The 60,948-nt window shown below is 37.9% G+C and overlaps 4 protein-coding genes and 1 pseudogene across 8 annotated transcripts; 2 read left to right on the forward strand and 3 right to left on the reverse strand.

Annotated features, from left to right (window-relative positions):
- Positions 1-6,738: 6,738 nt before the first annotated feature.
- Positions 6,739-12,701, reverse strand: batf3 (basic leucine zipper ATF-like transcription factor 3). Its single transcript, XM_088907373.1, has 3 exons — positions 12,369-12,701; positions 10,888-10,998; positions 6,739-7,617 (listed from the first exon to the last, which is right to left on the reverse strand). The coding sequence occupies exons 1-3, from the start codon at positions 12,456-12,458 to the stop codon at positions 7,432-7,434; spliced, it is 387 nt and encodes a 128-aa protein (XP_088763499.1). The 5' UTR covers positions 12,459-12,701; the 3' UTR covers positions 6,739-7,431.
- Positions 12,702-16,251: 3,550 nt separating this feature from the next.
- On the reverse strand, positions 16,252-34,470 carry nsl1 (NSL1 component of MIS12 kinetochore complex). The gene is made up of 6 exons (XM_088909496.1): positions 34,294-34,470; positions 31,177-31,255; positions 29,295-29,425; positions 28,425-28,479; positions 20,139-20,206; positions 16,252-18,107 (listed from the first exon to the last, which is right to left on the reverse strand). The coding sequence occupies exons 1-6, from the start codon at positions 34,450-34,452 to the stop codon at positions 17,784-17,786; spliced, it is 816 nt and encodes a 271-aa protein (XP_088765622.1). The 5' UTR covers positions 34,453-34,470; the 3' UTR covers positions 16,252-17,783.
- Positions 34,471-34,568: 98 nt separating this feature from the next.
- On the forward strand, positions 34,569-43,712 carry LOC148839970 (deoxyribonuclease TATDN3-like). Of its 4 annotated transcripts, none has more exons than XM_088940748.1 (10): positions 34,663-34,842; positions 35,056-35,088; positions 37,200-37,273; positions 38,076-38,151; positions 38,487-38,549; positions 39,134-39,243; positions 39,683-39,738; positions 40,594-40,706; positions 41,210-41,290; positions 42,778-43,712. In XM_088940748.1, exons 1-10 carry the CDS (start codon positions 34,789-34,791, stop codon positions 42,919-42,921), a joined length of 804 nt encoding a protein of 267 aa, XP_088796874.1. In that variant the 5' UTR covers positions 34,663-34,788; the 3' UTR covers positions 42,922-43,712. The 4 variants fall into 4 exon arrangements, with proteins under 4 accessions (XP_088796901.1, XP_088796891.1, XP_088796874.1 ...); XM_088940757.1 differs by having other exon boundaries at positions 41,213-41,290; XM_088940775.1 differs by lacking the exon at positions 38,487-38,549 and having other exon boundaries at positions 34,569-34,842; positions 41,213-41,290.
- A 1,831-nt stretch (positions 43,713-45,543) lies between these two features.
- On the forward strand, positions 45,544-59,933 carry LOC148839971 (putative deoxyribonuclease tatdn3). 2 transcript variants are annotated; one of them, XM_088940788.1, is made up of 10 exons: positions 45,544-45,631; positions 48,083-48,115; positions 48,556-48,629; positions 49,648-49,732; positions 52,991-53,053; positions 53,573-53,682; positions 54,717-54,772; positions 56,320-56,432; positions 58,112-58,192; positions 59,574-59,933. In XM_088940788.1, the coding sequence occupies exons 1-10, from the start codon at positions 45,575-45,577 to the stop codon at positions 59,730-59,732; spliced, it is 831 nt and encodes a 276-aa protein (XP_088796914.1). In that variant the 5' UTR covers positions 45,544-45,574; the 3' UTR covers positions 59,733-59,933. The 2 variants fall into 2 exon arrangements, with proteins under 2 accessions (XP_088796914.1, XP_088796920.1); XM_088940794.1 differs by lacking the exon at positions 58,112-58,192 and having other exon boundaries at positions 45,548-45,631.
- On the reverse strand, positions 47,069-47,886 carry LOC148839972 (myosin regulatory light chain 11 pseudogene; annotated as a pseudogene).
- Positions 59,934-60,948: the final 1,015 nt, after the last annotated feature.

The raw sequence follows: 60,948 nt of genomic DNA on the forward strand, positions 1-60,948 counted from the left end.
AATAATATCCAATCATATTATTTCAGACACATTTTAACTGCAGCGTGGGGTTTAAAGCAGGAAAAAGGCTCCTGGAATTAGCAGAGTCATCACTTACAAGGTTAAACTAAAGACATGATCAAGCTGAATTCCTGGCATGGCTGTTTTTAGATTTGTGCTCCTTTACAAACCAAGCGTAAAGTTATACTACTGTCCCTCCACCTGCATTCGTGCACGCACTTGGCTTCTGAGTGAAACTGATCATCAAACAGCATCATGTGCAACACGTACCCCTTCTGGGTTTTCAGAAGGCTTAAATAATGAAGGACATAATAATAAATGAGTGAGGGTTGAGTAGTAGATAGGGTTAGGTTAATTCACTCTGATTGCTTCAAGTAGAATGGAAATCTGTACAAATGGGTGCAGTAAGTTGCTTGAGAAACAAGTGCCTGATAGTTAATAGATTATGTATTTTGCAAGTCTGCTTTTCAGTTGAAGATCTCCAATCTTATTATATAGTTCTGCTTTCTGGCTCTTGCTATTACTATGATTTATGTTAAACTGAGGACAGCTGTAAACTGAAACTCAAGAGTGTTAATATAGCAAAAGAAGCCATCTACAAGAACAGCATGGTGTTCTGAGGAATTTACTTCTCTCTGACCTTCAGATCCCTTTGGGCTGCATGTAATGAGGCTGGTTCTCTCCTGTTTTCAAAATGAAAAAGAAAACTGGAAGAGAAAATAAGAAGTGCTGGTTCTAGGCCTCTTAAAATGTCCGTATCACTTCCTGTTCACAGCAGCACAACACATGAATGCGCATGAGCTTCATGAAGATAAACAGACTTCTCTTCTAGCTGCTAAGAACAGATTGGTGGTAAATAGCACTCATGATTTCATCTCTTATTAAATTTAAAACTGGTGCACCTTGGGCTGTCACTGGTGTCTGCAGAAAGAAAAGTGAACAAAGAAAAAAACCTAAATAACCTACACTTGATGGTCCATGTAAAAAAAACATAAAAAATCACTTCTAGTTTTTGTGTATATACTCTTGTAAGGCACTGAGGTGGTAAAACCCACATCCTGCAAATGGTTTAACAAAACTAAATTCTCTGTATGCGCTCTCAAATTGAATCATGTTAATTACAGTGCATGACCTCCATGTAGATAGAAAGCTTACGAATGTGCAAACAGCCTGGGTGGCCAATGTGGACAGGTGTTCTAAAACAAACGTACTGTATACTTCATCATTACCTGGATAGGAACTTCAACTATATTTGTGCCAACTAAATTTGTGTAGGATATCCTACACAGATTTATCTAACACCAAAGTCAGACCACACTCTTTTCACAGCCAATACAAGTATTCAGTGTTCTGATGCACAAAGAGCACACGATAGGCCACAGGTGAAAAGGTGCCATCTGGTCCATCTTGATCATGTGGTTATCAGCTGATTCTGACTGAAGACCCTCATGAACATTATTGACTCTTCTCACTTGGGACACTTTTTAAATGAGCTTTCCACACATGACTGAAAGGGAAGAGCTTGTATGATACAGGGATTCTTTGCATAAATTGCATAAATAATCACCTGCTTAAACTCTCTTCTTCCCTTTAAAGCACATGCGTTCTGAAAGGCAGAAGCTGAGGTGCCTGTCTGAACACTGTCAGAGGGAGCCGCATCCAGCCACTGTATTTTCATCTGGTCCTTTCAAAGGCAGCAAGCCCAGAGGTGGTGATGTGGTGATCAGGTGGGCATCTCTGGACATGAAAACCAGAAAAGGTAACTAGTGTCTACTTTTTGCCTTTTTTTATCACACAAAGAAAAGCAACTCTAGGACATGTAATGATGTAGAGAATCCAATATATAGTTATTTCCTCCCATTCTGCCATGAATTTCAGTTGGAATTGAATAAAAAGCTCCAAAAACCGGGGCTTTAAAAAAAACCATAGTCCACACTTGATTAAAACCGATTTATTGTGTTACGTTTCTCTACCTGAGAGATTCTATATTTAATTGCTTAGGGATTTACTGAGTTTATAATACTTTCATTTGCTTCAGATTTTCACTGCGACATGTACAATCAACCGCACATGACCGCAAAAACCACTGCATCTATTCTTGATCGGGACAGCCACTAAAGCAGAAGTAGGTTTCTCCTAGCAGACACATAGTTTTAATGTGAAAAGCAGCATCTTCAGGATTCTAAAACAGAGGGATTGCCCATCTTCATCTACAACTATCGCTCCTCATACTGTACCTTCCGGGGCTTCCCATTGGGAAAAAAAAAGATAAAATATTTTTTTGATAAGCTCAATTACACTTTACAAAAATGAAATGTTAACAATTATGTTGACATAGTACAATGCCATTGTGGTCCAGAGAATCCATAAGAGAGATACAGTGGTGTGAAAAAGTGTTTGCCCCCTTCCTGATTTCTTATTTTTTTGCATGTTTGTCACACTGAAATGTTTCAGATCATCAAACAAATTGAAATATTAGACAAAGATAACACAAGTAAACACAAAATGCAGTTTTTAAATGAAGGTTTTTATTATTAAGGGAAAAAAAATCCAAACCTACATGGCCCTGTGTGAAAAAGTGATTGCCCCCCCTGTTAAAACATAAATCAACTGTGGTTTATCACATCTTTGGAAAGCTGAGTTCAATTTCTCTAGCCACACCCAGGCCTGATTACTGCCACACCTGTTCTCAATCAAGAAATCACTTAAATAGGACCTGCCTGACAAAGTGAAGTAGACCAAAAGATCCTCAAAAGCTAGACATCATGCTGCGATCCAAAGAAATTCAGGAACAAATGAGAAACAGAGTAATTGAGATTTATCAGTCTGGAAAAGGTTATAAAGCCATTTCTAAAGCTTTGGGACTCCAACGAACCACAGTGAGAGCCATTATCCACAAATGGCGAAAACATGGAACAGTGGTGAACCTTCCCAGGAGTGGCCGGCCGACCAAAATTACCCCAAGAGCGCAGCGACGACTCATCCAAGAGGTCACAAAATACCCCACAACAACATCCAAAGAACTGCAGGCTTCACTTGCCTCAGTTAAGGTCAGTGTTCATGACTCCACCATAAGAAAGAGACTGGGCAAAAATGGCCTGCATGGCAGAGTTCCAAGACGAAAACCACTGCTGAGCAAAAAGAACATAAAGGCTCGTCTCAGTTTTGCCAGAAAACATCTTGATGATCCCCAAGACTTTTGGGAAAATACTCTGTGGACTGACGACACAAAAGTTGAACTTTTTGGAAGGTGTGTGTCCCATTACATCTGGCGTAAAAGTAACACAGCAATTCAGAAAAGGAACATCATACCAACAGTAAAATATGGTGGTGGTAGTGTGATGGTCTGGGGCTGTTTTGCTGCTTCAGGACCTGGAAGACTTGCCGTGGTAAATGGAACCATGAATTCTGCTGTCTACCAAAAAATCCTGAAGGAGAATGTCCGGCCATCTGTTCGTGACCTCAAGCTGAAGCGCACTTGGGTTCTGCAGCAGGACAATGATCCAAAACACACCAGCAAGTCCACCTCTGAATGGCTTAAGAAAAACAAAATGAAGACTTTGGAGTGGCCTAGTCAAAGTCCTGACCTGAATCAGATTGAGATGTTGTGGCATAACCTTAAAAAAGCGGTTAAGGCTCGAAAACCCTCCAATGTGGCTGAATTACAATAATTCTGCAAAGATGAGTGGGCCAAAATTCCTCCACAGTTCTGTAAAAGACTCATTGCCAGTTATCGCAAACGCTTGATTGTAGTTGTTGCTGCTAAGGGTGGCCCAACCAGTTATTAGGTTTAGGGGGCAATCACTTTTTCACACAGGGCCATGTAGGTTTGGATTTTTTTTTCCCTTAATAATAAAAACCTTCATTTAAAAACTGCATTTTGTGTTTCCTTGTGTTATCTTTGTCTAATATTTTAATTTGTTTGATGATCTGAAACATTTCAGTGTGACAAACATGCAAAAAAATAAGAAATCAGGAAGGGGGCAAACACTTTTTCACACCACTGTATGTGGCAATCACTATGGAAACAAAATTTCACATAAGATCTTGGAAATCAAAGTTTCATCATGAAAGCTACGCTCTTTTTGGTTTCCTCTCCTTAGCAAAAGTTTCCAACTAGCTATAAGCCCCTAGAGCCCATTTGGTTCTCAGGTATATCTTAAGTTTTCTTTTAAGAAACTTTAAATGTCCGTTCTTGCAACAAGGTCATCTGTTGGTCTCAATCACCACCTATTGCGCAGAATATGAAAGCATTTTCAGAGAGCTTGGATGTTTGTCCTTGATCATTTTTATTAGTAACAGTGACCTTACTCTTACATACAGCACTGGATGTAACAAGACATTGAGCTGCAATCTGTCCATAGTAGTAGCCATCATTGACCAAAAGCTGTGTCAATGTGATATTTTCTTCTCAGGAGCTACAATAGTGTAATATTACTCTAGACTTGTCAAATGGGGCCGAATGGAAAAATTGTACCGATACCCTGTTGTTTCAATTAGAGCGGTACACATGACATCAGTAGACTTTCTTTTCAACTTCCATTACAAGCGAAAGGGAAAGGCTGCAACTGGTTGCAAATCAGCCATGCACTGAGCAATCCTGCTGTTTCCACTGAAAAGTAAAAAAAGCAGGTTTCTTCGACAGAGTTTGTGTGCGTATAAGAGAATTACTCATGGAAATGCACGTCAGGTGACACCTTGTCTGTTCAGCATTTGGCAGATGTAATATGTCATCATTTCTAAGCCTTTGGTGGCTTGTTGTTTAAAAATCGGATTTATTACACCTGCCCAAATTATATTCTAAATGTCATTGCTGGGGTGGCATATAGCGTTAGACGTGAATAACAGCTTTACTAATTGATTCCATGACCTTTGGAAGGAAGGGACAAAACCATTCTTAACCTGGAGGTACAAAAATTCAACCGTCAAAACTCAGCTATTTTCAGATCTCCATGGAAACACGGGACTACCGAGATCTGAGTCAGACGCTTCCCACGCGTGCCCCGCAGGCTGTCGCCACTCGGGCTGCTTCACATCTTCCTTCACGCTCAGTGAGAGTTTCCCTATGAAAACGGACGGGAGATGTCTGTGTTTTACGGCCCTCCGGCGTGTCTTTTGCATGTTCCCTGTCCTCCTCTGGGGCCCTTTTTCTTGCCCGCAGAACCAGTTCTCTTGACTTCCCCCAGGCAAGGATGTGGTTCGTCCCTTCATGTACCATGAACTCTAAGCAGACCTGCCCAATTGACTGGGAGAGATGTGCATTGCTGGTTTTGTGTCAGAAACTTGGCAGTTACACCAAAAAGTTCCAATTTTGTCTCGTCTGAGTACAGCACCTTTTGCCACATGTTTGCATGATCAATTACGTGAATGCTTTGCTGCAAACCACCTGTTGGATTTGAGATGGATTTTCCTCTCCTCCAAAAAAATCAGCTGTGTGGAGTGGCTGGGATATTGTTAGCTGATGAATGTTTTCTCTCCTATCACCCACTGAACTCCACAGCTCTTTCCAAGTTGTAATTGGCCTCACAGCAGCCTCCCTTACCACTTTCCTCCTTGCCCAGTTGCTCATTTTGAAGAGACAGTCTGATCTAGGTAGAACCTTGGCAGTACATTGCACTTTCCATTTATTGGTAAATAAGCATCCTATGCATGCTGTGGCATTGAGAGACTTTCAATATTCTTGTACCTTTCTGATCTGTGCTTTTCAATGACTTTATACCTGACTTGCTTAGAAGACTAGCTCCTTAAGTCTTCATGGTTGAGACTTTGTTTGAATTTCAGTTCTTGACCAAGGAACCTCACAGAGACAAGTTCAATCTGAAGCCACATGAACCACTGTAGTCAGCACACAGGGGCCACTCAATTCATTGTGTGGCTCATTAAGGTAGTTTTGTGAACTTCATTTATTGCCACTTCATCATGTAATGACAGCAAGCTTTAAAGCAAAAAAAAACTGACTAAGAGTCTCAATACCTTTGTAAGACACTGGATACTGATATCGGGAGGTCAAGATTCGGGATTATTTTAGTTTGTTTCACTATTCAGTTTGTTGGAACTGTTCCCCGTATTGATTTTTTGTTTCACCTCATAAAACATCAATATGAACTACAAGACAAGCTCAACTTACCTTTTTTAAATTTACTTACGTTAAAAAGGTGATTTTATCCACAAATATGGACAGCCTATAGGAATGTCAATGTTGCCATGAAAAATGAAATCTTTTTCAAATCTGTTTCTTTATGAAACTGTGTCAGACCTATAGCAAAACCTTAACTACACAGATGGTGTTTGAGGTTTAAAGCACATCAACTACTTTACATAGCTAATTATTCACAGCCTATGACATAGTGGTCAAATGTGCTTATCATTTTTCAAGTTACCTGATTTACTAGAGAAGATTCTTTTTCATATCATTGAAAGTTGTATATATGCAAAACAAATCTAGTAAGTAGAAACATGTTAATGTCAGCATGGCTTTGCAGACAATATACATTTATATTATGGATATTATTTATCATATGTACAACTGAAAACACTGATAAACTGAAAAGTACATCTTCTTACAGCAAAAAAGGCAAGAAAATTTAATATACAATGGTAAAGGACAAACCTTCAGGTTCATTAATTTTATTTTTATCTGTGCTTTAGGCATGTTTTGACAATAACTGAAATATTAAAACATACTGCAGATTCAAAGGCTGTATACTGATATATAACAATAATTACCACAAAAGACACAATCATAAAACCAGTGTAAACCATGTTTTATAAATAATAAATACATTCAACTCTCAAGACAAAAAAACATTCTGATCAACTGGAAAAATATTACTTTGAGGACGTCACTTTTACAGAGGCAAATCATTATACAATTAGCGCTTAAAGCAAGTCAAATCGCCTTTTCACCTTTAATATGCTTTAGTGTACAGTACATTATGCACTCTTTAAAAAATAGCACACCAAATACTGAAGTACTTTCACAAGACAAAATTGTTTAATTGCATTCCAGGTCTGTAACTTTGTGAATACTTTTTATCATGATGCTGATTTCGCACTGCACATTGCACATTGTCGTTAACCAGCAATTGCTCCTGATTGATTTAAACAAGACAATTCCAGAAGACACTGAAGAGAACACACAGACACAGCTCCATCTAGCCTGACGGTGATTAAAACAAAACCAGTCTTTCCTAGTTGCAGAAAACAGGCCCTTCCTGTTGAGCAGGAGTGTATTTTTTTCACCTGGAAAAAGATGCTTGCTTTCTGTCAGACAACTGAGGAATCCCTCCATTTTTTTTTCCGTCAGTTTATTTTGTTTTTAATTTACAGCTTTATCCTCACACCCACTCACAAACGCCACACACTCCAGTCTCTGAAGTTTATGACTGTCTCCTGTGCGACAGACTTCATTCCCTGATGTCCCTCCTGTCCTTATCTTGGCAAGCAGCCGCTGATAATGTCTGACCTTGATATTGGCATCAGGTTCATGGGGCAGTGCACCAGCGGGCAGTGGGGCTCGTGAGCCTTCAGGGCTTCGGTCAGGTACCTGCGTTCCTCTGTCAGCCTCTGCACCTCCTTCTTCAGGGAGCTGTTCTCCTGCTCCAGGCCCTCGTACTCCTGGAGGTGAAATATCAGACAGCTTTCATGAGTCACCCGTTGGGCCTCTTGATCGGAGCTGCCACTTGATGCCACACTCCCAGGAGACATGAAGGCAGCACAGTGCTTTCCAGCTCACATTTTTGCTATGCAATAATTGAAAACAAACAGCTTCATGAGATGCACAATTCCCCACGATGCCTTACTGTTGAATGGCTGACCAGTGTGATTATTTTTTTGACTGGGACCAAAGAGTAGAGTGTGTCTGTGCATATGCGTGGGAGTACGGGAAAGCAATTATTTGTTTTAAAACCTTATTGTTTTCCTGATTACTGCTATGTCACACAGTAAACCCTCGGTTAAATAGACTTCAGATTTAACAGACATCAAAGAAACAGAAAATCAAAGGTGCCCTATTGGACTTACGAGTGCGATTTGTTTTGTATGCTTCAGTGAATTTTATACTGTATGTTTACGACATGAAATAAAGAGCTTGTGTATTTACAATATGAAAGGCACAGGAACAATTTTCACTGACTGTGTTGATTGCAATTATCAAAAAAAATAAGTAAAAATATCCAGAAAGCATATGTAATATATATTTCTCATATAATAGCGTGTTTTAGGGCCGAAAAACCTGACACTACACTGATGTTGGGTCCTGCTCCTTGCTTTTTCAATTCCAAGTAGATCTGAGAGCTCTCAGCTCTCAATCTGTCCTCAGTCTTTTTGACTATATAATCACTGTAATTTTTCTTTTTATGCATTTCCAGTTTAGAACTGCTAAAAAAAATGTCATAAGACAGCAGAATTTACAGGAAAAGTAACAAGGCAAGTAACAAATTGCTGTTTACTTGCCAGTATGCAATTTTGGCAATCTGGCCCTATAAGGTCAAGGCAGACAGAACACCCTCTGATTTGTGAGGAATGAGCTGCTGCAGGGGTGAATATTTTAAAAAGTATTTTGAGAAGAGCAAGAATTTATTTCCTAACTCCATTTACTGACAGGCTTGGCTTGCTGCTCGTAATCCTGTACAGTGATCAGGTACTAGGACTCAGAACACACTCCTTTGACACATCCCACTGTTGAGTCTCACACCATTTGGCTTGCTTTCAGCTGTGCTTCACAGAAAAGGAGTCACAATCACTTGGGTGACCAATAAAATCACAGGACATCTGCTCAACCCTGGTGGGACTCAGCTAGCTCTGCTTCGTCAGTTGAGGAATCGAATTCACAGACAGTATTGGACTACAGAGTTGAGCCTGCACTCTGAGTGAATGCTTTACTTGCTGTCATTCTTTCATCAGCTCATCTTGCTTGAGAAACCTTAGCACTATGCAAATTCACTTAGATCCATTCTTAGATGGCTCTTACTTTCCTGTCTGCAGCTATTCCTTTTGTGCACCTACTGTGTTTAATCAACAGGACCAACATGCGTCCTGCTGTACTGTGAAAACAAGATCATGGAAACTGTTAATATAACAGAAGAAAGAGCTGTTCCTGGAGGCACTGTACAAAAACAGTATTAAAAAGACTAAGAACTGCCTGCTAGAACGAGAGCAGGGGAACAAGTAACAAGTTCACATTACACAGCACTTTAAAGCCCCAATAAAGAAAAACTGCGCTCCTAAGTGTTTTCAGTATTGCTATACCCTTTTCTTCCCATTTCTACTCCAACAAGTTTCAAAAATACTTTGCGAAGAGTAGGAACCAGTGATGAACAACTCAAAAGATATAAAGCGAGCTGTCCAATTTAAATAACCATAGCTTTAAATTGTGCCCTATGATAATTTGGCAACCATACCAATGGGACCATAACATATGGCATAAGGCACATGTTCACACAGATGATGAAAACGTGTACCAAGCAGCCTAAGAAACTGGCAGTGTAGGCAATCCCTGTCACTTTTCATCAAAATGTCCTTTACGCTCCCTATTGCATGTGCATCAATGATCGTCGCTCCACAGAGATCAGTTTTCACACTGCAGATCGGTGAACAGGCCAAAGAACTTAAAGAGTCAATAGTTACAGCCTGGTGTTCCTCACTTCAAGGCCTGATTTTTTTTTTCATCCAGCCAGCACCTAAATCATTTTGAAGTATCTTAAAGGTTTTCACCGCTTTACCTTACACTCAAATGTGCGGTGACCTCAACTTCAGGCAAATGGTTTCCAGTATATATTGTTCTTGTCACAGTATCCGGAGAACTTTAAAAATAAATGTCAGGACATGTCAGTGAGGCAGGGCTGGAAGTGGAAATAACTGGAATTTTCCTAGACTACTGTAGTTCTGGAAATCAGAAGTCAGGCAGAGAAGGAAAGAATAATACATGACTTCATAAGTAAAACAAGGCCAGTCAGTCCTTCCGGCTCTGCAAGCACCACCATCACATAATAAGTGTGAGAAAAAATACTTGTTGGTTAACTGTTTATGAACACAGACATATTTTGATGCTGTCTTTTAAATAGGGAGTAGTTTCCCTTTACAAAGGGTGAGGAATGGAAAATAAATAAAGGTACAAATATGTCTTCAAAACCATTCAGTAAACACCAAGTCAAAGGACTGTATGCAAATGCATGATCTGATTGCAGATTTAGATACCATGGAGAAAGCAACAGGCAACAGGGTTGCTATATTTACAGTATGCACACCTGTTTTTTCACAAAAAAGTGGAACATTCGGCTAGACTAGTGCGAAATTGATGTTCTGGGAGTTGAGCAGGCATGCGTTTGAAAAAAAATGCAAATCTTTTCAAACCAGATCTATGCTGTGAAAGCTTATGTTATTCATCTGAGATTTTCTTCTGTTTTCACACATTACTACAAAACAAACACCAAGAAAACACCTAATCTCACCTGGGGGTTACTCATGGACAATGAGATGAACAATGCATCCCTTACATTTTAAAACCAAAAAACAGACAAATGCATTTTTTGCATTTGCACAGTGAGGTCTGAAACGTACTTTGGCAGTGGTAGGCAGGACCTGACACCGTGCTTTCCCTGGGGTCTTGTTGCAACCTGAAGGGTTCAGTTGTCAGGCCGGTCTATTACAATACCTTCTGGCATGCACACGTTGTAATACGTGACAGAGTTACAGCTTTTCACCTCAAGGTTCGTTTTTAATTTCAGAAACCTCTTCAGAAAGGCACCACTAAAATGAATAGAATTAATCAGATCCACCCTGGTGCCTCCTCTACATATACTGTACATAGTAGTGGATACAACAAACCAGAGTAACAAAACAGGTTTAGAATCTGACTGTCATGGAAAGGATTTACAGGCAACATACCTCATGCAGTTTGTCAGCTTTCTGCGTCTGCTTCTTGCGACTTCTCTGAGCGGCAACTCTGTTTTTTTCTCGCCTCTTTAATTTTTTGTCATCGTCCTCAGAGCTCTGAGACTAAACAGTGACAAGAAAAAAATGTAAATGCTTCACAAGGCATTAAGGCACCTTTAGACCGAATGGCCTTGGATGCAGAAGTGCAAAAAACTGTGAAGCAAGCGCAACACAAATTCTGCACAACCCTGCAACCTTGTTTTTTAAAGCCCTCTTTTGAAAACATTACTATTCCTACTCTATGGCTGCCAGTGACCTCTCAACAACAGCTCATCTTTCATAACTCATGAAAAAACAGGTGGAATGTTTGAATGAAATGGTTGAAAATGTTTGCACAAGTCATTTAGCGTGAATAAAAGGTCAGTTTTATAGTTTTATTTTAGTTGCAATAAAATGCATAAGTCTTTTCAACTGGACTTTCATGGTTGACAAATGAACATCCCTTATTAGTAGCTTCATTCACATCCCAATAAACATCAGTTGTAATTACTGTCACAATAAGCATCATTTGGCATAAAATATTCCAATATTTTGGAATATTTTACTGATCTTTATGCATTCTACATTATGACAAAACAATATATTTATGACTTGAACACAACATAGAGCTCAATGGCAGATTGATCTTTACTGAACAGATTTCTTCCCTTCTAAAAGAAGGATTTTGGCACAAAACTGTTCCCCTTATCAGATAATGACAGTTTAATCTTAAATAACAACAAAGAAATCTTAAGTACTCTGAAGCTGTCCCACACAGGTAAATTAAAGAGCTAATGCTGTCCTAAACTACAACACGAATAAGGTGATATTAGCAACTAAATTTTATACCCCTGTAGCAACATAACAGAATAAAATATTAACATCGGTGAGTGATTTTATAAAGTATGAAACAGTTATTTTTTAAAATAATCAGTTGTTAGTTACACACACTTTTTAAAATCAATAAGTTGGTGGAAATGTATTTTATGAGGTAACTTTACATAGCGAAACACTATGAACATTAGTTACTAGTTTTTAAATATTACACCAAATGTTGCAAATTTGAAAAAAGGAACCCCGCATAAACTAGCTTTCCCGACGTCGTGTATATATATAGATGCACATATGTATTTATCACGTTTTTGTCCAGTTTAGTGAATTGCAAAACTGGACGTTTTCTCTCACTCTTTAGATGACAGTCAACGTTCCGTACATACCGATAAATTATGTATATAGAAAAGACACTCAACTACAGAGCATCAGCGAAACCTTGCGAATGATAATCGTGTGGAAGATATTTGTTTGTTGTTTAATATTTTTGTTCCTAAAATCGTTTCATGGTATTAATCCTTTTAACTTGTTATTTTGTACGTTTTGTAGTTATTTGCATGATTGTACTTTTAAATAGACCCTCTTCATCTTGTTTTACATACATTAAATATGCTTGATCTTACCTCACATCTGCGGTAAATACTCAGGTTGTTTGCATTTACATGCAAAAGCTCACTTTCAAGCCCACCTTCAGACATCACAGCTATGAACATGAAAGCGCATGGGTCGGAAACGGAAGAGTCCCTCGCAGAAAATACAGGGAGCGAGTTCTTGGGCTCAGTTTTTTTTTATAAAACCTCTGTTAAAAAGTGCAACCCATCCCCGACAACTCTTGTGATAAGACTGGGAAAAGGTAACATCGCTTTTCCTGCTCGTCTCAAACCGTGTCTCGGTGATGCAATCAGATGTCTTCCGAGGAGTTTCACTCTTTGAAACGCAAATTACCTCTTTCTTGAAACTGCGCTCTAAATTTCTTCTAAGTCACGTGGTCTTGCGAACTTAACATTAAGGGTTCATTGGTAAGCACTTGGTGATTACACAGCATGTGCGTTTACACGACGGCGTACCAGTAATTTACGTCATATTCAAACACAGCCATACAGCAGATAAAAAGTCGTTGCCCATGTTGTACAGAAAACATTCGTAGTGTAGACTATTTCGCAAATTTTAAAGAATTTGAGTGATACTGACAGTGAAGCTCGAAAATGAAAATTATCCCATTAATGCATTGATCTTTCATCGGCTCGCAAGGAAATAGAAACCTTGGGAAGTGGTTAATTCGGGCGCTATGTTAAATAGAAAATAAATTACAGATGAAATATAAACCAATTCACAAACCATTACCATTGAATAATTAGTTACATATATATGTAAATGTTTGATGGGGTTACAGTCTTTCATATGGAGAGGTCTTCATTGCCTGGAGTATCGAAGATTAAACATCACGTTTTATGGAACATTTCGTTTGCATTTTCAGTGTGCTCCTGTCTATGAGGGGCTCAAGCTCACATTGATTGCAGAAGCGAAGTTTGCAGAGCTTCGAAACTGTTATGAGACTAGGAAGTCAGACAAGCTGTCCTACATGAACTACTGTACATTAAGTACTACTTCAAGTCATACAGTAATAATAAGACACTGTTTTGGACAGATTTGTAGAAGGGGTTCGAGTCTGAGTCTGAACCAGCACTCTTTGCACTCAGTGGATCTGATGTCATATTATCGTGTGGATGTTTATTTTAATTTCACAGCTCGTGAACAGGGCAGTGAGGCGGCTCTGTGGCTAACGATCTGTGCCTGTGGCTGAAAAGATGCTGGTTCGACTCCCGTGGCCGGCAGAGGAATCCTACTCTGTTGGGCCCCCGAGCAAGGCCCTTAACCCCAACTGCTTCAGGGATCCTGTATAAATGGCTGATCCTGCGCTCTAACCCCAACCTTCTTTCCCTGTCTGTGTGTCTCATGGAGAGCAAGTTGGGGTATGTGAAAAGACAAATTCCTAATTTAAAAAATTGTATATGGCCAATAAAGTGATCTTATCGATAAATTAATAATCTTTACATTTATATAATGTTTTTCTGGCACTCCAGTCAAGCAATGGGGGCTGTCTTCAACCAATACCAATGTGTAGCACCCACCTGCGCGGGGGGTCGTTTTGAGGCCATGATTGGTAAAGGTCAGTAGAAGATTTGGCCAGGACATTCGTGTTAACACTGCTACTCTTTTCAAGAAACATCCTGGGATTTTTAACGAGTCTGGATCTCAGTTTTATATTTCAACCAAAGGACAGCAATATCTTGAACAGTATAGTGTCCCCTGTCACTATACTGGGACATTGGGACCCACACAGACCAGAGGGCACCTCTTTCAGCAGCAACCTTAGCTTACCCAGGAGGTCTCCCATTCAGATACTGAGCAGGCTCAACCCTGCTTAACCTCAGTGGGCTGCCAGGTGCGAGCTTTCATGTGATGTAGCTGCTGGTATAAATTAGTACAGATATTTGCTTCTGATTCACTGACAATAAAGTACAGTACAGAAAGTCTCTAATCTCATTTAATCCATGTTTGTAAACTGGATTGAGGTGCGGCAAAAATAAAAAATAAAGAATAAATCAAACATTCTTAATAGATGAGTCAAATAGCTCATAAAGTGCAGGAATCCATGAGAAAAATCAAAGCTCAGTACATTCAAAAGAAACAAAAAATGCTTATGTTTTGTTAGACTTCCGAAAGCACATTTATTTTGCTTAAATAAACATTTTGTGTATCCGAGTCATTTCCAGCTTGCAAGCTCGGAAGTAGGTTACTTGCATCTCTTTTTTGTAAAATTAACTTTTTACTTATTCACTAGACACAATACCAAAGTATTGTCTGAGCTCTCCCTTTTCTGACTCAGACCACCTGAACAGTTTGTAATTGTTCTAAAAAAAGAGCAAAGCAAAATTCCTTGAAACCTAAAATGTCTAGAATGAAAATAAGTCTATTATAGGTAGCCTGTATCCTACTATAGATACTGTAGGTTAATATCTCAGTTTAGGTAATTTTGAGAACAGTAACCTAGGCTTAAAGACTAAATGTATGTTTCTTTTCTTGGCTATTCAAATTAAAAAGAAAAAATCCAAAACTACAGTCTCTTTTTCTCGATCGGTGCGGCTAAAATTAAGATTGCTACATGTTGATTTTTGGGGACTGCAAAGTCAGACACGTGTCAGATTCTGACATTCTAAATTTCCACCCTCTATTTTGAAGCTGGCTGCTGAAACCATTTTTTTTACCTTAAATGGAAATGTTATACTATGACTGCCACATCATTTTCTTTTGGCATTTGATGTTCCTTTCATTGTCTTGTGTCTTCTACAGATGTCACTTTCAGAAGAATGTCAAAACATGTTCTAAGAATCTACTGAATTAGCACAAACATGAGAAACAGGTACTTCCTTCGCTGTTAAAAAAAAGGACAAAAGAAACTTTAAACAAAACTGGCTAGGAGCTAGGCTAGGAGACTAGGAATATATCTTGTAAAAAGTATTAATTTCATGAGGATAAACAAAAAAAAACGTTAAAGAAACATCTTAAGAAATGATGTAGTTTTAAAACAGAACGTTATAATATGTATCACCTTACTGAGGTGCAGTAGATTTTTGACAGCAGCCAACTGTAAAATAGTTAAAAACACCATATTATGTACCAATAAACAATAAAAAAGTTATAGCATTTTCTGATTTAGAAGTCCACAAACAGAAACATTTCTCATCACTTAACTTCTACAAACATTATTTGTGAAAGTACATTAACTATATGTACGTTACAGATAGGTAGATATGTAGACGTGGCTTTATAAAGATACTAACAAAAAAACAAAATGCAAATAAGCCTTATTCAGATGCTTTTTAGAGTTTAGAAAGATTTTAACACAGAATTGTTAGTGTGCAGTGTACATTGGAAAAATAAAAAGTAAACAATGTACAGTATCAGGTAGTAATTGAATTCTAGATAATCTAGTCCAATCTTGAGTCCAGTTACGTAATATTTAAGGAATGGGGTGTAATTAATGCTTCAATATTGCTGGAAAGTTTTTTTTAAATATTCTTTCTGTATGATCATGTCAGCACTAATATTAGTAGCATATTGTAGTGTACATTAATAAAACGTTGACCAGAATTGTACTTAACATATTATGACTCAACAAGCTCTAATTACTATAGTAAACACTATCTTAAAGCCTTTTGTGAAGCTTTTAAAATATAAAAGTATACCCAAACTGTTTCCTTCAATGACACTTTACTGCTGGGAATTACCTGAGATTACTGCCCACTTCTGGCAAAAACAATATGAAATCTTTAATAATCCCCTTTAAAAGATACTTCTGCCAAATAAATTCTAAACAGCCAGAAAACTGTTCAACTAAAAGGATTGTATTTAAAAGTGCCAAACTTTGGCTTTAAATTCTGGTAATACAGGTATTGTCTTTAACTAGAATTAAATTACAATTTAATATAAAAATATAACTGACACTCAAAAGCAAGACTTTTTTTATTCAGTGGCAGTACAAAATCTGTACAGTAATTACAATACAGTTTATACAAAACTCTACTAGTTCCAAGAAACAGTGACAACAAAAAAGCCAAGCACAAGCACTCATTACTGATAATACATACACAGCATGATGATTTTGACGTAGACATAAGGGATTAACGTGCTAAACTTACTAAAGAGTAAAGATAGTTTACACTGTTACAGTGTGCAGTATCACAGGAAAAAATAATAACAGCACACAGACCCAAGCCAGCTTATTAAAACAACTCCAGAGTGAGGGAGCAGAAACAGGCAGAGGAAAATTAATGACAGCCAACGGTGAGAGCAGAGAACAAACCTGTTGAGTTAGTGGTATTGGATTACACCCAGGGAGAAAAAAGGTGTAGGTGCTACAGTGAATGAGGTGAATAATACAGAAGCTTTTTAAGTGCAGAACATATGTCCTAGGAGGTTATGACAAAGCTGTACTATGCTCCAGCTAGACCAGATCTAGCATACTGCACTCTTATATATGTAACATGCTACAAAAGGGAGATAGTGCCTTAGCAAGGGTCCAAGGATTATACTGGACTCCTTCACTAACATTTCTGGATTAGATTCATTCTGACTGCAGAATTCAAATTATTTGCTCTGCTGTGATAGACTGTTCTCTAGGATTTATATGTTTAATGTATTAGGAACCATAATACAGATTTGTTTTGTTAGAAAACTTGCAATCTTCTATTAATTAGCTCTATGCATACAAAAATCCTGGAATAGAAATATTTTAAATTAAGAGACTAACCCATGGAACAGGAGGGCTCAGTAATATTCAAGAGAGATTGTTTAATTAAATTACAGGCAAAATTTTCAAACTTTTGTACAGAAATACATCTAAATAATTGAAAAGCAGTGTTAGAAAAAACTTTATGAAGGAAAATGTATGTTGTATGTAAAGGACATTAAAAAGTGAAACATGCAATCGTATTCTGGAAATACACAAACACTGTACACTGATTTTCCATCTCTGATGCAAGTCCTAATATGTAGTCACAGAGTATATGTACTGGCATCCTCCAGCTGAAAAGTGTTACCAATGTTTTTATTATACTAGTTAATTATTAATATATTTTCACATTTATTGCACCAGGCTTATCCTACCAGGAGATTAACCTTCAAGACTAATTCTCACAACATTAATATTGGCAACCTTTTTGAACTGTTAATTCTGTTGTCTAGGATGAGACAGAGTTCAAAAGCCTACAAAAATATCACTGGTAAGTACAGTATAATTTAATAAACATCCAGCCGTTTATAATCAGAAAGCCTCTTATTCTTGATGAGGGTCATGACAACCCTTGACAACAAGGTTTATCTCTGAAGCATCGAGTGCAAGCTGGGCCCGAGAGCAGCAGGCACAGGACACCCCAGCCTGTGTGGCTAATCTCTGTCTCAGTACTTCCCATTTAATATTTTTAATGAATTTTCTTAAGAACCCTTAACTAAAAGACGCCAAGAGACTCCAATCCCTAAGAACTTTGACTTTCCCCTCCCTTCAAGTCTTCAGACTCAATACTTTCAGCCAAGATTATCTGTCTCTTTGATTTGGAAGTGTAGGCACCCTCCAGGTCAGCCTCCACGGCAGCCTTCCTCATTGGGTGTCTGTTCACGGCCTTGGTGCTGCTGTCAGGAGGGGTGTCCTCCAGTGCTCCAGGCCGAACCCCAGATGAACTGTCCCCCGGCGCCGCCCTCCTGGAGAACACCTCTTTGTACACGTTGGATGACTCCAGCTTGGACTGCTGGTTCAGGGCCTGGCAAAAGCCTTCTGCTTTCTGAAGCAAAGCTTTAAGGCACTTTTTTTTTAAAAAAAAAGAGAGGAAGAAAAATGTGCTGTTGAAACTGGTCCATACTAACACAATCCCTTCTTATAAACACCCTCACCAACAGCCTTAAGAAGGGACCAAGTAGCACAAGTAGTCCTCTCAGCTCCTGGGTGCAGGGATTGAGCTGTCAGGTTCAGTGAGATGATCATATTATACACTACCTTCCTAAACCAAGCAGATCCAAGGCTCACTGAAACAACTTTCCCCTGCGACTAATAACACTAATAACTGTTACAGGCTACAGTAAGTTACAGGTTAAAACAATGTCAACAATGCATTATTTTAAGTTGGTAGGGCCCAGCCTTATTGTTACAGTGAATGTCACTTGTTAAACACTACATTAATGTTAAACACACTACTGATCCAGTACTCCAAGTACTTGTGCACTCCACAGACTTCATGTCTCCGGAAATGTGGCCATTTTGTAAAATCCCCATTAATAGTAAACATGTTCACCCTGGCAATTGTTTATTTATTAAGAAATACAAAATGAATTCTATTGCAATGTTTTATTCGCCTATTGGAATGAGTTAGATTAGCTGAATGGTTTCCCTCATCTGAAAATCACTTTACATTCTTATTTGTAACATTAGGTTATAATAATTGAGATATTCTAATTTAAGTTATCTAATTATCAAATGGGTGTGTGAACCTTGCAATACTATATTTCACTTCACATTTAATTTTGATGAGGAGAAAAGTCAGCAAAGATGACCATACAACTAAAGCAGATTTAAAAATTGTGATTTAAGTATCCATTCCCTTGTTTACAAGGGAGTATAAACTAAGTACACTTATTTGTCTGACACTTTGATCCAGGGCAACTTACAGGAGTAATCTGAGTTAATTACTTTGTCAAAGGGGACAGTTTTATTATTTATCATGTTATACCAAATACTGGCATATAAAGAATGAAAGAATGAATGATTAATTTAGGAACATTAAAACGCTGAGTTACAGTAAATGACATCAAAACTTGTTCAGTTAAACCATAACTTCAGTACTTCAGGCATAATGTGGATAAACATTTGAGATTGATGTTTGCTCCTGCTTTAATAACTGAAACTTTAAGCATTGAAAGCTTTCAGAATTTATCAGTAAACAGTGATTCTAAAGCAGGAAAAGCCCTGGTCATTATTAATACAAGGCTCATGTATGGAGAAAAAAATAAAAAAAATATTTGTGAGTACACTTTCAAGTTTCTTTTTGAAGGTGCTACCACAGTTTTCAAACTCAAGTGAGTATTTGCAGTTGATATTCCACTGTGGTTCCTGTAACTTTGCCAGTACTCTCCAAAACTTTAAGACAATTCATGACCAGGATGAGCACATTGGGCATTGTAAACCCCACTCACCGTTGTGGTTCCATACCAAAAAAAGGACATGAAATTAATGGTACATCTTGAAAACAGCTAGAACTGTGCGGAGTTCCTTGACAGCACTGGCACACAGCCTTACATCAAGGCCAAAAACGCAAAAAATTAAAGCATTTGGGAATTTAAATGAGGATTTCCGGTATTTCCAGTTATCAGATAAACCACTGAAAATAAAATGCTTTAGATAAAGAGAAGTTAGCATTTAGTCATTTAAAAAAACATTTTTAAGTGGGATAAAACAGCAAATACCACTTGTGAACGAAAATGTAAGATTCTCAGACAATGGATGGATTTTGTTCGCACAAAAAATGCTCAGATTTTCTTTCCTGGAGAAATGAAACCAGTCATATATTCATATGTACAGAACTCAGAAATCTAATAAGAGTAATTTGAACCCAAGGATCAGTTTTTGAATTATGATAGTGCTTTGTTTCTCCCCAGAATAATCTCTTAGTCACAGCTCAAAGAAGTAAGTGGCTGCTGAGGCGTTATGGCCCACGCATTCTTCTGCCACTCTGTCCAGCTCTCCGCTACCAGTAAACTGTTAAAAATCCCAGATTGGGACAATGGAAATAGCAGGGCGAGATTAAGGCTCAGAAAAAAAAATGTCGACCACGATCTCCTACCTTATCGACATTGCTGGCCTGTTGGGCGATCACAGGGGCAGCATCCAAAACATTTTCCATTGTCATGTCTGCGACATAAGAAAATAAGTTTAAATTCAAGCCAGGATAGTTACGAATGGGACTTGTGATCCTGCTGCAGCACCCAAAGTGCCAGTTTTTCAACTGGCTAGTTAGCATGTACACAAAGACACATTTATCCCAAACATAGAAGTTGTTAGCACAGCTGTTTCTTATTTACAAAAAACTTTGCTCCATCAGGTATACCATACATTCAATACTTTAATACACAGGACAAAGGCTTTTAAAACAACTGAAGTTACTACCATCTGGAGAAGGTCTCAATTCAGTTTCCTGATATCTAGTGTGTTATCAGGATACTGGCTCTCAGTATTTTGTATGAAGTACATTTGTAGTTTTTCTTGCTAAAGAAATTCTTTCAGTGTTTCCTTCTAAAACCTATACATTGTCTTAATACAAACATTAAATTCTTTATAAAGCAAGGCAGGGAGGCATGGTACACTTTAAAGCTTGTATGAACTGCAGCCCCTCCAACAAACTTTGCTGATAAATAAGAAAAATCAGGAATGAAACAAGATTCTCAGAATTTAGGTTTTAATTAGTTCCAGTGATGGACTTTTTATTATAAGTGCATTGATTTGAAAACATTTGCATAAAATATCTATGGAATTAAAAGTAAGTCATCCTTTAAATTGCCCTTTTGGCTTTAATAAAGACAAGCTCTTTGAGAATGTGCAGCGTCTATACATTTAAATGAACAAAACTACAATGAAAACATGACAGGTAAATTAGGCTTATTAACATTCCTCATCAACCGGGTGTCTACTGAGAGAGCCACAAGCTAATAGCTCTTCATTGGCCTCTGAGAGCAAGATGCTACAGTACATGCCCTGGTTCAACCCATTAAATGTTCAGTAGGGTAAATAGGACATCCACAGCATTATGGTTATATCATTTTGCAAGAAAGTGATTGTAACACAAACAGCAACTGTACAAGGAGGATGAACACTATCCTGCTGGAATGTCTTGTCAGGATGAACAGCATGCAAGATCAGGTTGCCTTCCATCACTATTAACAATGAGTATATCATTCTGCACGTTTACACCTTACTCGCCAACATCCATCAGCTTGGATCCATCAGCCAATCTCTCGGCTCCAATGCTGGCAAGTTAACCTAAGGAAATTTAACCTCATCTCCAACACATTGATGGCATGAAATGAAATTGCAGAAAAAAGGACAATCGCTGTTTAGGCATCATGATTTTTATGTTGTCAGATTAAAACTAATAAATAAACTGATCACATGTAGGATCTGCAAGATTGTGATCATAATGTGATCAAATTATGCCATTGTGAAACACTGTGTGGGAATCTTCTATCTTCTAGCTGTTTCAACACCTAAAACTAGTAGGAAATGAAAGAGGGAAATAAAAAATCTTGCTGCAAGTGTATACATTTTCAGTTTCACCCCTTTGTAATTCCTGAACTACAGTATGCAAAGTTCCCAGGATTCACCTAATGCAGAGAAATTAACCTGTTTCTGTGTTGCTTTTTCAAAATATGTATCACTCTGACCGAAAAAAAAAGTAAGTTTCTCCCTTCAGATCACTTTGTACTTGTATATTCATTTTGTAGTAATTCCTTGAAATGCTATATACTAAATAAAACATTAAGGGAAATTAAATGTAGATTTCTTTTATTTTTTTTTATCTTTTATCTTATCTCTGTGGACTAAAACATTCCAGAAAGCAATTTCTGTATACTATTGGTAGGGAAATACAGAACATCCTGTATTCCATGATCACAGCATTAAGAAGAATTAGACCTCAGGGATGAAAGTGGGCATTACTAAAACTTCTGAACCACAGTAATACTGGGGTACAGTCAACAGCATTGTGACATTACTGGGTCTGTAAGTAGGTTTCAGTAGTATAAAAAGCTAAATATGTAAATTTGTACAATTCTCTAATATGTAACAAGATTTAATATACAGTACATGGCTGTGTTCAATTAATTGCTTTTCTCTTAGCAGACTGATCTTCAGTACAATAGTGGAGTGCTTCCAAAAATATATTTAATTCCTAATAGAAGCTTGAAAACACAACAACAAAATCTGTCACTTTCTAAAAATCACAAGCTATAGCAATGCAAATGAAAAATTATCTATATAATTGAGTTGTATGTAATCACACACTTCTGTTTTGATGAGAACCATAAACAAGTTATGTTTGTTTGATTTGTTGTTTTAGATTAAATACATTTTACCCTCGGTACCATTAAAAAAAACATTCACAAAACAAGAATCTTCCAAAAAAGGACAAAGTAAGCAATACAGCACAAGGTGAGTCATTCTGCACTGTCCAAAGAGTTCTGGCAAAATCCATACTCACTGTCATCATGCCGTTTGAGAAAGTACTGATCTTCCACTGGTTACTGTATTTACTGTTGAAGAGTTCTGTTACTTTGCTGTATTAAGTATTTGAGCCTAAACCCTTCACAGCTAAAACACAATTCAAGTTCTCAAGGGCTACAATCCGGCAAGATTTCTAGTTAGGACAGTTTATATCACCAACAGCTGAAGACCTGTGGAAAGTTAAATCGGACGAGTTAAGCTAATAATGATTGGCTCAATTGGATCATTTAGATAGGAAACAGGATGCAAACCCACAGACAATGCGAACTTCCAAACTAGAGCAGCGCCTAAAGGGAAGAAAGCCTTGGCTACAATTGTTGAATAACGTTTTTCAGCATGCTTTCTGTGGGTTCCTGGTTTGCACCAGATATTATCGGTCAGCCTGTTGGCTGTACATCAAGTCAGAGGGGAACCGCTATTACATATCATGCACTCCACACTGCAGCAGTGGGCACACCCAAATGAACATTTCCAAGTTCCTTGTTGCTGCTAAAAAATGTCTCAAATGAATTTTACTTTCATGCAGTTTTAATAAGAGGAAAGCTGCTCCAGCCCACGTCATTACAATACTGTGCGCAGAGCTCTGTAATAGTTCAAAATGAGACTTCTTTAAGGAACAGACTTGTTCTCCGTGAATCTGAAAGAGATCCCTATCTTCCGCCTACTCCTACACACCTCGTTTTGAAACAGTCGACAGACAAGAGATAATATTTATTCTAAACAGAAAGGATAACAGACACTGGAGCTAAGGTTAACATTTATGGCTGGGGCAATAGAATATATACAGTCTCTCTTGATCACTGTCATTAGAAAAAAGTGTAATATTGATTTTTCTGAGTTAAGATTTTAGACAGAGAATAACTCCACAGTGGAAGCTTCTGTATATATAAACCGATGGGGTCCAGTCAACATATTGTAGTCAAAATTACAGCAAAACTCACAGTTTAAATAAAACCACGTGGGACCTAACCTTTCAAGTCAACTGATTGATGCTAATTCTAGGCATTCTAGGCCTTTTCTTAGCAAGAAGCACATCTTAAAGAATAAAGATAACATTACAAGAAATAAACATATACAATTATTAAATCTATTTTTTCCAAAAACACACAAATATTCATAGCCAGACAAGGAAATCGAAATCCTTTTTCAAATAAATAGCTATTTGGGGCAATTTTAGCAATTTAAATGATTCATATAATTGTCAGTGAGTTGGGGATTATTCCACAGAGATTTTCAACCATATGTGAATGCCAACCTGTTAAAGTTCATTCAAATTCTAATGAGTCTGTGAACCTAAAGATCAACTAGTTAGTTCTGGTGAGTACATCATTCATAAAATCTTTATTTTATTCCTCTACAAACATGCTGAAATACTGTAGATTCTGACAATGCAGTGCTACTGTGTACTGCGTTTGACATGAGGATAATGTTTGAGGACTGGCCAGCATTGTTCAGAGTGCCATGGAAACAAGAAATTGTATATGGCTAATAAAGTGATTTTATAAAAAAGGAACTAATCTTTCTGTGTAACTAGAAGAATCACAGCCCTGTACAAGAACAGTACCATCTCAACATTTAACAGTACATTTGCTGTTCTTTTTCTTGTTGACCTCTCCAGAGACAATACAACTGTATAGCTCAATTTCAGTTTTATACTTCCTCAACAAATCTGATTAACAATCAAATAAGTTTTTAAACTGTAAGGCAGGGGTCTCTGATCCAGTTCCTGGAGGGTCTTGTGACTTCAGGCTTTTGTACCAATTGTTGTCCAGTAGTTAAACCACTTAATTACTTCGTAATCTTTTCTTTGATTGTTGTATAATTGATTACTAAAGAAAACACTTCATTAACAGCACAACTGTTACTTATGGGACACATTGAAGGTTGGTTGCTAGCTATTATGTAGAAAACCTTTCAGAGTCCTGGCTAAATTCCATCCCAGGCTTGCACAACCTTTCCTCCCTAATGTTCTCTCTTATTTAACTGTATAAAGAAGTTATCACTCTTCCTCCGCCATATAGGAGAGGAAGCATTTCATCTACCAATGAATCACAGCACCTACTCTGGATGAAATGTGTTCCCTTCCATATGTAAAGCACTTTAGGATCCTTTGTGATGAAAAATATTATATCAATGCAACAAATACGTTAAAGCATGAAACCTTTCTCCGAATTTCTAACAATTTTCTGACATCTACAGATACAGTTTATTTTTTCCAGTGCTGCCATACTGGCAACGACAAAAGCCTCAGCCCTTTAAACTTTCCAAGCATGTTAACGAATGTTCTGGACTTTTCTGGAGTCAGGTTTTGCAGTACCATATTGAACTTTCTAGCTCCTTTTAGATAACTATCAAGGGGAAGGTTTTTTTTTTCCATTTAGCTACCTGAGAAACAAAAAGCTGAAGTACGATTGTCATAGTAACCTTTTTTCTGAATCTACAAATCTTTCTTTAACATTAGGTTTACTCATTCTTTATTGTTTGGACATTCGAGCCTTTGGCAGCTGTATAAGTTGGAGCTTTCAGATAATCTTCTTGTTACACCGATTCTTAGAATGAGAATCAATTACATGCAGATGGGAAATGACATCAGGACCAAAGACAGCCACCTACAGTATCCCAATTTTCCCTTGGCAGCCGGGTAAAGAAGTCACGTTTCTCTGCCAACCAAATCTGTACATCCCCTTTAAAAGGGATGAGGAGAACTTGATGAAACCCAGTGTGTCAAGTCACTAATGAGGTTTAAGAAGAATGTTTTGAAATTTCCTTTTTTTAAAACAGAAACTAAAGCCCAGATGAGGAGGTTCCTACAGACTGCCGAAATGCAGGAAACCCCAAGGAAAACCAATTCCTTACAACCAAGCTTATTGGCCAATTTGCAATTGAACTTGAATTATTTTTATAGCACCACCAGGAATTTGCCAAAGGAAGGAACTCTGAAGCAGGACTTACTATGTAAATAAATTGAAGGGTCTCTCTCCGATCACATACTAATATTTCTACGCTGGGTTTTAATTTGGCAGATTTTGTCACATTAATTCCATGAATTATATTCAATCAGACAAAAATCATACAACAAGAACAGTCCATTTCTTTTATTGTGTTACTGCTTCAAGAATCTGAAGAAATTCCTCACTGAACAATCTCTTTAAAAATGAAGATCCACATAGTTTTCCCCATGTGATACAGAAGGAATTCTCAGAAATAAGACAAAATATAATAATAACCTGACATTAAACTATTAAATGCAGGGTGATGATGATAATAATAATTCCATTTACGTAAAACACATTGTGATTCACTATACAGAAAAGGCTAAAATAGGACAAGGAACTTAATAGAAAGGAAAAGGACAGGAAATTAGTTTAAAGTACTGGAAGTTGACAGGCTTGCTGGCAGAGAAGGGTTTCAAGAACTGTCTGTTCCACAAGCGAGGACTGAAGACAGAGAACTATGGTCACTCATGGTACATAGTTTGGATCTGGGGACCTGAACCAGATTAAATTGACCCGATCTTAAAGACCAGGGTGAAGTTTGGAAAAGAAGAAGGTCAGTGAGTTACGCAAGTCTTTTTGCATTTTAAAGTCTTAAAGCCCAGGAGCAGTACTTTAAAACTACCCACTGTGTTTAACAATGAAACAAGAGACCAAGTAAGGCCTCCCTTCTGTCTTTTAACAGCACACCAGACTCACTTTGTCTAAAATATGGTGACATGTGCTACAGCTGTTGCATTCAGGGAATTTCCTGTTTTGGGGATTTTGTTTTACTAACGAGGCTTCATACTAGGAAATGGCAACGTCTTACCTGTAATCTTGATGTATAAACCCAGCATTGCATATACTGCATATACTGCAGTTCTAAACTGAAGTAGCACCACAGGAGATACATTTTCTATCTATGGAAAGACTGTTTGGGGTTTTCATCAGCATTCACAAAATAAGGAACCAGAACTCCAGCCATAACCGCTGTATCCACAAAGCAACATGTGGAACCACAGAACAATAACACATTGCTCTCAGCATGTCATTTAAAGCAAATGATTTAAGTAGTTTTTAAACAATGTGGTTTAATTTGAATTTATCCCAGATGTGTAGTGAATTTAAAACAGTGACAGTGAATCACTGTACATGAAAACTAAGCAGGGTGGCAATGCTTTTTAAAACACATCTTTTCAGATTACTATATAAATCTTATGGTAGTTGTGGCCATATTTCCAAATACTATAAATGTAATCTTGTTAGGATGGTTCAAATGGTGGCTTGTCAATCAATGGTTACATATGCAGTCCATCCATCTTTCTAGCTGTTTTATTCAATACAGGGTTGCGAGGGCGCTGGCAAGCAATGGCCACTAGGCAGGGTACATCCTGACGGGAAGCCTGACCATTGCAGTACGTATCCAGTCAAATGACCCAGTGGTGTGGTTTTCCGCATTGGAAACAAGCTTGTTAATTTTCAATTTCAAATGAGTCCAATTCAATGGCTATCTGGAGCCTAACCCAGCAGACAACGGGCAAAAGGCAGGATACACCCTAGATGGAATTGCAGTATTTTGTGTTGTACAATGTGTGCACGTGCAGATCAAATCAGAGACGCCAACTCATCTAGACAACAAAGTCTTTGGACTGTAGTAGGAAAGTAGCGACCCAGTGACAAATCACAAAGACATGGGGCACACGGAGAACAGGCAAACTCCACACTCAAGGTACCCAGGTCAAAATACAACCCATGACTCAAGGGCTGGGAGGCAGCAAAGCCACATCAACATGCTATCACACAATCCATGAGGTTAATTTCCATTATGATGCAATATGAGAAAGTATAGCAATTGCATCAGCAAGAGGCTGTTCCTTGTCAAGAGTGTCTCTGTTAATCTAAATTTAATAATGACATAAAATACCCTTTTACAAACAACTCCTTTGGCAGAAACAAAATCACCACACATTTTAATAACAGAACTAACACAGATATAATGAGAAGCTCAGTTGAAAGTATTATCAAAGCATTTACTAAGTTGAGGCAGAATGATAAACGTCTCTGGTGATACTAGCATGAAGTGTTTCGTATAAAACAATTTCTAAAACATCTAAAGCTTCACCGGATTGTCAGGTGGAAGTAGGAGTGCTCTTGCAGCAGCTTGCCTTCAACAGGAGCGTTCCCTCCTCCTTTCCAAAGCAACATAGCCAGTACGAAAGGTTTCTAACCTTTTGCTTTCCACACATTTTATGGCACAACATAAATAAAATGTAGCAAAAAACCTTCAACTTTTTTTAAAGTCATTTAAATTAACTAGTGATACTCATTAGCACGTGTGGTGGTGGTGAGTGTCACATACATGCAAATAGGCATCTCATTGCACTTGTACAAATGACAAATACATTGAACTGAAGTGGCCAGAAAATGGATAGATTCAAGGGTTCACACAGTTGATATTTGCAGGGATGACCACTCTATAATTAACACAGCATCAAAGCTGCAAAGAAAAACAGTTCCTGGCTCTGGGATGCTATTCATCTGGAATGCTCCACAGCCAGAATGAACTAATTGTACACAACCTCTATACAGGCTTGGAGTGTCTCTGCTAAAGACTTAGTTTCCTGCCTCACCTTTTTTATTCTAGTATGTAGATTGGTTAAGATTTATCATCATGTTTAAATGTAAATGCATATTTTTAGCACTGTTTTTGCCTCCATCTAATGTGCTTTATCATTACACGTATTGCCAAACTTGCAAAAAGTTTAATCCTCTTTTATGTCTTTTATGATTAGGAGTCTAATCCTCCTTATGCAACATGTCAACAAGAGCAGAAGGATAGTTTTTGTCAAAACAAAACCAACTGATCGCAGGAAATTTACCTTGCACAGGATCCTTTTTAAATTCTTCTGGTTTCAGCGTTTTCCTATACAATCCCTAGAAACAAGTGAAGGTTTACAATGAAATTGCAATCCATTTCCATATCATATCGTAAACATTTATTTTCGCTCTTTAAACACTAGAACATTTTAACTCTGATTTTCTACAAGGAAATTTAAAGCTAAACATATTCACATAAATATATGTATATAAACATTTTTCATACATTTCAAACATTTAAGCCATTTAAATAAACTCACGGGAGACACCTACTGGTCAAACAGTGTTCTGTATTTTACATCATGCAGCCCTGATGAACACTATTGACACAACTGTTACTGACCTTTTGTAGCCTAGTTTGCATCACTTGAACTTGTTTAGGAATGCATAAGCTGTAGAGATCTACTACTGGATGTAGTAAAATAATGTTTCTCAGCAGTTTTTACAAACAGCTCTTTAGCTTTCAGATATCAATTCACCTAACATCTGCTTCACAGAAGTCCCTCCACTAAGTGTCCATACATAAATCTGGAATGGTTTAAGTGGCATTGTTTAGATTTAGTTTTAGTATTTTCTAGTTCATGTCTTTTGTTGTTAGTGGGCTATCCACAGTTATTACTACTGGTAAAGAAATGGAGAAGGAAGGCAAATTAGAAAAGGGCACTGTAATTATATGGGAACTATTCAAAGCAATTCAAAGAAAATTCAATGAATAAAATGATGTATGCAAGAGAAATATTATTTATTTGAAACTGTTAAAAGCTTATTTATGGCAATTATTTTTAACACTATTTCTGCTCTAAACATAAAAATATCAATGACATGCAAAATAAAACCTGGAAAACCCCAGCAAGAGAAAAGAAAGATTTTACCATGATTTCTCGTTCGGATTTCAACGACCTGACAACGTAAGGCAGGATCTTTCTGGGACACTGTTTGCGTTTCAGGGCTGTTTCCAAGATTTTTCTATCCAGCCAGTCATCCAGATTCTTAGAATCATTGTCTGAAAATATGATAACCAAAAGCCATGGATAGACAAAGAAAAATGTAATGACGCACATGTGAAAAGATCTGTTTTTAGCATCATTTCTGTCCCTCTATTTTTACATGTGGTGACTATTTCCAACAACAGAAGCCAGTCTGACAATAAGTGCATCCTACTCTCTACCAAGGTTTAACCTCCGCATTTTTTTCATTTTAGCGGATTGCATATAACTCATTGAGGATAATGTTCTAAACAATTTTACTAAATTGCAAAAATGATGAAGGAAATATCTAAATTGTACTCTTAAAATGTGACTGATTCTCTAACATGTCCAAGGAATAATTTATCTGTAAGTAATACCATAAGGAACAAACTGTAGTGCAAAAAATGTACACTGTGGATAATCCCACACAGACCTCTTTTCAATAAGATAATTCAGATTTAAAATAAAATAATCCATTTCACACCCTCAAGGTCTTATCAGCACCACCCAATATTTGGCTCTGCTGCAACTTGAGGTTCCCCCAATAGCCTGAATTTTCCATGGTGGTTTAGATGACCGGTGGACATGTGCACTCTCTCTAACCTGCTCTTGGATTATTGATCTCCAAACGCAGAGAGCATCTCAGTTTTGTCCTGAGACAGGGCTTGCTTTTTCTCAGACCCTGTTCTCAGAAGAGCCCCCCTTACTACCACCTTTCGTTTTGCTTCATAAATTTCAGCTTCACAGGGGCGGTTTCCTTGGCCAGCTGCTGAGTGTTACAGCCTGGACATCTCAATCTCCTTCTGGGGCTGGAGAATTATTTTACTCCCTAACTCATCTCCCGATCTATGCGGGAGTTAGAGGGAGATGTGGCATGTGCATGCCAGCTGTGCTCTCCAGGGCAACTCCATTCCATTCCTCACCAGTGCCAGATTTCCCACTGTAGGCACACTGTAGGCACAGTGCCTAGGGCATACGAAATTTTTAGGGTCTACAAAGGAGGGATACACTAGTGACTAATGAAAAATGAGCTGAAACAACATGCTTGCGATCGACTCTAGGTGCTCCAAATCAATAATCACACGCTATCTAGCGGCTGTTCTAGAAACTAGAAGTATCAAAGCGATGGTCGCTCGACTTGCCCCACCAATCACGTGGTTTAGCATTAGAATAGTTTAAAGTGCATCATGTTGATCGACATAATTCAATTGGCGTTTACCCCTCTTTTTGCACATTTCAGAGTGAAAGTGCCTAAGGCCTACGAATACCAAAATCTGGCCCTGTTCCTCACAGCTCTAGAATTCCCTCGAAGGTGCCAATGCAGGATTCCCTCATTTCTCCCTGCATCGATGCCAGGTCAGGAACAGGTCGCTTCTTTCCTTTCAGGAAGGGCTTCCCTTCATCAGCTGGTTCCATTTTCCTAAGCAGCCTCTCCCTCCATCGCTTGGTCTGAGTTTCAGCCACTCCTCCATCCCATTTCAGATCTTTTCCCACAGTGCAAAACACTGGCTCGAGAAACTGGTGTGGTGTGGCATTAAACCAAGGGACAGGCACTCTTACTGCTCAAAGTCCTGCTTGGTCCAAATCTCCCCCCGCTTTTGGATTAGAATGAGGACCTTGGGGAGCTGGGTGACTTCAGTTCAGTCAGACTTGGACTGCAAGTCAGGAAACTGTAGCTAATATACAACTAAAAAAAAAATATTACTGTACTGATGTTCTGTTAGATCATGCGTGGCAAAGAAAAAATATAGGTAACTTGTCGTATTTTTATCTTGAAAGATCTCACCGTTAACTGGGTCATCGGGCGCGTCGTCCCAAGAGTCGCCATTGATCACCACGTTCTTCTGAACGGCAGTCTCGAAGTTCTGTCAATGGCAATTATTTGCGTTATTGTTCAGCTAACACCTTTATCCAAGGCAACTTACACTAAATAAAAGCAATGGGAACCATTGTATACAACAGTGTTATACTCACCTATGGTTACATACTGCAACAAATACACATAGCCTAATTAGCCAGCAGCCATATCACCCTGTAATTCAAAACTGGCAACCCACTGAAGCTCAGTAGATGTGAGCCTGGTCAGTACCTAGATGGGAGACTCCTGGGAAAAACTAAGGTTGCTGCTGGAAGAGGTGTGGGGCCAGCAGGGGGCGCTCACCCTGTGGTCTGTGTGGGTCCTAATGCCCAAGAATAGTGACGGCGACACTATACTGTAAAAAGGTGCTGTCCTTCAGATGAGACGTAAAACCAAGGACCTGACTCTCTGTGGTCATTAAAAATCCCAGGGTGTTTCTCAAAAAGAGTAGGGGTGTTACCCCGGCATCCTGGCCAAAATTCCCATTGGCCTTTACCAATTGTGGCCTCCTAATAATCCTAATAACTCCTCTGATAGCTGATGTGTGGTGAGCATTCTGGCGCACTATGGCTGCTGTTGCATCATTCAGGTGGATGCTCCACATTGGTGGTGGTGGAGGGGAGTCCCCATTACCTGTAAAGTGCTTTGAGTAGAGTGTCCGGAAAAGCACGATAGAAGTGTAAGCAATTATTATTATTAATATGAACATAAATTGCTTTCATTTATACAGTGCTTTTCGTACAGGAGGGGAACAACTTCACCCTCCAGTGAAGAACTGCATTATATGGGCAACATACAGTAGTACTACACAGAAGAGAAGTGATTAATTAACCAATTAAAGGAGAACTTTTGGAAGGCCAAATTATACACATGTAGAGTGGAACATAGCTCAGACACTTAAAGACCAGTTGCTCTGGACATTGGTTTAACATCTCATCAATAGTGAATAAATTGGGACATTGGTGTGGAAATTCTGATCCAGAGGGAAGGGTGCCACCTGCTGGTCAACAACCTTCTCTCAGGAGAGACCCTAGAAGTCTCCCAAAACTGACCAGGCCAGCTAGTTAGATCTGACAAGATCAGGCTACTAGATGAGAGCGCGGATGCTAGTTTTACAATGCAAGGTGCAATTTAAGCAATACAATGGATGAACAAGGTAGGGTTCTGGGTTTTATCCCCAGAAACTGAAATGGTTCAACAAATCAATTAAGAAAATATAAAAGAAAAAGAAATGCTTATAAAATGATCTTAAAAAGACTCCAGTTAAAGATAAAGAGTACAATGTATTGCAAGCACAGGTGAAATAGGACATATTTGCCCTTTAAGGCCACGCACCACTCATTTACCTTATTTTCAGGAATCTAAAAAATAAAAAATCATATTTTGTTTCATAATCTTGACAAACTTCAGCCTTGGAGCAGCCATAGAAGATCACAGTTCATATTTCTCTGATGTTTAGTATGTTCTACCTAGAAAATGAAGTTATTTACTTTTTTTAAAGGAAATTCATAGTAAGAAGTAGTTTAAGTAGGCGGCTGTGTCAGCATGCATAGGCTGCAAAGGAACAAGTAAAGGTTTATTCCATGCTGAAAAGAGAAGAAAAGAAACACAATGTTTCAGCTGTGGAGCCTTCTTCACACCTGAAGTAGTAAGAAATCTGGGTTTTCTGAATATTCAGAAGTGTAACATGTGGTGGGTCCAGATGATCTGTAGAACACAGAACTGTATTACAACAAAACAGACTGTAATTCTTTAACACCCTTGCTTTCTGATTACTTACTTCCTGACTTTATTAGAAAATGAAAAACAGAGCAGAGATATATTGAACATTTTTTGCACAGATGTCTTTTTCAGGGCATTTAAAAGGTCCATGACCAGCTAAGATTGAAATTGCAGTGTTTCTAGAAAGTAAAATGCTTATACATTTTAGAATTTAAACTAAATTAACCATAATATTGAAAAAATCTATCAGAAATAAAACATACACAGGTGTTTATATTTCTGGTGTATGTCATTTACATTTGTATTATAAGACATGAGTTAGTCACCTTTAATATGTCATCCATTCTTGAAAAAGAACACCTGAAGAAGGCTCCACGGCCGAAACGTTGTGTTTTCTTTCTCCTCTTTTCAGCATGGAATAAACCTATTACTTGTTCCTTTGCAGTCTACGCGTTGCATCATTCAGGCAAACTACTACACCTGAATTACCCACCTGAACTACTACATTCTTGAAGAATATGTCTATAATTAAGTGCATTTATATTATGTTTGTTGCAATTAAACATTTTCTAGCCTGCAAAGTGTGCTCTATTAGATTACATATTGTTTGATTAAATCACTATATATTAAATATTTAAGAAAAAATATTTTTTTAAAAAAAGTTGCATTGTGGTGCAGTAGTTATCATTGCTGCCTCGCAGCTTTGGTACCCTGAGTTCATTATTGGGTGTTATTTGCGTGGCATTTGTATGTTCTCCCAATGTTCACAAGGGTTTCCTCTGGGTGCATCGGTTTCCTACTGGCAAGTTAATTGGCTTCTGGGAAACTGGCCTTGGTGTGGGTGTATGCATGTCTGTGTGCTGTGCGATGGACTGGCATCTCATCCAGGATGTTACCCTGTTTTGCACCTGTTGCTTGCCGAGAAAAACTGGCCCCTTGGTATGCATGTATGTGTCTTTGTGTGCCTTGTGATGGAATAGCGTCCTGTCCAGTGTGTATTCTGCTTGCAGCTTGTCGAGTTAGTTCAGTGTCCCCTGCAACCCTGAATTGGATGAAGTGGTTATAAAACTGATTGATGGATAATAAAAAAAATCAGTCTTTGTCTGTTAACTGTGGAATCCCCGTTTGAGATCAAAGCTTGGTTTAGTTCGCGGTTCGCATTATTAACACAAATAAAGGCAGCAGCAAATCAAAACAAAACGGTGACATGTCGATTTCTATTGAAGGATATTTCCAAATCTTCCCCCATCGAAAAGTCCATTTCCTTCCTGTCGTTATTCGCCTTTTCACGTTTGACACCAAATATTTTCATCGTTCACTCACCCACTGTAAATCCTGCAACGCCCGACTCCTCAGCTCTTCCGAGATCTGGGATTGTCTGTCCAAGACCTTCCCCAGCAGTAGCCCGTACTGCTGCACTGCCTCGCAAACCAACCTTTTCGAGGAGCACTGCACTCTAAAATCTTCCTCAGCGTCAGTCATTTTCTCTCTATCCTTAAAATACACCTCACCTTTTATCCGCGTTTGTTTCCCCGCAACTTACATACAGTACAAGCTAGAAGCCTACGTTTAGCGCCTTTGATTCAAATTTAATAAAAACCCGGAAGCGGAAACTCTTGGGACTGACACGAGGTTCACTAAACAGCGTCGAGAGAAACAACAGTAGAATGAATATAGTTCCGCGAGTAGGAACGCGTGATAATCATGCACTGCTACGAGTAAAACTTTTTTTCCTCATACAGTATTAAAGTGTTGTATTTGTAAACGCGATATTGGTATCTGTCCTGAATATATTACTGTTCTTTTTCATCCGTGCGAATGAAAGGCTTTATTGACTGTCACTGTCATATATCTGCTGCGGAGTTTGATAATGTAAGGAGCTGCTTTCGTAAATCATTAAGTTGACTTACAATTACACGACCCTGAGAGCTAATATTCTTGAAGTAAGCCTACACATATCGTAATTATATGCAATTACAAGTTACGAGTTTTACACGTTTAGTTCAATAGAGAAAAACACTGAAAAAACTAATTATCTTGAGCCATTTAAAATCTTATTTTTCACCTGCTCTTTTTTGTTTGCAGGACCTTGAAGATGTCATAGAAAACTCTAAAAAGGTAAAAACATTTTTTTGGTATAAGGTCCCTTATTGTATTTTGTATTGTCTAGTGTGTTTTTTTTAAAATAAATACAGGGTTTGGAAAAGTGCTAACTTTAATGATTAGCAAACATTGTAGAAACTGCAAAGAAATTTCAATAAGATTTGAAAGACTTGGATGATGGCTTTGGGGAGTGTTACTCACACGTAGTAAAAACGTGAACTATAAAGGACAAAATGGAAATCTGCAGCAGCTATATCACACTGCAATTCACTATTGGCAATCCACTGAAGCTAAGCAGCAGGTGTGAGCCTGACCAGTAACTTGGATGGGGAAGCTAAGGTTGCTGCTGGAAGAGGTGTTAGTAGGACCAGTAGGGACTTCTCACTCTGCAGTCTGTGTAGGTCCTAATGCCCCAGTATAGTGATGGAGATACTGTAAACATCGCCATCTTTTGGATGAGATGTAAAACCAAGGTCATGTGGTCATTATAAATCCCAGGAACAAGTAATAGGTTTATTCTATGCTGAAAAGAGAAGAAAAAAAAACACAGCATTTTGGCCGTGGAGCCTTCTTCAGCCTTCTTCACTTGAAGAAGACTCCACGGCCGAAATGTTGTGTTTTCTTTCTTCTCCCTGGCCATGTTTTCTTCTCACCTGTTCTTGAAACTATGTAAGTTTAAGGAATTTATTTATCTTATTTAAAACTGAGCTTGAAGAATCTGTCTATGAAAAAGACCTATTTTAAAGCATAATTTACATCTTCTAATGAGTGTGGACAAGAAACAAAAACGGCTAACATAATTTTAGGATATACTGTCATGAGATGTTAAAATAGTACAATTCACTAGTAAGACCTAACTAAGAATATTACTATTGGTCGCCAGAGTGCTATATAGATGTTGCTGCTCTGAAATCAGTCCAGAGACGAGTGACCAGGTACATTCCTGGACTTGTAGGAATGATCTGCTCTTGACAGGCTGAACAAACTCATCCTTTTAATCCTTTTAAAAGGACCTGCTTCATGACACTGCCAATACCAATACCATGCAACGTAATTGACCAGATTCATTGGTAATATGCATGATAATAGAGAAATGCAAAATTTCAATGCAAGAAATAAGATTCAATAACATGTCGTGGGTTTTGTTATTATTACAGATAGATGATAAGTAGAGTCAGTGTGAAATGCTGCAAGGTGAGATGCATCAAGCCTATTAGTATATAAATTGTTCTCAGAAGTGGAATTGATTGATCAACAATCAAACTTAAGATGTTATCAAATACAAATTGAAAATAATCAAGAAAATGGTTGCATTAAGTTGAATTACCCCAAAGTAGTGGGTATTCCAATTTTTAATTGGATTTCAGAGATGATGAATTGTGTAAATAAGGGTTCTAGGGTACCTTTTTATGAGATTGGATAGAATCCCAAAGATCCCAGTCCCAAACATTTCCTATGTTGTGACAGTCTGTACATAAAATAGATAAGACTTTATTGATCCCGAAGGGAAATTGATGATTGGGAAATTGCTACTGCTGTTTGAAAGCACGTAAATGAATATATAGTCCAGTGTCCCTCCATCCATGTTCAAGTTTATACTAGTGAGACTTTCATAGAGTTATAACATGAAGAGTAATGTGTAAATTAATCTCTCTTTTTTTACCTAGAGCAAAACCATTCGAAGTGTCATTGGGGTTAAATTGTAAAGGCTAATGGACTTTCAAGTGTAAATGACTGTGGGCTACTGACAGCAGAACATACAGTAGATTGGGAAAATAATTCTGAAGTTATAGACCTGATAACAAGAAACTTAATAGTATGTTTCGATTTTCATAAAGTTACCAGAACTTCTAGATCAAAAAAGCAACTAGATTTGAAATACCTGTCCAAGAACAGGCAGACAGACAATAACAAGCTCCAATATATGATGAATTCTTAGACAGGAGTAAATCGCTACTAGTACTAGATCCACTCTGACTGAAACAAGATACTGAAAGATACACAAATAAATACAGAATACAACACAAAATGTTAGACTTTGAGCTTCACTTCATTATGTTCTTAATATAGACAGTCTGTGACAAATAAGTAAATATTGAGTGATATTTTTTTTCTTTTTTCTACAGGCTGGACTTCTAGCACTGGTTGCAGTAGCTGAACATGCTGGGGAATTTGATAAAATCATAGAGCTCTCTAGCAGGTGCTGTAATTAATAATGTAAAGAATGAGTCTGTGAAAAGAGCAGGCATAGAAAGTTAAACTTCACATGCTTTACATACATTCCTGTTAGAGGGCGAATAAAGTTGCAATATGCAAATAAACAGTGTAGTTCGTTGAGAGGGTAGAGGCACTGTATTTACTTATATCAGCTATGTGTTTTTCAAAATTGTCATTCAATAAAATTATAAAACAATAAAAATATAATCTGCATGACTTACTAAGTGAGTAGGAAAATAATCAAAATCTCATCTGCTTTGATGAAGGTGTTGTGACCCAACTGTAAGTTTTTATGGCATCTTGTTCTATCCCATTAAAATGTGAATTTGTTGGAGTGTGCATGCATGAATGAAAGAGTTATTTAAGATCAACCATTTAATGTATAATTGACTGTGGAGTAGAATTTAGTTTCTTATCCTATAATTTTCAGGGCAAATTATTGCAAAACTTTGTTTACTGATATTGCAGATCACGCAGATGTCAACTTCAAATACTCTCGACAGGGATAACCTTCCCAGACATTATTTCTCTTCAATGCATGTGTAAAAGTCTGGCTTCCATATTTATAGAACTAATTTTTTACGCGAGTTTTCGTCAGAGCACCTCTCTGAAATTCAACAGCCTTTTCCCCATGAAGACATAATACAGAGTAAGGATTTGTTCCTAAGTAAGACGATGTAAGAAGCAAGCAAAATATATATACCACATACAAAATATATTAAATCTAATACTATATTAAATGTATTTTAGATAGGTCAGGTTTCTTACATTGTTTATCTTCTTAGGTTCCCTGGGTTTGTGTGGCCCTCTCTCGGTGTTCATCCAGTCCAGGATGTGCCTCAGAGGGGGGCGACACTTCAGGTACCAGCCTTCAGGGGCTGGAGACTGGGGGCGGGGGGGTGGGGTGGATCTGGAGCACAGATGTGATTGATGTCTGTCTTTACAACAATAATTTGTTCTTAATAAGGTTAAAACCTGTAGATTACCAGGTTTCCTGGATGCACAGGGCTGTGATTACTTGCAATTAAAGCTGTTTGAATAAGGTTATGGTGACATAAATACCCCTTTATATAATTCTTTAAAGCACAAAATATCTCCTCGCTGAAATGTAAAAGAGCTACTTATATTGGTTCTAAATCCTCACAGACATGTGCTAAACGTGGTCTGAAGATAAATTTCTTCTTCTGTTTGAACAGGATTTAGATGCTGCCCTACCCCTGATAGAAAAATACAAGGATCATCTCTTAGCCATAGGAGAGGTACTAATTTAACACTTTCAGCATTTAACCAACTTAATTTGTTTGAAGTGAGATAACCATAGTATCCAAAATATTAATAATCTGATCTCAGTGTGAAAAAAATACTTTATATTCAGATTAATAAGAAATTAAGTAAAACAAATAATTTAAAAAGGTGTGCATTCCTTGAAAGGCATTCTTTAAGCAAAAGTTAATTTCCCATTAAGTAGGAATTGCAGAAAATGCGTGGAGGGCAACATATTTTGAGATAAAACAAAAATGCCTCTGTCCAGGCAACAAACAATACAGCATGAAGACAGCAACCAGCTGGGTGAAGGATGGGGGCAAACTGCTGACGGATTTGGTGTGCAGTTTGGTATGCCTTCTTTGGACCAAACATTAATTGCACATGAAATGGAGGGTGCATTACGTTTTTCAAAAGTGTTAACTTGGTAATTCAATTGAACATTTTTAAAAAGAGTAATTAGTGCAATGCAATATGTGAGAGAAGGAGACAGGGAGTATTGGTGGAGGCAGTGCATTCAAAGAGCTGTATGTTCTCAGCTGTCTACATTTTGTCTGAGCTCTTCTTCAATCTCAAACAGGTTGGGTTGGACTTCACACCTCGATTTGTCACCAATGAGAACCAAAAAGATGAACAGCGGCAGGTGTTAATCCGACAGATTGAGATTGCTAAAAGACTGGATCTACCACTGTGAGTCTCACAAGGAAAGAATAGGACATACTCCAGCTGCGCACTGAAGTCTATAAGATGGGAGTTTAGCCTTTTTAATTATCTTTAGGTAACATGCTTCCTTGTGAAGTGCTATGAGAAGACATTACTGTTGGTGTGGCAATGTACAGAGTAAAAATTAATTCTGATTTATAGAATATGGAAGGCACAAGATATAAATCACTGCTTCAGTGTGTTTTTATTTTTTTTCAAATTAAAATGTTGGAGGGTTTTGTTTCTGCCAGGGAATACAAACACATTGGGACATCTTTCCACTTTGGTTCAGAATCTAAACCAGAACTGGAGTTTGAAGCTTTTTTTTAAAGTGAAACCTGAGATGGATTTAGAACTTGTTTCTAGTTTTGATTCAGGCTGATTCTCTGACATCTACATGTAATTAATACTTTTGCCTGTTTTTAAGAAATGTCCATTCAAGATCTGCTGGAAGACCGACAATTAATCTATTGAAGGAACAAGGTACTGGCAAAAGTTGCTTTCTCACAATAAACTCATGAACTGTACCTCAGCCTGTTCTCCCGCTGAACTTGTTTGCCCCCATGTGCTTGTTTACTGTATCTGGAAAACTGTGGTTTATGGTTAAATTCCTTCACAAAGTAGATGAGTTTAGCAGACTTAGTTGGCTCCCTTTCATGCCCCCATTGAATGGAACAACAGGTGATAATTAAGAATGGTAACAAATGAGAGAAGGCCATTCAGCCTCTCTAGCTTGTTTGCTAGTTACAAGCTAATTGATCTAAGTATCTCATCCAGCCTTTTCCTTAAGGAAGTCATGATAAATGTTTCAATCAAATGACTGGACATTTGATTGGGCGGAGCGGTGGCTCTGTGGCTAAGAATCTGCCCCTGTGACTGGTAGGTTACCGGTTCAAATCCCGCAGCCGGCAGAAGAATCCTACTCCGTTGGGCCCTTGAGCAAGGCCCTTAACCTTAACCCAACTGCTCCAGGGGCGCTGTACAATGGCTGACCCTGTGCTCTGACCCCAGGCTTCTCTCCCTGTCTGTGTCTCATGGAGAGCAAGCTGGGGTATGCGAAAAGACAAATTCCTAATGCAAGAAATTGTATAGGGCTAATAAAGTTATTTAAATGTTATGTTATTTCCAAACTTTCACAACACTTTCGAGCAGTAGAATCTAGCAGTCTTGCTTGAGTATATATAGCAGTGTCTGTTCTGGCATCCTCAATCTAAAATGCTATGATAATGGCTCCAAGTTCCTAAAACTGACTCTGCCTGCTCCTTGACTTTAAATGGGATCTTCAGTGGTCTCTCAGTCTTGCTCTGACTCTCGATTTCTATAATGTGTGCAATCTAGGAGCGAAGAATGTCCTGCTTCATGCGTTTGATGGAAAACCTTCAGTGGCCTTGGATGGCATCAAGGCTGGCTATTTCTTTTCAATCCCACCCTCAATCATACGGAGTGAACAGGTGATCTGAATTGAGTCCAATGTGCATGTGCTGTGGTTCACTCTCATAATATGAGTGAAAACATTGACTATTTTGACATTAGTATAGACTAATTTTATTTCTGCACCCCAGTATTTGGTGATGGGAATGACAGATTTAGTCCAATCCAAATATAAAATAATTTTCGTCAATTATAAAATAATGGCGTCAGTATATTGAAGCAAAGAGAGCAGTAAAGCAGATGACTGTATACTTCAGATTGACTAGAACACTTGCTGCATAACTTTTAATATACTGACATCTACTGTACAATACATTACTTATTGATATAATAAAATCCGTACTTGACAAATTTTATTAACTGTTTTAGACACATCTGTTCTTACGTATGATGCCAGGGTGTTGCAGTGGTTAACATTGCTGCATAATGGATGGATATTCTTACATGCAGCTTTTTGTGAAAGTACTGCTGAGAAATATGAAGGCAAATTAGTACCTTTAATACCTTTTGTCTTTTTTCTAAGAAGCAAAAATTAGTGAAGCAACTGCCACTGGAGTTCATGTGCCTGGAAACTGATTCCCCTGCACTGGGACCAGAAAAACAGGTAAACCGATTTCTACGCCAGTTTTTATAAAACACTGTAGCTGTAACATCAGTGATGCTTTGTTCAGGAACTTCAAAAACGAGATGGTATATGAGAGGAGTAGACATTGACATAAAGTGAATTAGAAAATATAGCTATGTCACCATGCAGTTCACCACTGGCAAGCAATTGAAGCTAAGGGAGTGTGAGCCTGGCCAAATGATGTTATGTATAAAAGGACATTGTGTAGACCTTGACATTGTTTGAAGCTCAGCAGGAGTGAGTCTGGTCAGAACCTGGATGGGAGACCTCCTGGGAAAGCTAAGGTTGCTGCTGGTAAAGGTATTAAGGTATTAGAGGAGCCAGTAGGGGGCGCTCATCCTGTGGTCTGTGTAGGGCCTAATGCCCCAGTATAGTGAAAGGGAAACTATATTTGTATTCTTATTCTTATTATAATAAATTATGAATGAGGGAAGAAACTTTGGTTAGATAAATGCACTTTTGGAGATGGTGTGAGGCATGTTCTGTAAATGATAGTGCGTATTTGTGTTGATAGCATCCACTGTGCTGGAATGTTTTATGTTAGGTTAATAGTACCCTACACATTAAAACGCTAAATTCATATCCTTAATTATTACCTGAACATAATATTATAATAATAATAATAATAATAATAATTCTTTACACTTATACAGCCCTTTTCTGGACAATACACTCAAAGTGCTTTACAGTAATGGGGACTCCCCTCCACCACCACCAATGTGTAGCCCCACCTGGATGATGCTCAGCAGCCGTAGTGGGCCAGAACGCTCACCACACATCAGCTATTAGTGAGGAGGAGAACAGAGTGTTGAAGCCAGTTCTGAGATGAACATTTTTAGGATGCCATGATTGGTAAAGACCAATGGGAATTTTGGCCAATGATGCTGGGGTAACACCCCTACTCTTTTCGAGAAACACCCTGGGATTTTTAATGACCACATAGAGTCAGGTCCTCATTTTTACGTCTCATCCAAAGGACAGCATCTTTTTACTGTGTAGTGTCCCCGTCACTATACCGGGGCATTAGGACCCACACAGACCGCGGGGTGAGCACCCCCTGCTGGCCCCAGTAACACCTCTTCCAGCAGCAACCTTAGTTTTTCTCAGTTGGTCTCCCATCCACGTACTGACCAGTCTCACACCTGCTAAGGTTCAGGGGGTTGTCAATTGTGAGTTGCACGGTGATATGGCTGCTGGTGTTAAGCATATCAATTGTAAATCCTAAAGCAAAACCAACATTGGGTTCAATTTTCCTCTGGTTTACAAATGAACCAAGCCATGCCCTGTGCAGGCCTGTAGATAGAGAATGACACCTATCAAGAATTTAGTTGCATATGGACTCCAAGCTCTGCAAATCCTGCTTGAGTGGGTTTTCAGAGTACTCATTGACAGTAAGTGCTGTGCCTGAGTTACTACTTCCTCCACATACAATAACCAAATAAATGACTTGGCTGGCTGTGTTGCAGGTGAGAAACGAGCCTAGGAATATTTCCATACCTGCAGAATACATTGCTAAGATCAAAGGCATCCCGGTGGAGATGGTGATGGAGGTGACAACCCAGAATGCCCTGAAACTCTTCCCAAAACTGCAGAAGCTCATGCGGGTTTAATGCAGTAGCATAAGAGGGTACAAGCTCTGTTTTAATAGGTATGATCAGATGGTCGATAGGGGTTCTTATAATCTGTGTCTTTCCTTGTTGCTTAATTTCTGACTTTGCGAATTAAGTCACTGTAAATCTTTTATTGGATTTGCTGTTGTAAATGCTTTTCAGAATTTTAGTTGTAATGCTAATTTACCATTTTAAAAGAATTGGTTTCCAATTGTGTTCACTGTGTAAATTGATAAGAAATGTGATCATATGGCATTTAAATGTTATACTGTGCATCAATGGTCATCTAAATATACTGTGAAAGTAATTTTCTTCCTCTTAACAAATTCTGGTAATTTCACTTCTTTGTTATTATAAACAGGACAGCTAACTAGCTGTTGCTGTAGTTCCTCTACTAAACTCACCATTCAGATGGGGAAGATGAAAACATACAGCATGAGATTTGCATTACTTTTAATCTCTGAAATATACTCCCTACAAAAAATACTAAGATGGCTGAAAACATGTTTGTAATTTAACACACACAGAAATGACCAAATGGAGAGGTATAAAGAACTGAAATACTGGGTCATCTAGAGAGCTGAGGTTAATGTAATGTTGAATGACATTGAAGATGATAACCTATATCACAGGGTGTTAAAACAATCCAAACAAGCACTTCGTCGATTTATAAAGATTTATGATTGTACTGGAAACATATATTTCAGAACCCACTTTGCACAATTATGTGGGAATGGTATGGGTTATGTGTGGGGATAAACAGTGTAATAAAAAAGAACATGAAACACCAATTTGTGTATAATGTTTTTTAAGTATTGTATTTATGAAGTTCTTAAAAGTTTAACAAGGTGAACAAAAACTAAGAACCAGATATACAAAAAAGCACAATAAAAAAAAACATCCAGAAAAGAAAAGTTCCCCAGATCCTATAGAATTGCTCCAGAGGCCTGTCCTATAAAACAAATGCTCTCCAATGCTATTGAGAAAATCAGCACCACTGAAACAGGGTTCAATGACAGGATTCCAATCAACTGCTGCTTGTTCTGCTTTTGTTAGTCTCAATGTTGCCTCTCAACAACCATAGTCCTAATTCAGGATTTGGGGGAATATTCTTCCCAAACATGTTTACGTGTGACTGGGATATTTCTACCTATAATTTATGTAGCTTGGGACATAGCCAGAAGATGTGTATGAGTGTACCATCAGAGAACCTGTATCTGTCACATAAAGGACAGACTGAAAGATAGATCTTGTTCAGTTCAGTTTGAAGTCCACATACTGTATGACCTTGTGTTGTTTGCTTATGTGTCTAGCATTCATAGAACACCAGTGAATATTCTCTCCCCAAACCTCATTAGAAATTTCAATATTGAGCTCCTTTGCAGAAAGCATCTTATAGATGCTTCAGTGCGCTTAGAAAAAAGTGTGAGAGGCCAAATCTGTCTTTTAACTTGTGAAATGAGGAAAATCTTTCTCTTTTGTTCAAATCTTTAAAAGTAATGAGTCCATTTTTCTTCCATTCTGTAAACACTTTATCATTTTGTGAACGAGTGAAGGAATAGTTGTAACAAAATGGGAGCATAAACTAATGTTTTCGGTATTTTGTAAACATTTTTAACCTGATTTAATTTTCTCAGGGTGTGCCTCAAAATAATGCTTGTATAATACCATTTTATGCCGTGGTTTCACAAAAAAAAGCAGAGTGGGGAGAGAGATTTTAATGTTGGTCTGTCCTTTTGTGTCTAACCACACATTTAATTTTTAGGGAGAGCCAGTTTGCCAGTTTGTCATGACTCTTGCACTTGCAGCCCAATAATAATGACGAAAAACAGGAACATTTGAACCTTTTGCATTCTTTGGCTTTTGCAAATGAGCTTAGGAAATGTGAAGCATCTTATCATTTTCGACAAATCACATAATTATTGAATCTGACTTTTTAAAAAATGAGGATGTAAGGAACATGGGTAAGTTCTGGAACAGATATAAGTATCCGAGTATACCATTTTAGTTAAAAATGTGATTTCTGGACAGACCTACAGTACATCATTTCAACCCACCTTACAAATGAGTCTTCCATAATACCATGAACACGTATTTCCAATCTATTTAATCAAATGCATTTTCAGATATGACAGCAGCCCAAAAGTTGTTATCATAATCAGAAGATGAGTAAAATGTTGTTTTTGTATTTGTCCATAAAAATCCAAATTTCAGAAATAATTCATCAAAATAAAGTATATATATTGTCAGAAAATGTCACACAAAAATGCATGAAATGCGAGAATGGTAGGTTAATTTAATGATCCTGAAATACACGTATATAATATGAAAATAATATATATATATGCATTTAACTGTTTTAATATTCCACGCCCACTTCTTGTGTGTTCATTTATCTGGATCATGAACGGATTTATTATTTCTTATATAATCTTCATAGTTGCACTGATTCTCTCACTGTGGAAAGATCTTCTATAACAACCCTGTTTTGTTCTTGATACTATACAGACATCCTTGCACCATTGAAAGGAATGCAGTCTGTGACTCTTACGCCGCCGTCAGGGCTTTCAAGCTTGCCAGACTGCTCACGCAAAGGTGGAAAAGAAACTACACCGTCCCAGAATGCAGTGCGAGTGATGGAACGTAAATTTCAATGGCCGTGGGATTGGTTGATTGCCACTGTCATCTTTCAGCTCCGGAATTTTTAGAGGTACTGTAAGCCGTATGGGAAATAGCAAATCTCTGTTCTGCTATTGAAAATTTTGCTATCGGAATTTTTCTGCGGAGAAAAATGAAAATAGCTGTTTTGTTTATCCAGCAATAACGTCGGCAAAGACGTGGACATATTTTGGTAAATGGACATACAATTTACAATATACAACCTCTGCCTTGTTTATTCCAAACGTGGAATACTTTCCCGTGACTTCGTCAGCGCCGATTTACGATTACGAAATATATTTACGTGTAAATTTAATACATTGTAGTGTGTATGTTGTATTTATTTTACAATGTAATTTTATACAGAAAGAGTTTGTCCAGTTTTTTCGTAAAGCACACATACGATCGTTGGCCGCTTGAAATTTGAGACATTATTATCTCTTGACCTTTCAGTCATGAAAAAGTTAAAAATAGTGATTTTATGTTCTGAGCTGGAATGAACCACAAGTGTTGGAGTTTTTGGTGCTGATGAATTTGTATTACAACATGGGATTTATAGTTTTATTGAGACATTACAGCACACATGTAAAGACTAATTACAGACTGAATGTACATTGTTTAGAAAATCACATTCTTTGGTTTTTATCTTAACCTTCTAGAAATAGTATTTTTTGTTCTTTCTCACTGAAAAGAAATGAATCACTCAGTTTCCTGTATTTTGTAGTTTAAATGCAATACAAATACTTGTAAACAGGATATGACAGTATCATAAGGGTGGACATAACAGCTGCATATTGTAATAGCACATCTCCCTATTGTGCTGAAACAGATTTTGGAGGATTTTTAAATACATTTTAAGGCATTAAAAGGAGCTGGAGTGTTTATCAAAAGAACAGGTACAGCACAGACAGCAACAGAGCTGTCTCCCTGCTTCTCCTGGAGGGGGAGACACACTTAAAAGGCAGTTTTCAAGCTTATCTCCAGCTCCACATTTTGTATTTAGGCTGCTTTGCTTCACTGCCTTTTAATAAATTTTACAAGGGATCTGTAGACTAGAGTTACTCAAGATGGCCACCCCTCCAGTTCACTCCGAACTCCTGACTTGCACAGTGTTGCCACAGCCAGCCCCTTCTTTTTCTAACTGCTAATCAGCAAATTCAGTGTAACAGTAAATACGATGGATCCATTAAGGTTCTCAAAGCCAAATTCACAGATTTCTAAAATGTATATAGTAGTTAAAGAGTAATAAGTCCACAAGAGCATGGCTTCACAGTCACCATCCTCAAATCTTTAATGTTTTATCATTTTCATTCCAGTTGAGCTCTCATTTTTTACTGCTAAACCTTAATTATTTCCGCTTCATCAAAAAGGCAATTCATGTTCTAGAGATTGCAATATTGCTTTTTAATGTAATATTTCACAGTTTCCCAAATTGCAGTGAAAATGTTTTAAATGATGACATCTGGCAGTAACATTCATTCTTAACACATAAGGAAAATCAATGTAGCAGGTAATTAATGTGATTGGTATTGACAGATTGCTAGATTCCCATTAAACTGAAAAGAAAGTAGGTCCCCAGCTTCAGTTCCTCAGAATGCCTTGAAAGAAGTGTGCTCATTCGCTCTTGTCTTCACCATGGGTGATGATATAGCTCACATTCCTGTAGTCGACGTTGCCAGCGATATCAGGGGGGAAAGCAGCCCATAGGTTGTTGATCTCCTCATCCGAGAAGCGGTCACACTGGGTCTGCAGCAGCTCCTGCAGGTAATCCTTCTTGATGGTGCCTTTGCCCTCGGGGTCCAGGATCTTGAAGGCAGAGGTGATCACGTCCTCTGGGTCCGCACCCTTCAGCTTCTCCCCGAACATGGTGAGGAAGGTGGTGAAGTTGATGGGTCCGTTGGACTCCCTCAGCATGGTGTCCAGCTCCTCACTCTTGATATTCAGACAGCCCATGGCCGCAAAGGTGTCCCGCAGGTCGTCCTTTGTGATTAATCCATCGCGGTTCTGGTCGATGACCGTGAAGGCTTCCTTAAACTCCTGGATCTGAGTCTGGTCAAAGATAGAGGTGACTGTGCTGGAGGCTCCCGTCCGTCGCTTGGCTGCCTTGGGGGCCATGGCTCTTGCTGGGCAGAAGGGTTGACGACCGCTTTTACAAGGATTGAACAGAAGCCGAACTGCCCTGCGTGTTGGGGGTGGGTTAAATATCCTATTGCTCATTAACATACTGGAGCTAAAGTTAGAGTTTTGCTCTTGATTGGTCCCTTAAGCAAGTGCTGGGATACGGTTTTGGGTGGATTGCAAAAGTGGGAGTCTTCTGAAATAGGTTTTCACTGTCGGGGCCAGCTGTGTTCACTGCCCTGGACAAATATGGAGCAGAGTGACTTGTGTGAGTGTACAGCTGCCCCTTTGTGGCGCTTTTGTATCATGATATTGAGCTTTAGAAGGTAAACCTCTATGTCTATTGTTGTTCCTCTTTATAATCCTTGTTTTCTACATTCTGCAGGACATAGAAGATGTCATTACGAGAGCAAAAGAGGTCAGTCAGCAAAATTAGATTAATTAACCAGTTCGTAAATCTGACAGCAAGAGACTGAATCAATGGTACTTGTCATCAAAGTGCTGCTAAAACACATTACATCTAAAATAATAGCAGAATCTGTACATGCAGTTATGCACAGTAGTGTGCAACACCTAGTGGAAACAATGATATATTGCAGTATGTGCTGGTCAAATAGTAATCATATTTTATAGATTAACATTTATTATAATCTTTAATTATAATTATTAATTATATTAAACTATATTTAAATAGTGAGCCAGAACCTTTTTGTCTTAACTATTTTCTGCATTGAGGTCTTTTTTTACCGGTCATTGACTGTTTTGTTCTCAGTTACCAACATAATACTACTAAGCAGCCAACTATAATACTACTACTAAAAAGAAATGAACTATTCATTAATGCTTTTTTTGTTGCAGACTGGAGTTAAAGCTTTAATTTCAGTAACAGAAGAAGTAAAAGAATTTGAAAGAGTTATTCAACTAAGTAAAAGGTAAGAAAGACCGAAGAACAAAGGATCAATGCTGAACTTTAAATTCCATTTCATTTCTGACCAGATTCATCAGGTCATGGAAAGAAGAATGTCTTTGGCTGAGATTCCACAGGCTAATTTTCAATATGTAACACTAATTGACAGATATCCTTGGTTTCCAAAATCAATTTGTTAAATCAACTTCAAGCAGAAAGTACTGGTATTATTTTTTATATTGTTCTAAATGTTCACTATATCTTATCTCTGTGGCTATAGGTGATAAAGAAATATAGGATAAGTTTTACTATGAGCTAGCTGAAAATATGTTTTGTATTTTCACATGAAATAAACATTTCTTTTGAACATTGTGTTTTATTGTGTTTGGCTTTATTGTTCTTTTCAGCAGTCTTTACTAAAAGTCACAGTTACTGTTTTTTTTTTCCTCAGGCAGACAGTAGTTTGAGTTATTTTGAGAATGCCCAACCATGGCTGTCTTTGTAATTGTGTAGATTCAGCTGCTTGTAGGCCCTGATTTCTGAACGGAGGTCACTGAACAGCTTGAGGACACCACCTGTCCCTAATTTCAAATCACCCTTCTGTCACTCCTAGCCCCCCAGGACTTTGGTCCAAGATTAGCAAAACTCTAGATCCCCTGATTTATGGATTTACATCCTTTTACCAAATATGGACTGTCTTACCCAACACAGTGCATTTATCTTCTATTTAGATTTCTGCCATGTGACAGAAACAGAGAGTGGGAAGGGTGGAAGCTGATCTGATGATCAACTGTCATACTGTAATTTAGATATTTGCAAATGCTTGGAGTCTGTCGAGTTAGTCCTTTTTCGAAAAACCCGTACTGAACACTTTTAAACTTTATTGTTCTGTGAAGATAAGATAGTAGCTGGAGATGATTATACATATTATCAGTCTTTGGTCAATAAGCTACAGTACAAAGAATTAGATGAATTCCAGTTTAATAGGTCTGCTATAATTTATTTCATTTAGTTCCATAATTTGTGTTATTCTTAATCTTCAGCTATCCAGCTCTGGTGGCTCCATGTCTGGGAATTCACCCAATTCAAAAGTGGGGTTCCCAGGACCAGCACAGTGTCAGATTGGAGGTAAGGTAATACATATATAAATACATTTTATATATATTAATAATAATACATATTGATACTTTAGTTTCAGTTAAAGTTTGTCAGTGCAATAAAAAAACAATCACAAGCCACAGGTGAGATGAGTTGGCCATGATGTAACAGATCTCATGAAACCACATGGTGGTCGCAGATACAGTATCTAGTAGAAGGTGTGACCTCTTCATACCATTGTGCATGCCTGAAGTTTACATGACTCAACAGACAGATGACACACAAGTGCTTACGGGAGAGCAGCTATGCCTGGAACAACTGTGCAATGCTCTGTAGTTGACAATGTAGCTGTACAATGTAGCTGTAATCCAACTTGTCTCATAAGACCTCACGAGAACAGATGAGTAATCATGAAGGCAAGTCCAGCTCTTGAACATTGTGTGCACAAAGGCATGCCTTGTTTTGTGGGGATGAACATTGTCATTATGGAGAGTGAGCTGTCTGTGTTTGCCGGGTTGCGTTAAGGGTGGAAGGGGGACTGATGACAAGATATCACCCACATAGCACAGGGCAGTGTGACCAGTTTGTGCAACAGCAAATCCTAATTGGAACTCAGCATTAGTTGTACTCCACACCATCACTAATCTCTCAAACCAATTTCAAGGTTTGATGGAGAAGTGATTGTGTGATCAAGGTAGCCTGCATTTTCTGTCCAGTATGGCCCTGCAAGTTGAGGCTGATGAACAATAATTGTACAGTGATAATGCAACACAGACTATAGATACTGTACCTTATTTGATGCCATGTCATCATATATACCATAATAGATACAGTGGTGTGAAAAAGTGTTTGCCCCCTTCCTGATTTCTTATTTTTTTGCATGTTTGTCACACTGAAATGTTTCAGATCATCAAACAAATTGAAATATTAGACAAAGATAACACAACTAAACACAAAATGCAATTTTTAAATGAAGGTTTTTTATTATTAAGGGAAAAAAAAAATCCAAACTTACATGGCCCTGTGTGAAAAAGTGATTGCCCCCTAAACCTAATAACTGGTTGGGCCACCCTTAGCAGCAACAACTGCAATCAAGCGTTTGCGATAACTGGCAGTGAGTCTTTTACAGCACTGTGGAGGAATTTTGGCCCACTCATCTTTGCAGAATTGTTGTAATTCAGCCACATTGGAGGGTTTTCGAGCCTTAACCGCTTTTTTAAAGTCATGCCACAACATCTCAATCAGATTCAGGTCAGGACTTTGACTAGGCCACTCCAAAGTCTTCATTTTGTTTTTCTTAAGCCATTCAGAGGTGGACTTGCTGGTGTGTTTTGGATCATTGTCCTGCTGCAGAACCCAAGTGCGCTTCAGCTTGAGGTCACGAACAGATGGCCGGACATTCTCCTTCAGGATTTTTTGGTAGACAGCAGAATTCATGGTTCCATTTACCACAGCAAGTCTTCCAGGTCCTGAAGCGGCAAAACAGCCCCAGACCATCACACTACCACCACCATATTTTACTGTTGGTATGATGTTCCTTTTCTGAAATGCTGTGTTACTTTTACGCCAGATGTAATAGGACACACACCTTCCAAAAAGTTCAACTTTTGTCTCGTCAGTCCACAGAGTATTTTCCCAAAAGTCTTGGGGATCATCAAGATGTTTTCTGGCAAAACTGAGACGAGCCTTTATGTTCTTTTTGCTCAGCAGTGGTTTTCGTCTTGGAACTCTGCCATGCAGGCCATTTTTGCCCAGTCTCTTTCTTATGGTGGAGTCATGAACACTGACCTTAACTGAGGCAAGTGAAGCCTACAGTTCTTTGGATGTTGTTGTGGGTTTTTTTGTGACCTCTTGGATGAGTCGTTGCTGCGCTCTTGGGGTAATATTGGTCGGCCTGCCACTCCTGGGAAGGTTCACCACTGTTCCATGTTTTCGCCATTTGTGGATAATGGCTCTCACTGTGGTTCGCTGGAGTCCCAAAGCTTTAGAAATGGCTTTATAACCTTTTCCAGACTGATAAATCTCAATTACTCTGTTTCTCATTTGTTCCTGAATTTGTTTGGATCGCAGCATGATGTCTAGCTTATGAGGATCTTTTGGTCTACTTCACTTTGTCAGGCAGGTCCTATTTAAGTGATTTCTTGATTGAGAACAGGTGTGGCAGTAATCAGGCCTGGGTGTGGCTAGAGAAATTGAACTCAGCTTTCCAAAGATGTGATAAACCACAGTTGATTTATGTTTTAACAGGGGGGGCAATCACTTTTTCACACAGGGCCATGTAGGTTTGGATTTTTTTTCCCTTAATAATAAAAACCTTCATTTAAAAACTGCATTTTGTGTTTACTTGTGTTATCTTTGTCTAATATTTCAATTTGTTTGATGATCTGAAACATTTCAGTATGACAAACATGCAAAAAAATAAGAAATCAGGAAGGGGGCAAACACTTTTTCACACCACTGTATCTAAATTCTACTTGTTAACTCTGCATGCACATCACATTGGAACATAACTCGGTAAAATGTCTGCTGCACAACCTGTACTTATTCGCTTGTACATCACATTAGACTATCCATTATAGTGACTAGTGAGCAGGAAGGGCTGCATTACGTCACAGTCTGCTCAAACTCTCACTCTTGTCCATGGTCAGACAAGGGTTTCTCAGCAAAATGGAGACCATATAGTACTTCACAAAGTTCACACTTTTGTGCTTAATTCTGAATTCTGAGTAAAATTTTACTACACCATTAATTAATTTATTTTTTTACTGAGATTTAATAACCGGTCTGAGAAACTGGGACTGCAGTTCCCCTTTAAATCACTTGTAAAGGGTCTGAAGACAAATGTCCCATGCTTGTCTCTTATGACATGTTCTGTATCAGGATGAGGTTGATCACTAACACTAAAATTTGTGCTAAAGCAGTCTTAACGGTTGAGAAATGGCGAATTGGTGGGCAATAATGTGAATAACTGTTTGAGTTATTTAGTCATGGAGTTTTGTCATTTAACAGAATTTATGAACTTGCTTTTGTTGCACACCTGTTACCAATTCAGAAACATTGCCATCATCATTTTTCCACACAGCAAAACACTCCCTTAACATCTAGTTTTAATTAAGACTGGTGCCAAAATTGAACTGTGGAATTGTCATGGTTTGATACCGTCCCCCAATTACCTATCAGATATAAATATTGGGTTATTAAAATTTTTGTTTTATCCACCGAATACATATGGTTTCATTTTTATAGAAGGAATGAAAATTAAGAACAGCTAAATGGTCTGTCTTCCAGGAGTTGGAGCCAGCCCTGCCCTTTTTCCAGAATTACAGGGATGAAATAGTAGCAGTTGGTGAGGTAAAAAACTGGGCCTTAATGACTTTTTAAATAACAGAAATGATTTCATAATAACATAAAGCACCTGTTTTTGACATTTAAAATAGGCAATATATCAGAAAATATTTGAAGACCTTTATCACTGCATGAACTCTATGCACAGACACTGCAAAGAAACACGTTGTCCTGCCTGCAAATTGCAAAGTGAAAAATTACAGTGTCATGCTTTTGGTACTTCAATGTGAATTAATAATTTTAAGATGTATGCAGCACAGCTATTCCACTTTTGCCACATTAGCTCAATGTGTTTTGCCATTGAGGGTTTGTACATAATTGTAAAAAAATATCTGCTGTGACTGTTGAGGTACTGTACGTACAGTAGTCATCTATTATATATCTGAAAAGATTAATAGTACATTGTAGTGCATGTATCATATAAATTTAATCTTCCATGTATCTTTAAGTGTTTTTAAGGCTCAGACAGTGTTTTACATTTTTTTCAAAACAAATTCGGACTAAGCTATTCCTCCACGTCTGCAGATAGGTCTCGACTACACACCTTGGTATGCCCCTGACGCACAGCACCATGAGGAACAACTGAGAGTCTTCAGAAAGCAAGTGGAAATTGCCAAGGAACTTGATTTGCCAGTGTGAGTGATTTGTTGGATAGTACATTGTTAGAGGAAACTGAAAGGAAGGAAACTTCATAGATTAAGATTTTCGAGGAAAGATATATTACTTAAATTAACTCCCATGCAATTTTCCACAGTAAACAATTTAGGTTTTATAAACACAATGACAGTTGTGTTGGCAAAAGTGAATTAAACAAATATTGTAACTGCTATCCTGTTTTATCGTTGTATATCCATTACTACATTTTTTATTGTTTGATTTATTTTCTTATACAATGTGTGCACTTAAATGCTCCTTTCTGAAAGAGAAGGACTGATACTTCCTAAAGTATCTACATGATACTACATTTACTGAAAAAGGGTATTTTTCAGTATTTTTCAAAGTATTGAAATGTAGAGCTGCAGTTTCATTTGAGATCCAAATTAGAATGCCAGTTTTTCTCAATTTTCTATTGATCGTGTTACATCAGTTTAGTCCCTTAATATAATTGAATTTCATCTATGATTGGAGTTTTCATTCTGTCGTGAATATCCAAAATACACTGTGTGCTTCAGCAAGAATGGGTAAAAACTAATGCATTTAATAGGAAATATCTCTGATTCATCATTATGGAATTGAACTGACAGTTTACTTCGGGCTGATCTACTCTGGTTTAATGCTCATAGTAAAGTATTTCCCTTGTATGTACATCACTGAAAGCAAAGCATGTGCCACTCTTTTTTCCATATCACATGATAGCTTGTTTAGAAAGCATGTTGCCCCAGGAGTTCCAGAATGGCTCAGCCAATAAAAGTAGGTTGAGTACTGCAATACCCTGAAAGAGGCATGTTAACATAGTAATACAAAATTGTATTCTTGGTTATGAACTTACAGTAATTGGGCCTGAAAATGTTTCCATTACTAAAAGTTTAATAAACATGCAGCAATGAACACAGAATTGGCCAAAGATCCAAGAACTACTAAAAATGTGTACACATATTATTCTGAACTGCGTATTTGAAAAATGCTGCATAAATATGAATTGAAAATTATTTTTTTCTTGGTTTCACAGAAATGTCCACTCCCGTTCAGCTGCAGCGATCACCATTGCAATTCTGAAAGAGCAAGGTTGGGATGCTTTGAGATAAAACCTGATACCTTCCATTCTTTTCTCAAAAGCTCTGGAACTCAAAAACCTCATAAGAATGTTGACTCCTTTCCAACAACATACCATTTCTTTGACAAATGATGTGAACTTATTTTCTGAAAAGTGAATATTTTAAATTGAAGGCTGAATGCTCAACCTGTACACTTTTATAGATGAAAAAAGTTAAATGTCAGCAAAATCTGCAAAGGAAAATAATAAAAAAAACTAACTACTGGAGACCTAAATTAGTTCGTGTGCAGAAATCTGCTTTAACAAGTCACACAATTAGTTGATTGGCTGTTAATGCCTCTGTGTGGATTCATAGTGGTTCACACATGATTTCAGAATAAATACAGTTAATCAGGCAGTGAATTTCAAGCAAAGATTCAATTATAAAGATCAAGAGCCTTTCAAAACAAGTCAGGAGTAAAGCTGTGTAAAGCCACAGATCAGGGGACAGGTATAAAAATCCAAAGATTAAATACCACTTGAAGCATGGTCAAGTCAATCATTAAGAAGTGGAAAGTGTATGATACCATCCAGACCCTGCCTAGATTGATCGGTTCCTCCTAACCACCAGCCTGTTAAAGAAGAAGCTGGTGAGAGATGCCACTCTGAGGCCAATAGCAACATTAAAAAAAGCTCCAAGGTTCAATGAGTAAAAATCATTTTAGGGTTGAACATAATATGCAGTTTGAATATATGTATTGTATGATTTACCTCAATTGATTTGCAAAAAGAAATATGTATGCATTATACATTGTTTTACAGAAAGTGTAACAGAAAAATATATGTATTATAAATGCTTAACAACAAGCAGATTTCTGTTACAGAAGAAGAATGCAATACATATTTTTCCAACAATATGCACTGCATATTTTTCCAACAATAGTTTTTACGTAATTAGTTGTTTAACATTTTTTTCCAAAGGAACAGCAGCAAAGTCTCACCTTGTTTAAAGTAGAAGCTCATGGCCCCTGCAGATAGATTACAGTAATTGTAATATTAATCGTAATATTGTAATATTAAAGTGCAATATTAATTATAATATAAATATATCTGATAAGAGAGATATTAGACTTTGTTATAAATGACTATGTTGTATTTCAATATCATACACTCTTGATTTTAATACTTATCCAGGCAATCAAGTCATTTACTCAAAGTGATCTAAACTGTAATTCAAAATAGTATGGTGCATTGGGAATACAATTAGTTGGATAAAATATTTTGGAAATATGTAAAACAAATTAGGTTTTGAAGTCATTAACACAAATATGGTTTGCAAAGAAATGTAGAACAATAAATATATATACAAGATTCAAGAGTAAATCCATTACAATAAGCATTATTTCAATACATTAAAGGCTAAATGCATTGTTACTGACACCTGAAGAAGGCTCCACGGCCGAAATGTTGTGTTTTATTTCTTCTCTTTTCAGCATGGAATAAACCTATTACTTGTTCCTTCTAAATGCATTGTTATATTTATGAGCTGTTCAGTTGTGTGCTTGTGCTATTATTGTAGGCATTCAGCATGCTCTTCTGCATAACTTTGCGGGAAAGCCATCAGTTGCGATGGAGGGTGTGCAAGCAGGATATTTCTTCTCCTTCCCACCTGCAGTCTGTAGGAATGAGCAGGTTAGGAATTTCCTTTCCTCTTTTACATTGGTATGCTTAATCATGAGCTTTAAATAGTGCTCTGCTTTTCATGCATAATAACAATACCTGTAATGCTGGCAAGCTTTAAGGCCCTGTTCATATGGTACAGAACTGTTAATGCTGTGTGCATATTGGAATTGAGGAATGTCTACTTTGTCACTGCCTAGAGAAACATCTGTGTTTTACAAACAGTATGTTGAGATCTTCTTAACCAGTGACTGAAAAAGTCAGGTTTTCCATCCTGTGTGCTCATTTCAGTATCCTGACTATCCTTGTGTGAAATTTGATTTTCAAATAGTACAAGGAACAGGACAGTGGTTATAAATAACTGGACAACTGGCTTGAAAGAGCCCAGAACCTTGGCATTGGCTACAATCGCTACCAGATACTTGCCTTCACGCAAGATAAAACCATTTGATGCAAACCTGAAACTGGGAGAATTCAGGAGCAGACCTGTATTTCTGGTATTTACGTTCTGTTTGAACTACATTTTAATCAAATCTGGTCTGATATAACAAATGAGTTTGACCCCCCTGCTTTATATACCTATTAGATCCATTAATTATGGCCAGCAGCAAGATCACTCTGCAACTCACAACTGGCAACCCACTGAAGCTAAGCAGGTGTGAACCTAGTCAGTACCTGAAAGGGAGACCTCCTGGGAAAAACTAAGGTTGCTGCTGGAAGAAGTGTTAGTGGGGCCAGCAGGGGGTGCTCACCCTGTGGTCCATGTGGGTCCTAATGCCCCAGTATAGTGATGGGGACACTATACTGTAAACAGGCGCCGTCCTTCGGATGAGACGTAAAACCGAGGTCCTGACTCTCTGTGTCATTAAAAATCCCAGGGCATTTCTTGAAAAGAGTAGGGGTGTAACCCCGGCGTCCTGGCCAAATTTCCCATTGCCCCTTACCTCCTAATAATCCCCGTTTATAAATTGGCTTCATTACTCTGCTCTCCTCCCCACTGATAGCTGATAGCTGATAGGTGTGTGGTGAGTGTTCTGGCGCACTATGGCTGCCGTCGCATCATCCAGGTGGATGCTACACATTGGTGGTGGTGGAGGGGAGTCCCCATTACCTGTAAAGCGCTTTGAGTGGAGTGTCCAGAAAAGCGCTATATAAGTGTAAGCAATTATTATTATTATTATTAAGCCTGTGTAAGAATGTGGAGTTAGCCACCACTAATAATTACAAACAGTATGTTTGAGGTGGTTTAATTACCACCCATTGTCTCTATTTACAAATCATATAGGCCTTTGACAGCCATTAGTAGCAAGTTAGCTACTATTACAATCCTTTCCAGAACTGGTTTGTCACGTTTCTAATTTTGCACCAGGTCTTAATGCTCTCTTCAGACAAAGAATTTCGAACGCAAATATGCAACCACCAGAAATGATCTGGTAAATATACTAATAGTAACATGCCCAGACATTCATGCAGACCTGTGGTTCTGGAACAAGCACACTGTAACATTTGTGCTTTTGCATTTGTGCTGTTGTCAGAACAGGATTTTTCTACATTTAATTACCATTTGAAGGGAGATGTGTATTTGGAATGTAAGCAGATAATGAAGTTTAAAGAATAGTTTTCTCATTGGGTCATAATAGCCAATAAATAGTCTAAATAAGTAATTTTAATATTGTCTCCACTGACTTTAGCGTGTGAAGTTGATTAAACAGATTCCAATGGAACACATTTGCCTTGAAACTGATTCACCTGCTCTGGGACTACATAAAGAGGTGAGTCCTCTTGAGTTTAAACCAGCAAGCAAAACAGGCTACTTTATTATGACTTTAGCAAAACAAACTTTAAAAGATCTACATTCTTTAAAACATGATTGCAGTGATGTGACTTTTCATGGGCACAACAGCCACCATGGCTGATCCAACACAAAATGTAGACCGTATATTAAACCGCTAATAATTAAAATAGTAAAATATACAGTAGTTCCAGTAGGTAGCTGCGTCAGCATGGGTAGGCTGCAAAGCAACAAGTTAAGATTTATTCCATGCTGAAAAGAGAAGAAAAGAAATGCAGAGTTTCGGTTGTGGTGCACCCGAAGAAGACTCCACAGCCAAGGCATTTTGTTTCTTTTCTTCTCTTTTCAGCATGGAATAAACCTTTACGTGTGGAGAACAGCAGGAAGGTGATGTTACTGAATAGCTAACCATATACTGTGTATATCCAGGTCTGAAGGAAATGTTCTATGCTGACAGGCTGAAGGAACTGAACCTTTTTAGTCTTAGAAAGAGAAGATTAAAAAGGAAACGGGTACAAAACGTATTTGAAATCTTCAAAGGCTCTGACAGAGTCAACCTCTTGGACTTCTTCGGAGTGAACAGTGAAACACAGACCAGAGGAGAAAAAGTGCTTGATGATGGTTTTTGTTACTTGAATCTAGAGGATATGTCTCACCAAAGACTTGAAAGAAGTATTATTATAACACCTTAGATTCTAACATTAGATTTTTTATAATCAGTGGAGTAATTTTATGTGTATGTTCTGACCTGCTATAAAAATCCTACTCCAAAACTCCAACCCTCCAATTACTGATGATGTTAATCAGGACACTATCAGATAGTGCTATTGTAGTTTGGAATAATTGTAGAATATAAGAATATCAGATTTATTTGGCTTTTGAACATTTAATGTGCAACATAAAAACTAAACTTTCCGTTAAACTGCTGTTGCTGACAGAATCAACATGCTGTTGGCCTTTACAGAGACCAACAAAATGTTAATGTGTGTCTGTCCACGTTTTATATGTAAATGTCTTCACCCATTTGATTGATAATTTGACCCATTTGTTCCAGTTTACTAAACCATTTCCATGATACATTAAGCATATAGCAGGTATGTTTATTGTTTTTTTTATTGATGTCAGTCAGAAAATATCTCTATTCAAGCTCACAAATGAGAAGGCAGTTAGGAAGTTAAGGCTAAAAATAAGGAAATGTATGCAGAAAAATTTTCCTAGCACTTTCTTTTCTCTCTTTGAAATGCCTGCCTACTTCATCATTGTACAGTATCTTTTGTTTTACAACCCAGTGATTTCTGTGTATGTTAATGGAATATTTGAACATTTCTTAGTAGTAATGAACTCAACATTTTTTTTTACAGGCAAGAAATGAGCCAAAGAATATTCAGATTTCCTGTCAGTATATTGCTAAAGTTAAAGGAATCCTGCCAGAGAAGGTTATGGAGGTCACTACACACAATGCATTCAGACTGTTCCCTAGGATCCAGAAGACATTGCAACAAAGAATAACATCAACCTGAGAATCCTGATCTAAATTCTTTCAGCTGTTTATACCAATGGACTTATACTCCTGCAGATGCATACCACTATCTGATGTCAAAGTTACATTCATGTGATTATTTTGCCTATATAACAGTCATGTATCAGGTTTATCAGATGTATCAGGTTTTCTCCACCACTTTGCATAAATGAAACCAAAAATAATAAACAGATTGGAAAAACAGGTGCAGTTTTCTTCTTAAAGACAAAACTACCTTCAAGTGATTATATGTAAATGAAGCAGACTTTATTGTCTACTGCAACATTCATCAGGTAACCTATATATATCAATAATATCATGGTTCTTTTTAAGAATGGGCTGGGGGACATATTTTACTTTGAGCTTCGGATTAAAGACAATTATTAATCGTATAGAAAGGAGTTTTTTGTCAAATGCAAACAGAATTAGACCTGCTGTTCACATTAAGTGAATATCTTTAGATATAGCCAGCAGCTATATCTGCAACCAACCTACAGTACAACTGGCAACCCGCTGAAGCTAAGCATGGGAGACCTCCTGGGAAAGATAAGGTTGCTGCTGGAAGAGGTGTTATTGGAACCAGTAGCGAGTTTTCACCCTGTGGCCTGTGTGGGTCTTTATGTCCCAGAATAATGATGGAGACACTATTCTGTAAAAAAGGCGCCATTCTTCAGATGGGACAACCCAATACAACTGAGGCCACAACTCTCTGGTGCCATCAAAATAAACCTGGCCAAATTTACCATCAGCCTTTACCAATCGTGGCCTCCTAATAATCACCATCTGTGAATTAGCTTCATCACTCTGTTCTCCTCCCCACTGATAGCTGATGTGTGGTGAGTGTACTGGTGCACTATGGCTGCCGTCACATCATCCAGGTGGGACTGCACATTGGTGGTGGTGGAGGGGAGTCCCCATCACTTGTAAAGCACTCTGAGTGGCGTGTCCAGAAAAGTGCTATATAAGTGTAAATCATTATTACTATAGACTATAATTATTACTATTAGATGTACTTTTTTTAGCCTGCAATAATTGGAGACATGATTGAAGAAACATGTTTTGCTTGTTTTATTATTATGTCAAATGGCTTATTCTGAAATTTTTACAGCTAGTATGCTAATTATATTTATGATCTGCTATTCCAGTAATACAAATTGCTGTAATTTTTTCCATATGTTTTGGAACATTTTGCTCTTGTCCAATACACAATTTAGAAA

The sequence above is a fragment of the Atractosteus spatula genome, chromosome 2, assembly GCF_055471065.1.
Source record: "Atractosteus spatula isolate fAtrSpa1 chromosome 2, fAtrSpa1.hap1, whole genome shotgun sequence".
Taxonomy (NCBI): Eukaryota; Metazoa; Chordata; class Actinopteri; order Semionotiformes; family Lepisosteidae; genus Atractosteus; species Atractosteus spatula.

Bases quoted from the DNA above. Each gene is read 5' to 3' on its own strand.
- batf3 (XM_088907373.1), bottom strand. From the start codon at position 12,458: ATGTTCATAGCTGTGATGTCTGAAGGTGGGCTTGAAAGTGAGCTTTTG. The intron at 10,999-12,368 runs GTAAGATCAAGC...GTCACTGTTTAG, and splicing joins GTATTTACCGCAGATGTGAG to TCTCAGAGCTCTGAGGACGA. The intron at 7,618-10,887 runs GTATGTTGCCTG...TTTCACCTCCAG, and splicing joins AAGCTGACAAACTGCATGAG to GAGTACGAGGGCCTGGAGCA.
- nsl1 (XM_088909496.1), bottom strand. From the start codon at position 34,452: ATGACTGACGCTGAGGAAGATTTTAGAGTGCAGTGCTCCTCGAAAAGG. The intron at 31,256-34,293 runs GTGAGTGAACGA...TGCCATTGACAG, and splicing joins CGTTGCAGGATTTACAGTGG to AACTTCGAGACTGCCGTTCA. The intron at 18,108-20,138 runs GTAGGAGATCGT...TTAAAAAAAAAG, and splicing joins AGGCCAGCAATGTCGATAAG to TGCCTTAAAGCTTTGCTTCA.
- LOC148839970 (XM_088940748.1), top strand. From the start codon at position 34,789: ATGAAAGGCTTTATTGACTGTCACTGTCATATATCTGCTGCGGAGTTT. The intron at 37,274-38,075 runs GTGCTGTAATTA...TTATCTTCTTAG, and splicing joins ATCATAGAGCTCTCTAGCAG to GTTCCCTGGGTTTGTGTGGC. The intron at 38,550-39,133 runs GTACTAATTTAA...AATCTCAAACAG, and splicing joins ATCTCTTAGCCATAGGAGAG to GTTGGGTTGGACTTCACACC.
- LOC148839971 (XM_088940788.1), top strand. From the start codon at position 45,575: ATGGCCGTGGGATTGGTTGATTGCCACTGTCATCTTTCAGCTCCGGAA. The intron at 48,116-48,555 runs GTCAGTCAGCAA...TTTTTGTTGCAG, and splicing joins TCATTACGAGAGCAAAAGAG to ACTGGAGTTAAAGCTTTAAT. The intron at 53,683-54,716 runs GTGAGTGATTTG...TTGGTTTCACAG, and splicing joins AAGGAACTTGATTTGCCAGT to AAATGTCCACTCCCGTTCAG.